Source organism: Physcomitrium patens, chromosome 12 (assembly GCF_059467195.1).
Source record: "Physcomitrium patens ecotype Gransden chromosome 12, ASM5946719v1, whole genome shotgun sequence".
Classification (NCBI taxonomy): domain Eukaryota; kingdom Viridiplantae; phylum Streptophyta; class Bryopsida; order Funariales; family Funariaceae; genus Physcomitrium; species Physcomitrium patens.
Genome location: NC_143421.1, coordinates 6,535,587 through 6,604,435, shown reverse-complemented (window position 1 = coordinate 6,604,435; position 68,849 = coordinate 6,535,587). Strand labels below are relative to the sequence as shown.

Below are 68,849 nucleotides of genomic sequence, written 5' to 3'. Positions count from 1 at the left end.
TGTTGAATCCATGCAACATTATTAAACACAAGTTAAAACTGCGTTCCAGCGATAACTGCCAAAGACCAGGAAGATCTCAGATATGATAACCTTAAATTCTCCTCTTAGTCTACTTTCAAATTATTATCAATTTTGATTTTACATACCGTTCTGGGCCAGAGTTGATCGGTGCATTCCACTCCTTGACCATATCTTCACAAGTCCATCCTCACCCCCGGTTGCAAGAGCAGTTCCTATGAGCACCATAGCCGAAGCTATGTCATAAGAAACTACAAACATAGGGATTGAAAGCTGCACAAAATATGTAAGCATTCATCGTACAATCTCAACGGACCACACATTTCATTTTCGGAGGATTTGAAACTAATGACACAAAGCAGCATCGTGGACTCTATCTCAGAGACGCAGATTTTAATTAAAAAGAGGTAAAACCTAGAAAAAGATTAAAACCTTCAAAATTCCATCGGATAGAGATGACCGCACCCTCGTGAGCCTCAACACGCTTTTCTTCCCGCCCTCCTCTGCTCATGATATAGAACGCTCCTAAAAGAGCATTTCATAAGAGTACGTAAATTTAACTCTACCTATAATTTTATTCTTTCAAATTGATCATGGTCAAGCAAGTGGCGGTTTAACTGAATAGCCAATCGTCCAGGCAGGAGCAATGTGCATGATGCATCCGTCTCCCATGCTTTTAATGCAACTAATTACTGAAGAGTAATGTTAGATGTAATCTACATGAAACAGCGAGCTTCATCATTCATATCATAAGTATCCATGCGTGACACAGGTTTATTTTTTCCGAATTGTTTGAGCTTATTGCAGCTATGGTAGCAATTTTAATATCGGATATTTACCGTCAGTGCAAGCTGCAACAAAAACATCTGTGCCTGCTCCACTCCGTTGTCGTTGAGACATGGATGGAAACCAATGAATATCAGTCAAACAGGCTTCTAATGTGCACACCTGAACCATAAGATTGCATGCTTTCAGTTAATAGATTTTGAAAATCAAAATTTATGGGGACCGAGGGGAAACAAGATCTAACTGCAGACGTGTCAGTTGTTAACATGATCCACTGAAAATCTTGCTTTGGAACATAATAACAATGTCACAAAAAAAAAAGCGTACAGCTGCGAGGTCATCTTTGGCAACATCTCAATTGCCCCGAACATCTTCAAATAATTATTGTGTGGTATTCATACAGGGTTTAGGCCAACTCAACACGCAAATAGACAAGAGGAATGCACCTAAAATTTAACAGTATCTATCCAACGCTTACTAGGATTGGATTTACAATGACTAGCATTCTCAAATCTCAGGCCTGCCGTATCAATCAAGCAGTTGTACACCTTATACCTTGCTGAGAGGTTCGCCACCACGATTCCATCGCCATATTGTATGATCGTCACTGCATGTGTAGAGCTCGTTGCAGAGATTCCATCCCACCGCAGACACAAGATCTTCATCTAATCGTTTAAAATCAAGGTTTAACTCCGACAGTAATATACTACGCCATCGAACGCGAAAATATAACACAGCAGAGGGCAATACTAATATGTGTCTGTAGTTTCAAAGCTTGTCAGCCTGTTGATGTACTGAAAGGATTGCAAGATTCCCTCAAAATAAAATCACGAAATTAACAGTAGCGATCCAATTACCATCCCTGAGATGCTTTGAAAAATTGCTGGCAAATTGGAAAGTGCATTGTGCACTAACACATCACAAGACCTCAAAACACGCGCTATACTTTAAAAAAAAAAAACTAAACTAAAACCACTGCGAATTAAAAATTCTTTTGCATTCTTCACCGCGCACTTAACTAAAAAGCACCATCTGAATCCGCAAGAAGTTTCAAAGGAAGAACATCTACCGGGGCTGAATCAGTAGAAGACCGACTTCCAGCATATCATGACGAATTCGCAATTGAAGTCACAAACATCCGCAGTAAGACCATAAGTAAATCAAAATCACAGAAGGTTTTGGAACGAGACAAAAAAGATACGAGGAGAATGAGGCGGCAAGTGCAGAGCGAGCCTCATCGTCAAAGCTCGCAACCTCACACTCTGTAGTCGATGAAAGAGCGACGAGAAATAAAATTCTCTCCGTAATTGAAAACGATCACCAGACTTGGCAAGAGCGCGGCAGCCAGAATCTCCAACACTGTGTGGATTGTCAAAACGGGAACCATCAAGAGCAACCTGCGTCAAGAGCAAGGGTCCATCAGCAACAATAGCGATGGCGGATGCGAGCGACGAGGCAAAACGGGTGGGCAAGAGCAGGAAACTGATTTGAAACGGGGAAGTTGCCATGAAGAAGGCGACGATGACGTGGAACAAGCTCACCTGGCGTAGAGGTAATACCTTCACAGTATGTAATGCAAATTTGTATGTGTGTATGTATGTTTGTATATGATTTTGGTTGAGTTTTTATTATTATTTTTAAATTCTAATTAATCGAAGAATTTTTTTTTTTTCTCAAAGTTTTTGTTCTCAAAGAGAGAAGATTACGGTTTTCTACATGTAAGTTTTTTGTTGGTTTAAATGAAGGTTAGAGAGTTTTTTAGTGGACATATTCTTATATCATGGTCTTATTTCTCTTACAGCAATTAATGTAGAATGTTCTTGTGAAGAGTTTATTAAATATGCTTGTTATTATTAAAGTTGAATTTAATAAAACAACTCATGTGGTGAAACTATTATATTTATTGGTTTTCTCAAAAGGTTTGTGAAGAATAATAAAATTTTGAGTCAAATTACAACTACAAAATTTAAAATATTTAATAGATTATAAGTCTTGTATATTTTAGTATGTAGTTATAATACAAATGATTAACAAGTCTATTTATTTATTAATTGTTAATATATATATATATATATATATTTTTATAAATATTTATATATATATAACAAAACATAATATATTAATCCAAATATACAAACCAACATATAGTTAAAAAAATAAAAAACTAAAGATTAAAAATATTAATAGTAGAATTAAATATGAATATTAAACATATAATATTAAAAAATATGAGAAATATTAAAAAAAAAGTCTAATAAATGTTGACATATAAAAAGTAGGCCCCAAAAAATAATTTCTAAAATAATATTTTTGATAGAATTTTGGAGTTAAATATAGAAGTATAACTATGAAAAGAGATTTGAGACAAGATATGTCACGGACATACATATAATTACCTATATGAATAGATAAAAGTATGTAAAAGTAGGTTAATTGTGTAATATCTTCTAGAGAAGCTTCTTAGAAGCTTCATAGACGCTGCTTTGACTTTATAGGAGTCTATAGTTGACTTTTAGGTTAGAAACTTGGTCAACAAGTTAGCCATGAGCCACGCATGTTGGAAGCTTAAAGAACAAGCTAACTACGTGGTCCATCCATAGAAAACTTGCCTTGCAAGCAAAGGCATGTGGCCTAGAAAGTCAACATATATTGGAGGTCTTATAGAACATCGCCACGTGGCTTCTAGTTAGATAGTATATATAGAGGCAAGAGTGAAGCCCTCTTCACTCTTGTCAACTCCTTTCTTGCTTCTAGTCTAGTTTCAAGGGTCTCTAGTTTTCTTGTATTTTGGCAATAGCCATTCCAGTTTCTTTCTTAATATACATATTTCTATTTTGTCCTATTTCTTTTTGAGAAAAGTCTCACTTACTCTTTAGCTTTCATCGAGTTCTTGTCCTTGACAGATTGACAAGAGTACACTTACAATATGAGAGCTTTGTCTTTTCTTGATTAAGAGTGGATTACCCCTTTTTCTTGATAAGACATAAGCGCATTAGAAGTTGCGGATTACCCTCTTTTAAACTGATATTGTTCTTAGTATTTTCTTTGTTATCAATTCCTCTCTTCTATTTGTTTTGAGCGTTATTAGACATCTTCTCTTTTCTAAGTGCTACTATGGCAGAGCTTGTTGAAATGAAGAGTGCAATGGCACAGATGCAAGAACAATTGAGGGAGTTAATGCTTGCGATGCATCAACTCAATTTACTACCACAAGGAGCAACAAGAATGGTAGGAAGTGAAGATATAGAGATGATTGGGGCTGCTTCAACATCTGCACCAAACCATGTCCCTTCTCCCAGAATGGAACACCCTTCGAGTGTTAGAGAACCGAGAGTGGCCTTGCCCGAGAAGTTTGATGGTACCAGATCCAAGTTTCGAGGATTCATCAATCAGGTCCAATTAGTGATTGAACTTCAACCCCAGAGCTATCCAACTCCAGAGTCACAAGTTAGATTCATTGGTACACTTCTTTCAGGTTCAGCATTGTCATGGTTTTCATCTTTTCTTGAACGACGAGATCCAATATTGGATAATCTGGAGGCTTTTTTGGCGGAGTTTCGATCCATGTTTGGAGAACATGATGCAATTCGTGTTGCAACCAACAAGGTCCGTATTTTGCGACAAGGCAATCGATCAGTAACATTATATGCTTCGCAATTTCGACAACTTGCAACTGATATCAAGTGGGATGATGCCGCACTTGTGAGTCAATTTCTCTACGGATTACAATATGAGGTAAAGAAATTGATGCTTAATTTACCTGATCCTCAAACATTGAGTCAAGCAATTGACTTTGCTGTGAAGTGCGACAATCGACTTTTTGAATTTCGATCCGAGAGTCGCACAAGTGGGCCTCAACGTTACTACAATTCAATGGCAACACCGATGTCTCCTCAACACATACCTTCAGAAGTAGAGGATATGCAAATTGATGCGGTACGTTTCAAACCTCTCACTGAGCAAGAAAAGTCTCGTCGTCGACAAGAAGGATTGTGCTTATATTGTGGAGAACCTAAGCACACTGCTCAACATTGTCCAAAGAAGCGACGTAACTACAAAATGAGGAGTACGGCTGTCAAAGAAGACAGTATGTCGGAAAACGAGTACGTCCAGCTACAATAGGGACCGTGCGGCTGGAATCTTGTACAACTTCTAATAAAGGTCCTATCCTCTCCTCAGAACCATCTCCTTGTTTTATAATAGATGTGCGTTTAGGACCTAATAATTACAAAGCCTCTACCTTGATAGATTCAGGAGCCTCAGCTTGTTTTTTAGATGAAGAATTTGCTAGATGTCATAGAATATCATTAATACAAAAAACTAAACCTGTACACGTAGAAGTCATAGATGGTCGTCCGTTGTCTTCTGGAGATGTAACTCACGAAATACTTCCTGTAGATGTAGTAATAAATGGTCATAGTAGTTGCGTAATTTTTAATATAATTAGATCTCCCTCTAATCCAGTAATTTTAGGCTTATCATGATTAGGAAAGTATAATCCTCGAATAGATTGGATTTCTCGTAAACTTGATTTTTCTCAGAGCATTAGTAACAGTTCTATTAACCAAGTAAAAAACCATGAGTCTAGTATAGTAAAACTCGCACCTATAGGTGCAAAAGCATTTATACACGCAGCAAAAGAAGGATCAACTTTTGCTATTTATGCTGCACCTATTTCTGAAAACGTAAAGACTTCAAGTGGCATTCCAAGTCAATATCAGGATTATCAAGACGTTTTTGAGAAAAAGAATGCAGATATTCTTCCTGAGCATCGCCCATACGATTGTTCAATCGATCTCAAGGAAGGAACTCAGCCACCATTTGGACCAATTTACAGTTTATCGCAAGATGAGTTGGCTGAACTCAAGACATATATTGACGAGAATTTAGCGAAGAATTTCATACGCCATTCAAAATCTCCAGCAGGAGCTCCAATTTTATTCGTAAAGAAAAAAGATGGATCTTTACGAATGTGTGTTGACTATCGAGGACTCAACAAGATCACAATCAAGAATAGGTATCCATTACCTTTGATATGAGGACTCCTTGACCAGTTAAATCAAGCTAAGATCTATACAAAAATAGATCTAAGAGGAGCATATAATCTAGTACGGATCAAAGAAGGAGATGAATGGAAGACTGCGTTTCGAACCAGGTACGGGCATTTTGAATATAATGTCATGCCTTTTGGACTCACGAATGCACCAGCTGCTTTTCAACATCTCATGAATGATGTATTTCGTGAATTCTTAGACAATTTTGTCATCTGCTACCTAGACGATATCCTGATTTATTCTAAGAATGTTGAAGAACATGAAATACATGTTCGTCAAGTATTACAAAAACTCAGAGATGCAGGATTGTACGCCAAGATGGAAAAGTGTGTATTTCACACTACTTAAGTTGACTTTTTAGGATACATCATTTCAAATGATGGTCTTATGATGGATTCTAAGAAAGTCCAAACAATCATGGATTGGAAGATTCCAAAGACTGTGAGAGATGTCCAATGTTTCTTGGGATTTGCCAATTACTATCGGATCTTCATCAAAGACTTCTCACGAGTTGCAGCTCCACTTACACGCTTGACTAATAAAGATAAATTCCAATGGAATCAAGAAGCGGAAGCAGCATTTGAAGCCTTGAAGACATCGTTTGTCTCTGCACCAGTCTTATATCGTGTTGACTTTTCCAAGGCATTTTTTATGGAAACAGATGCATCGGATTTTGCCTTGGGTGCAGTTTTATCACAAATGGGAACAGATGACAAACTTCATCCGATAGCTTTTCATTCAAGAAAATTCTCAGCAGCCGAGATCAATTATGAGATCCACGATAAAGAACTTCTTGCAATCGTGGATTCCTTTCAAGAATGGCGTCATTATCTAGAAGGTGCTTCTAGTCCAGTCACTGTGTATACAGATCACAAGAACCTCGAGTATTTCATGTCAGCACGCGTGTTGAATCGTCGTCAAGCTCGTTGGAGTATGTCTTTGTCAAGATTCGAGTTCATTATCACTTATCGGCCAGGAAAACAACAAGGTTTGTCCGATGCCCTGTCTAGACGTTCTTATTTTGCACCAAAAGAAGGAGATGCAGCTTTTGAGCAACAAAGAACGGTCCTCTTGAAACCGGAGCAATTTCATCTCCGAGCAGTGAAATCAACATTGACTGTTGATTCAACTTTTCTCAAGCAAATCCAGTCCAGTATGTCCTCAGACCCTCTTGTTCATGATATCGAGAATAATTCTTCCAAGTCTCATGATTCTTCTAAGTTCGAGTTCAAGAATAATCTATTATATTTTGAAGGACGCCTATATGTTCCAGAAGGAAAAGCACGTTTGCGTGTTCTTCAAGCACGTCATGACTTTCCAGCAGCATGGCACTTTGGATATAATAAGACTTTGGAACTCATATCAAGAGATTTTTGGTGGCCACAAATGTGGAAGTCAGTCAAAGACTTTGTACAATCATGTGATATTTGTTCAAGATCAAAAATTCCTCGACATCGACCTTACGGACTTCTTCAGCCATTACCTATACCAGAACAACCATGGTCTTCTGTTTCTATGGATTTCATCACAGATCTTCCAAGCTCAAGATCTTATGATTCTATATTTGTGATAGTAGATCGTTTCACCAAGATGGCACATTTTATGCCATGTACAAAATCTATCACAGGTGAAGAAACAGCTAAGCTTTTCATTGATAATATCTATCGCTATCATGGATTACCTAAAGATATCATATCGGATAGGGGAACTCAATTTGTATCGAGATTTTGGAGGACTCTTTTCAAGATTTTAAAAGTGGACATAAAGCTATCTTCAGCTTTCCATCCTCAAACTGATGGACAAACAGAGCGCGTAAACCAAGTCTTGGAACAGTATTTAAGGTGTACCATCAACTACCAACAAGATGATTGGACAAACCTTCTGCCATTGGCAGAGTTTGCTTATAATAATACGGTACATTCCTCCACGCAACAAACACCTTTCTTTGCCAATTATGGCTATCATCCACGACTTGATACTTTTGATTTTTCAAAAGTTGATAATCCTGCAGCAGAAGATATGGCAAATCGGTTGTCAGAGTTACATGCAATAATGAAGGTGCAGTTGAAGAAAGCTCAAGAACGACAAAAGATAAATGCAGATGTATATCGTAAAGAGCAACCACAACTCAACGTGGGTGATAAGGTATGGCTACTTCGTCGCAATATCAAGACCACTCGACCTTGTGACAAATTGGACTATCGTAGGCTTGGCCCCTTTTCTGTTTTTGAACAGATCAACCCAGTTGCATATCGGTTACATCTACCGGAGTCAATGAAGATCCATCCTGTATTCCACGTGTCTCTTCTTGAACCATATAAGATAGTGGATATACAAGGAAGAAGACAAATGCCACCGCCTCCTACAGAAGTAGATAATAATGAAGAATTTGAGGTGGAAGAGATATTAGACTCAAGGCGGCGCCGAAATAAGCTGGAATATCTTGTTCATTGGTGCGGATATGATATTAGTGAGTGCACATGGGAGCCATCCAGGAATCTAGCAAATGCATCAGCTAAAGTCAAAGTTTTTCATCAACGACATCCATCAAAACCAAGATGAAAACCTCTCTTATAAAAGAGACAAGATTGAGGCAAGATAACATTCAATTTCCTATCCTTGTTTGTAACTTCTTTGCATTTTGTGACGCTAATTAGATGGAGAGCCAACAACCAGCGGATTCAACTCAAGAACCTTCGTTTGCTGACTTACCGGATGAGACATTGCGATTGTCACAACCTTCAAGACGACGCAACCGAAATGAAGACCCTCAAGAACGACATGTTCTTCCTCGAATAGATGGTGAGATACAACGCGTTTGGTATCACGACCTTGGAAGAGATTCTCGATGTTTGGTGATATTATTGGAGATAGGAACGACTCCTGATGGTCTTTCAAATGTATTATTTGAAGGAAGTTATGAAGGCCTCAACAGTGATCAAATAACAGGGTGGTCTTCTCGCCCTGGAATGGGACACTATCGATGGCTAAGAGGACCCATCAACTATCTTCGAGGAGAACAAAGATCAGAATATGTAGCAAATACAATTCGCCGCATATTAGATTTTCTCAATATATAATCACCGCTCCTCGTGGAACTCGTCCCTAGAAGGGGGGGTAATGTCACGGACATACATATAATTACCTATATGAATAGATAAAAGTATGTAAAAGTAGGTTAACTGTGTAATATCTTCTAGAGAAGCTTCTTAGAAGCTTCATAGACGCTGCTTTGACTTTATAGGAGTCTATAGTTGACTTTTAGGTTAGAAACTTGGTCAACAAGTTAGCCATGTGCCACGCATGTTGGAAGCTTAAAGAACAAGCTAACTACGTGGTCCATCCATAGAAAACTTGCCTTGCAAGCAAAGGCATGTGGCCTAGAAAGTCAACATATATTGGAGGTCTTATAGAACATCGCCATGTGGCTTCTAGTTAGATAGTATATATAGAGGCAAGAGTGAAGCCCTCTTCACTCTTGTCAACTCCTTTCTTGCTTCTAGTCTAGTTTCAAGGGTCTCTAGTTTTCTTGTATTTTGGCAATAGCCATTCCAGTTTCTTTCTTAATATACATATTTCTATTTTGTCCTATTTCTTTTTGAGAAAAGTCTCACTTACTCTTTAGCTTTCATCGAGTTCTTGTCCTTGACAAGATACTTTGATGCATGCCTTATTTTGTTAATTAACTATCCACCCTATTATTGCTAATATAAAATATTTAGTTATAATACAAATGCTTAGTTTTTTCTTTACATACACAAGTGCATTATATAAATGGTTATTGTTATATTTGCATATTGTGAATGCTAAACTTGTTGTCAATTTTGTTATGTGCCACCTCCATAAGTAGTCTTCAACTTTGCACCTTATGATGTATCATTTTCTTGTAGTCTTTTTAATGCGGACTTCAAAATTGCTAGAAATTGCATCATTCTTAATTGCTAGCTTGAGTGTATTATAAGTCTCTAAACAACCACCTATAATGAAGGTTATGTTTTCCATCTTTTTGTTCTACAGAATCCTTGATTTTTTATTTTTTTTTTTTTTTTCTTTTTTGACGTCTTTCTAATACTTCCTCATTGCCCAACAATGCCCAACAATAGTAGCATCTCCTAACATTGAAAGCACAAGAAGTGTAGCCTCAAGTATCCTAAAAAAACAAAGTAAGTATATCATGCAAAGCCATGGCTTCTTTAGTCTACAAGCACTCCATGTATTCAATTAATGTCGGTCTATTTTTGATATTATTTGAAGAAAAAAAATTATCTTAAGTTTATGTTTTCTACATTATTAATGGTTAAAGTAAATTATAAAATTATTAATAATATTTTATAAAATAAAAAATAAAAAATATTTGTGCCAAATTAGACAAGCTTTTGGAACTTCTAAAAATTGGAATACTATGATAAGAATAGAATTATATTTAACATAAATTTTAGTATATATATATATATATATATATATATATATATAATAAAAAATAGAGAATGTTAAAGCAATCCAAATTTTTACTAAAGCAACCCACTCTATCTTAAGCATCATTGAACCCTTGGAGTCCTCATTCCATAAATAATCAAATAAATATATCTATCTTATTTTAAAATAATATATTTTATTTTATTTAAAGATAAATTTTAATATATGATAATAGATAGTGAGCAATGGAAACCTTGATGTAATACTAAGTGAATATAGATTGTTGAATTTATTCACTTTTTTACTTACAAAAATCATATGTTAGCATTTTAGATAGAAAATCTTATTTTAAAACAAAATCGTTTTGTACAGGAAAATATAGATTTTAAAAACCTTTTATTATCACATATTATCAACATGGTCATTAATTTTGTTTCTAAAATTTTAAAAATACCTTGATTCAAATTATTATTTTTGATTCAAAAGAAATTATTACTTGCAAAAAAATATAGAATTAAAAATATCTAAACATAAATTAATTTCAGTGCTCTTTCTAGCATTACTGTTATGAAAATTAAATTAAATTATATAAAAAATAGCTTATAAATAATAATAGATTATTATATATTGTAAATAATTATATTATTAAATAAGATAAATAATCAAATAATATAATTTTTTACATGACACATATTAATTTAAATATAAAAATGTCTAATTTTTATTGTTTTTTTTTAAAAATTAACTAATAAAAAAAATTAGATATGTATATATATTATTTGAAAAAATGGACTACAAGATATATATATTTATTTACACAATATTCAATACTCTATGTTGCAATGAAAATACTTTTAAAATATTATTAAGCAATTTACTTAATAAATTTGTATCCTATTTAAAAATCATTTAGAGAAAAATCTTCTTTGTTGAATATGTCTGTACTATAATTTAAAATGAAATATATTCATTTTACTTTCTTTAAAAAGTGTTTGACTGAATATGTGTATATAACAACAAGATTTGGATACTCTGAGAAAAAATTAGTCAAAGTTTTAAGATTTTTTGAAATAGATGGTTCTATATTTTACAAGTTATTTAGTTTATGTATATATATATATATATATATATATACACAAACTACTTCATTTTTCATCTTTTCTTAATATATTTGGGATCAGCCTTTTTATTTTTGTTTTTGTTTGCTTCTTGATCAATAGACTCTGGTTGTGGTGGCTTGCCAAAATGCTGCACACATCAATATATATATATATATATATATATATATATCAATTAGTATTTTAATTTTTATCTAACAATATTTTATTTTAAAAAAATTATGTGTTTTTGCAGAAGAATATGTTCATATAGATATTTGTGATATGTTTGTAAATAAAATAGAAAAAATGTGACACAGTGTAAACAAATCCAAACTTCTTGGCTCAATCAATGGTGTGCCACAGAAGAATTCCAAAGTTTAGAAAAGATTACCCGTGCAATGTTGTGAAGGTTTGGTTCAATAGGATTGTATTCATAGAAATGGTCCACAACCTCTTCTACCTTTAAATGAACTCGTTTAGCCTACAAACACACATTTATAATTTTGAAATAAAATACTTTCAAAAATCATTGACACAATTATATAAATATAGCTTCCTTCTAAAATCAAAGATTACAAAATATCTAATTTTTCTAAGAAATTATATGTGTATATATATATATATATATATATATATATATGTGTGTGTGTGTGTGTGTGTGTGTGTGTGTATTTTTGTTTATAATTTATTGGGTGGGTTTTTTTTAGAAGAGGGTGAGGGTGAGATACTTTGCGAATGCGTTGAGGAGTGAGCACGGTTTTGCAGATGTCTTCCATGTCACCAATGCTGAAGTCGGCAGATAAGTATGCAAGAGTGGAGACATTGAAATGGTGTGTGAGAATGGCCCCATGTCTTTCCAACAGCCCCCGCCACAGCAGCATCCGCCCCCCATAGTCCGGATATGGCGTATATATCCTCTTTGTGAAAAACTTGCAAAAGCTTGCAGCCACTTTTGAAAGCCCCCTCTTCCCTTGCAGATCCTGCATTGAAACAGAACATTTAAAACATACATATATATATATATATACACACAAAGAGACCCACAGAAAGATATCAATATATTTATTTATTGTATGTATGTATGTACATGATATTTACCTATATTTGCAAATAGGAATACCAAAAATACTAAAATACCCCGTATGTATTTCTATATATATATATATATATATATATATAGGGTGTTGAAGATGAAATGCCTAATAAATCTGTTGTGTACACTTGCTGACATTGGTTTAAAAATTAATACATTGATTTTTTTTGCTTTTTTTTTGTTTTTTACCTGAGTATTACTCATGGTCCCCAATAAGAAAACGCGTTCTCCAGGGTACAATGATTTGACTTCTTTCATCAAGGCTTTCTTAATACGATTCGGTTTATCAACGAGTCCAAAGGTTTTGATTTTCTTTTTGTCTGTCACAAACACCTGTTCATGCCCACTGTGCTGCACTCTTCACATCTCATCTCCACTTCCTCACATTCACCCAATATTCAACTCCCAAAACTTTTGTGAACACTTATATCATCCTTATATGAGGATATATATATATATATATATATATATGCATGCACACTGACACACACAAATATCAAAAAGTTAAATTTGGAGGCTGAGTCGTCCTCAAGTTCTTCCATGCTAAGTTCATGAAACTATAAGGCCTAGTTCATGAAACTATAAGGCCTAGTTAAATGTCAACAACGATTAGATTGAAATTTCTTTTTCTTCAAGTTTGTTTTAAAAAGATTGAAAATGTTCATAGTTCAGATACCAACTTGCTCAACATTATCAATGTAAATCATAGAGGGTGACATGATTTTTGCCAACTTGAACACAATTTGGAGCATCCTTGCAACATTCCTCGCACCCACGTACTTCCCGTCAATCACTTTTGCAGATAAATCGAAGAATGTTGCCCCAGCTGCGGTGCATGCTGCATGAGCCTAGTGAAAAACGCAGCAATTTCTTTACTTCAGAGTAATAGATGCATTTGTGTGTGTGTGTGTGTATATATATATATATATATATATATACGCACACACACACACACCACATGTTGCATGATCCAAAGGCTGCACTAGTACTCTGTTAGGCAACGTGGAATAATAACAATAACAACAGTGAACCACACATTGAACATAAATTCTTTGTCTCTCGCATTCTGATTTTTCAGAACTAGATGGATAGATGTGTGCCATAATCGTGGAGGGAACAGTAGAAGATGATCGGAGCTGGTCCCAACTTACCAGGAGGGTTTTTCCTGTCCTCCTGCCACCGTGAATCAGCAGAGTTCGTACGAATGGAGCATTTTTGTGGACAAGTTCAGAGGCTAATGGGAGCACTGCATACTCAATCGTCAACCTCTTTGCCTGCATAAGGTTCCAAACAGTGGTTTGGACACACTTTTTGGGGAAGAGTGTTGTAACGATGAAGAATATAATCAAGGCAGGACAACAATAAAGTAAAAATAAAAATAAAAATAAATTTATAATACTTCTCCATCATAAATGCGTTCCAAAAGTGAGTTCTCTTACATGCGCCATGCTGTTATCGATCAACCAGTCTTTCACAGGATCAGGTGCAACGCCTCGCAAGTAATCTTGACAGATGTATTCATCGAAGGATCGCTTTGGGCACACTCGCATGATACCTTCTGAGGCGAGCTCTCTTGTTAAAGATTCCACAGATTCTTTTTCTGTGGGGTCTTTCTTCCTTTTTGGTTTTTTTCTTGGATCCTTTGGTGGCGGCGGTGGTGGTGGTTCATTCGCCGCAGCTTCTTTCTTAGCTTTTATCTTGGCAGCCTTGTCTTTTTTGGCCTGAATAATATTATTGAGACTGGGTTAACAAAACTAGAGTACGGCGTGGATTCGGTAAACAATTCCGTTGAATTCAGGGAAGTTATCTACACCTAATCCTTTTCATAAACTGCAAGTATTTACCTGTAGCTTTTCGGTTTTGACTTTGGCCTTGAATTCTTTCTCTTTCCCTTCTTTTCTAGCTGCCTTCAATGCAATTTTGTAAGCCTCCTTTGCATCAGCTGCAATTTTCTTCTTCAGTTGGACAAGAAGCTCTCGAGAACCGACATCGACTTCAATTCGCACCTGTAAATATCAGATCATGAATATGTCCCAGCATTTTCGAGTGTACAATGTGAATGCACAGTGGATGAACCAAGGTAGTATTCAATTTGAAAAAACCACTGGAACTGCTGTGGCTGCAGCTTCTTGCCTCTTCAAACACCAGAGGCCTCAATGTGTTCTTCAGGATGTCGGGGATGTATTTTTGTTGGTGATTATTATAGTCATCTTTATCATGCCAAGTTTCAATGTAGGCTTCAAGAGCTCGTTTGATATGCCGTCCGAAGTAATTTGGGCACAAAGGAACATCCTCGCCATCTGCTTCTGGCTCTGACGGCATCCTTATCCCATGCTTTCCCTTCTTCGGCTTTTTCTTCTTCCCTTTGTCGTCTCCTCCCTTCTTTTTTTCATCCTCTGGTCTCCAAAGTTGCGGAGGTGGATCAATAATGTCCCTGCTTCCACCCTGATTTACTTTTGGAAAAGGAGGATATTCATTGAATTCAGGATCTCGATTTACATTCAACCAGACGTTGATCCTTTCCTGCAGGTTTTGTGCATGGTCACAATTACGCTCAAAATACACTTGGCCAAGAAAACAAGAACACCGATTTGTTCAGCAACTCTGCCTTTGATTTTGTTTGAGAAATGTAGAGATATTGTTGCAACCGCAATACCTGCATGATTTCACGCATTTCTTGAGCTTCCAATTCCTTAATTTTCTCTTTGGTTTCAACCATTGCATCGGTCTCTTCCAACTCATTTATCAATTGTAGTTCTTTCCGCTTCTTAAGAGTAGAATCCAGCTTTATTCGTGGATCATTTGGATCAGGCGGTAAAAAGTTGTTCATATCTGTGAGCGCCACAAACAACGTAGAAAAAATTCACATGTTTGCCTACACTGCACAACTCTCTTGCAGCTAATTCATCTTCCAAGCCTAAGTAATTGCAAATCAACAGTTTTGGAACTTACGGATCAAGGTGAGCTCATCCAAAACCAAAGCCTCAGTTTGAAGTCTTCCATTGAAGCCTCGAGCCCTGGGAAATGCATGAGTTAAGGGGTAAACGATCACGGCGAAAAGATTGTAATTATCTTATTCTTTTTTATCAGATCGTAACTCCGTCGAATTATTCTTTGAAGTCTTCTCCGAAGTTTGAGTTGCTACAGAGACGTTTTCTACACCTCTGAAATAGGATACACACGCTGAAGAACTCCAACAGCAGTGTCTTTTGTGAGTGGCTTCTGACCACTCCGTTGCTTCTCCAATTCTACTTCTTGCATTCGTCTGGATAGATACAACACAACGTACATCAATTTGAGGAGACATTTCATGAAGTAGCTCCAGAATAAACTGCAAGTAAGATTAAAATAAGTGATTTAATTACTTCTGTTTTTCAAGCTCCTTGATTTTCATTCGACTTTGTCTCCCCCTCTCCTCTGCCTGCAATTAACACTTGTTTTAGTAGAACAACAAACTCATTAGGACGTGCTGATGCAACCAACCTTTGCAATGACGTTAGTTTCCCAATAACGTCCGGTACCTGAATAATGAGAATGCATTCCTCTTCAGTCAACGGAGGAGGCGGAGCCAGAACTTCTGTCCTGTTTTTCCTGGCCTGAAAGTCTGCAGCTGCTTTTGCCGCGGCTTCTTTTTCAGCCTGGACTTTTGTACGAGCAACTTCAGCGTCACTGTGCGCTTGTATCTGAATAGAACAGTTATAAAATGCGTCAATCAGAGACATGATTAGAAGTCACCAAAATGAAACACCGGTGCTGCAATTGTCGGTGGTCAACATTATATGAACATCCTGGCTATACTCTCCATGAATTCTAGGTCATGAAATCCTAAGTAGCATTAGATAACTGTGCCAAAGCTGCATCACATGTAAACAGTAGCGTTATAAGTCCCATTCACTGCAGATGATTTCAAATAAATATGTGATAGTGGCAATTGAGTGTAATGTACTGTACCAAAAATGCTTCACGGGCTTTGAACATCTCTTTGCTATCATCCGTAAGGAAGCGTGGAGGAGTGATGTCCAGTTTGTCGAGTGGCAAATGTAACTCCATCTGCCAAATTTTGAGTTTTCTCACTTTAGTCCGATTAATTACCGTCAAAGCAGGAGATTTTAGGATATGGCAAATTCCTTGCAGAGGATCCTCAACAAATATTAACTTCCAGGGACTCCTCACATGCCTTATATTCATCACGAGACAAAAGACATTCGCAAGTTCACGTCTGTACGTGCCTGCAAATGTCGATCGTTAACATTGAGTCGTGAATTCCTTCTCGTACATAAAGAAAATGGATTACGTTTGATTTGAAGCAACAGCGTGCACTTTGACATTCAGCACAATCGAAATCAACAGAAGATCAAGACAAATGCAATGGCTTACAATGTGAGGTCAAGACTTGCCAGTATGTCGTCATAATTGAAGTACTCCTTGTTCTCGTTTAGTCCCACCATCCACTGGACAGCCCACCCAGCACATTGCCTCAATATTCAGCTTCACTAGGTGTATAACATGCTGTGTGACCCTCGTGAACAAAATGAAAACTCTTCTGACTATTTTCCCATTAAGATGATGCATAGATTTGGAAGGACAGTGATCGCAAAATTAATCTACTGCAGTTCTACACTTGGGGAGCAAGATTTGCTCAGGTGTAATATACATCGGTGTTTGTTCTAATAGAGAAGAAGGCTCGTTCACATTACTCCTTTGACCTCCAGCATTCGGCCAATGCACGCTTCCAGTGCTTTCCAGGCAAATCGACGCTTTTGAGGATGTATAATCTTCGCGCAAAGAACCACGAATGAATTTTAGTCTATGAGATCAGTTGATAGTTCCACAACACCGTTTCCTCATCCCAGAAGCATAACAAGAAACACGAATTTTGGAAATGCCGTAAAAGATCACGATAGACCATAATTCACTTTCATGCATTTACGAGCACATTCAATACTTGTATGATAAATGAAATTTTAAAACTACGACGACGAGGTTACTTATCACCTGGTCGAATGCATCCTCTAATTTTCGGAAAACTTGGAGATACAAAACGTAAATTCTTTTGAACTGGTCCAACTTCTGCCCAAACACAGAATTCCAATTCGTTTGTCAGAGATATAGATAGACGAATATGATCTGAATGGCCTGAACAACGAAAATTGCATACAAACAAGTGAGCGCACCGTAGGCCATGACTCGATCTGTCGCGGGAATTCGATTTTCGTAAGTTCCACAAGTTCCAACATGGCTGTCGTCCATTCGAGGTCGAACGTCCTAAGCAAACCAGTCGAACCCATGCGTTCAAGGCTCCGATTAGAACAACCAAAAAACTGAATCCAGAATTCACTCTTTCGGTGATGAAATTGTACAATACACTCAACTTAAAACATAACCTTCAAATACCTCAATTACTCGAAAATTGATTCAATGGACAAAGTCAATAGTGTCAGTCCTTGTAAGGAAGGAAAAGAGGATCATACTGGTGCGACATGGCAGCAACAAGCGATCCAACAAGCCCAAATAACTTATCAATTAGGCGTTACATAACAACAATACTTTCACAACCCATCAATCATCACTTCTCTTCGACACGAACGGCAATCTCCAAAACGCACTCCATATTCCTGTACAGCGAGTGTAGCATCACTTCACGTAACCTGCATGATCAGCTTTTGCATTGACCTAACAAGTCTTGCGTTCCATGCCATGCCATGTCAAGTATCACGGCCAATGCGCGCAAAACATGCACGTGTTTTCCCAGACTTTGACTCGTCATCGACATCGTAGAATCCTCAACGACAAAATGAGATTCTGCCGCTAAAACTCAACGCAACCATTTCCAAACGGTTGAACGTCCACGGAGCACGTGCCTTTGCCATGAACTCGACCCCATCCACAACGACTTCGTGCCGGGAACCAGTTAACGGAAACTCACTGTGCATGACATGACATGACATGAATTATGTGTAACCAACACGAGGAACGAAACAGGGGTATAAATTAGTACATGGACCTTGGCTTGCAGCGTACACACAACACCTAGGCCCTAATTTCTATTTCATGAACAGAAACAGAGGATTTCACTCGAAGCAATCTACAACACACTACCTGACCTGAGATTTGCAGTTTTCATCAAGTGGGCAATAAGTGAGAAGACAGCGAGCAAAACATCGTGACCCACCAATCTAATTCCCGCTCATCACCAGCTAATACCCCGTGTGATAACGATCAGCGTCTGGGAAACCCAATTCTCGAAGATAGCGTTCTCGCTACGTTGCACAGCTTCGGAACTCTTCAAAGCACAGAATCATGATCTCCATGAAACCCAACTGCAGTATTCACTCGCAAACACTCGCCACGACACAAAATGATCACAAGCTCCGGATCGCAAGTCTCCTACACCGACATACTCTCAATCGCATGACTCGAATCGAGGAAACGAACATGCAAGTGGGTAATTAGAGCTGTGAGGCACTGGGTGGCATCGATTCTCGTCTTCAGTGCCACATCGATGAGCCGATTCCATGAGCACCTACTGTTGCCGCGACGACGAGAGTGTGAGGTCGTCGGAGAACGTAGGACATCGTAGACGAACGGGAGATGTGGTTAACGACAGAGGACATATCTGATACTTTATTCAAGTATTTTTTTGTTACAAATATTTCACTTGATTTCTTCGTATTTATTTTTTTTTTCGAAAATCTAGCCTGCGATAATGTTATGAAAGGAATTTCTAAAGATATTTTTATGTTTTATGTAAGAAGAATTTCTAAAGATGGTTTTAAAAAATAAAAACATCACTATTTCTATTTTTGAGTTCATTTTATATTTTAAAATTCTTGAAACTTAGATATGCTATAGTAGAAGACTAATTGCTACTAGATTTCTTACAAGATTCATATTTGCTTAAAAGAATGATTTTTTCAATTTTTTCAATCCACATCCTCAAAATGGAGTATCTACAAAAAATAGGTTTTCAAATAGAATGTCTATTTTTTATAATTTAATGTAAAAAATAGAGTACATCTAAAATCAAAACATGAAAAATTCATATCCATTGTTTAATAATTTAAATACTAATAGTTTAGATTTTGCAAGAATTCTTCTAGTTTTGTTTAAAGGCACTTGCACCAATTTATATCAAATCTTAAATTGGCTACTAAATCCCAACTTTTGGCAATATTAATGGTTTCAATAACTTGTGCACTACCTTACACGTATGTATATATCTTAGGCTACAAGCACACTCCAAACTGCTACATATACATCCATTATATCTATACATACACCCAAGACCTTTGATTAGTTAATCAAGATCATTTTTTCTTTGCCCTAGCACAAGTTCCAATCTCCTTCTCCACTTTTTCCTTCTCATAGAGGCAAGACCCATATGGATGTATGGAAGAAGTGAAGGAGAAGATGAAGACCTACACAAAGACAATAAAGCGTAGTAAGAAGAGATTAAAAAAGAAATTTGGATTAGCCAATCAGAGGCTTTGGATGTGTGTATAGACATAATAGGTGTGCATATGGCAATTTTGCAGTGTGCTTGTAGCTTGAGCCTATGTATGAATATATATATATATATATATATAGATATTAAATATGTTCCTACCATACTTTTTGCTACTCCCACCACAACCTTCTATTTAGTACATGCCATCTTTGTTCAAAATATTTTGAATCAATCAAATTTTCTTTATTCAATATTTTTTAAACCATTTGATTGAACAAAAATACAAAATACAAAAAAATAAATAAATAAATAAATAAATAAAGTGTCAAGTGGATCCCAATTGTAGTGACAATAGCAAAAATTATAGTGACATTAGCAGTATCTTACATTTTATTGTAGCTCTTGAAACAAATCACTACATTTCAAACAATAAACTTATTATTTTTCGAGCAATGAATACAAGATTATTATTAATAAAGTTTAGATAATGAATATACAAACAAAAAATATTTATTTATATTTATTAGTGTTTACTTTAATATTGTGATGTTTAAATTAAATTAATATATTTTTATATTTATTTTATTTGATATAAATCTTTTGTTTTTTTTTGTTTTGCAATTTAGTTATCTTCACAAGTTTTGATTTGATGAAGTTTTTTGCATTTGTTTAGAAGAAAATCAAAGCATATTCTAAATACCATGTGCTTTAAATGGTAAAAGAGTTGTTTTAAAACAATGGATTTGGAATTAAAACCTTTAGAGAGTTTTTGATAATCATTTTTTATTAAATAAAAATTATACCAAGTCCTTCTCAAAAAGACCATAAAACTCCCCCCCTAAAAACAAAATACATATAAATATCAATTATTAAACTATGTTAAACTAATGATAAGAATTCGAGTTTTTGACAATCAATAAAATCATGAAAGAATATAATATTACATGTAAAAAAATAATAAAGTCCAACGTGTTTTTGAACACTGAATACACTACCTGGTTCAAAATTCCCAATTTAAAGTTCGATTTCTCTATAGTTATAGGTAAACAGGGAAAAATAGGTACATTTGACTTAAAATAGGCTTTTAAACTGGCATTAGTATAAATATAATTAGAAGATCATATTTGGAAGAAAAGTATACATATGTATATATAGATGTATATTTTGAATTCCGTTAATAATTTTCAAGTTTGATTTTCAATGACACTATGAGACTTCACAAACTAATGAATCCATTGGCTTTAGAGAGGAAAGTCCTGTAATTTAAATAGAAATGGCAAACCCAGTGAGCCATGCCGCGCGCATTAAATTATGCACATCTTTCACATCCTACCGAGAAAATCAAACAAGGTGCTAACAAATGCAATTCACAGCATCAATATGTTCTGATAAAAAATCTACCAACATGCAAAACAAAAGAATAGCTGGCCGTCCTGGTCTATCCTAATAAAAAATTGAGTATAATCATAAAAAAATTAAAAGGTAACAACACTATTTCCTCCTCCCGTACAGCCTTCAGCTGCAAACACTGCATTGCATCAACTCTTGGGGAGTTCAATCTTCAATTAACAGTTTCCCTATAGTCTAGAAATTCAGATTGCAATGTATTGTAAAGAGGTTGCAAGACCATTGTCACTTGATGCAGGAACCTCTACATGCTGTTTGAAAACAGCTCACAATTAAGAATCAATTTTGGTGATGACTCATGGCTATTCTTCACACCACTAATTTTCCAGTTTTCAACTCGATTTGCAAAAAGGTAAATGTCCTATTCCCTTCTTAAAAAGCAGGGTCCAAGGACTTAAAATTTTCCAAGGTTGCTGAGTGACTACGATTGGTCGTCAGCCTCGGAGGACTTTCGATACTGCTTTTCAAAGAACTTGGCAATGGCCAAGCCAGTGTTGACAAGGCCAGCAACATCGGGCACATTGTAGTTCTGGGCCACGTAAACCCCAACCAAGCCACCCAACGTGAAATGAACAGAGCTCCTCATCAACCCCATACTTGGAAGCAGCAGTGAGGCTTTCCCTAACAGAACACGCCTGCAAGGTAAATCCAACATCACCAGACCACAACATAGTGTCAAACTTCAAAATCCTATCATCTTCAGATCTCATTATATCTTGCTATTATCATTTCCAGGTTTGCTCTCAGCATAATTGAAAACCTCCCGAAGGTCTTCACATAATTCTGCTACTGTGCCTAGATATATACCCTTCACCCTTACAATTTTCACAAATACAGAACTCAAGAGATACTCCGAATTCTGGCTACTTGTGCGATTCCTAACTCACGAAAGGGCGAGAACGTTAATCACCCTTCAAATTAAATTACCGATGATCTCGTCACCATGTGTACTGTAATTCCCAGGCTCCTCCAGCACAGAAGATTATTTTAAAGCCACGAAAGAAACAAAATTCCCCACACGCCGACAAAATCCCGCTCAAACTTTACAAGGAAAGTGAAACAAACCTCTTTATGAATCCAAAATCGCGGCTGCTTAAGGTAAACCCCTCGCCATCTCTACCACCGTCGCCACTCAATTCAAACTGCAAATTCCAACCCAACACAACTCCGACGCAATATTCGCCAATTTCCAAACGAGAATCCTCTGATAATACTCACTGTCAATTATACAATTAGTGCCACTGTAACGCCCCGCCAAACTCCCCTGCAAACCACAACAGCTCGAATTCAAATCTCTGTAACCACGAGCCTCAATCTCATCAACGGTAATCACACAAACCACCAAAAATCCACACCTCAAACGTGCACAAACTAGCATATCCTCTCGACCTCACTCACATCTTTCTCGACACTCTAAATTCCACATACGAACACGAGTAGATCACAAAACTGCACAAAACCCAACAGGGAGTAATATCAAAGTCACACCTGGACAGTTCCATTCTTCTTCTTCTTCTACTACTACTGCAAAGATAAAATATTTTATCTTCACATTCACTTCAAACAGCATGAGATGGAGAACAACGTCACCTGAGGATCGCAAAAAGTGAACGCAGCGGTGAATTACAATTACACCGAACAGAATCGAAAGCGCGAGGCTTCATTAAACAAGTGAATTAGGGTTTTAGAGGAAGCGCAGAACTGGGGGACGAATCTGACGATGACGACGACGACGACGGGAGAATCTCGTTCGTCCGACTTTCGTTGCCGAACCTATCGATTCCGCAGCGGTGCCGAACCAGGAGCCTGGGTTCGGTTTGAGTGACCCCCAAGGTGGGTATTGTTAAAGCAAATTGGCGAGTTCGTGAATAGATAACTAATACGTTGGTGCATGAAGGTTGGGTTGGATGGATTTAAATGAATAATTGTAACTAATTTTGGGACCATCTTTTTTTAGCTAAATTAATGTGATGTGTAAGTTGATTTTTTAATGACTAGATAAACTAACAATGTGTTACTATTACATGTTTAAGTTACGTACTCTTGAAATTAAAAACTCTGAACTTTATACATAATTTACATCTTCTTGAGTGAAATACGTATATATATATATATATATATATATATATTGTATAGGTTACTTCAATATAATTATTAGATTCAAATGGTTAAAGCCGTCACGAAAATACAGATCCATAATTTGATCCATATAAAAACATTACATCATTAGTTATTTGATTTTAAACATTTGTCAAAAGCAATAAACATTAATTTTCATTTCTTCTTTTTATTCATATTATGTTATTCATCACATTTATTTGAAACATGTTATCCAATAACAATGGAACAATTGTAAATATTAAATAAACAGTAAGTTTCATGAAATATTAGTTATGTAAAAACAAACTAGTTAACCAATCATTTATATTAATTAAATTATATAAATACAAGCATTTCTTCAAAAACATATTTATAAACACAACTGCAAATTCTGATTCACAAAAATGTCATGATATTTTATTTACAAATAAGTAGATAAATTAATTTAGTTTAATATTTGAATAATCAAGCCACGTTTTAACATCTTCAATATTTTCGAATTATATCCATTAAACTCATTTATCAAACTATAAATCAATCTTTGACACTAATAATTATTGTTATATCAGTTGTTTTTAAATTACCACACATCACTGTACGAAATATATATATATATATATATATATATATTCCAAAAATTTGGAGTAGAAAACAAACTACCATGACTTTACTTAAATTACAATAATCCACATTATAACTAACTGTATCAAGAAAAACGTTAATATATATATATATATATATATATATATAAATATGTGTGTGTGTATAATCAAAAATTTAATAATAGTAATGTTTTAGACATTCTAAAATCATTGATGCTTGATTATTTTAAGATGTGTAGTGATTTCTAAAACACAAGTTAATAATAAATATAATATATTCCTCTGTTTCCATGGATATGCACATATCTCTATGCATGAGTTTTAAAACATTGAGTATATTAATAGTGTGAATATTCAAAAATAATCAAAGCTATGCCAACCAACATGCACACTAGAAGAAAAAAAACAAAAAAATAAAACAAAAACAAAAACAAATCAATTCGGGTCATAACATCACTCACAGTATCAATCACTTGTTGTTTTTATTTTATTTTATTTTATTTCGAATAATTTTGTTACGTTGTTGGTCAAAGGCTGCATTTACCTTTCTTGAAGACTAACATATATTTTATAATACGTGAATACATTTATTCTTAATAACTGTTTCTCAGGATGTGTTTTTAATAGTAAATGATACACAAAGACATGTTTGAATGAGTCTGGTGCTAATTTACAATCCAGCTTGATACAGAATATTTTAAGCTGTGTCTATTCCTGTGAATGATTACTGATGTAAAATTCTTTTTTTATTTATTTTATTTTATTTTATTTTCTTGTTTTTGATTCTGGGAATGCTGCAATTTATGAAACATGAATGCAATCACAAACACCTTTTTACAGTAAATTATAACTCAGTCTAAATGATAGAATTTATTCTAGGACAAGATGTAACTACCAAAAACCATTCTTGTATGCGTACCAAAAGTTCTCATTATAATATGTACAAGCTTACGGATACTGTAAAATGTAACTTTAACTCTTGCGGCAATACAAAAAAAATTTAAAAATTAACAATAAGTGTAACCTAAAATAGTAACACACACACACACACACACACACATATATATATATATATTAAAGGCTGTTATTAACTATATCTTTGTGCAGGTTTGTTGCTGCAGGTGGGTGTACAAAAACAAGGGTTGAGTATGTTAATCCTGTGATTAACTTACCCAAATGAACAATATAATTTTTTCAATTTCCATCAAAATCAGAGAATGCCAGAAACCATTTTTACAGTTGATGTTTTGGGTGTTTTTGAAATTGCATATTTTACAGAACTTGGCCGGTTTTGAAATTCTCCATCTCAATTTTACTCTGAAATAGTATTATTTGACAATAACATATATAACACATTTTATTTTATTTTATTTATATTGATCTAACAACTAATTGCTCAAATATAAGAGTTCCATTAACTAATTAATTAGTTTTTTTTGTTTGAACTTTTGAATTTGCTCAAGAATTATTTATAGAAGTTATTTGCTAGGGTTTTTACAAGAAGTAATTCCATCCAATAACTTAGAAGTTTTATAGCATCATCTTACAAGATGAGAAGAAGTAGTCTTGGTTATGTCTTGCTGGCTACTTACAAGCAATTAGCAAGCATTGGGTAAAGCATAACCAAGAATAATATTAATAATGTGAGATAATCAACTAAGGTCATTAGTTGGGAAAATTGGTGTTAGTGGCAAAGAATTGCAAGGATAATTGATCACAATATTGTTAAGTTTTGGCCCTTCTTCATATTGTCTTTATCTTAGCCTTTCTTTGGTCCTAAGTTCCAATTTTAATAAGAAAGCAAGGGTGTGGGCAAGCATGCAAAACATTTGTTAAAATTGTCTATAATTCATGAATAAATGAAGGAAGGAAGGAAAAAATTTACCACGATACCAAATGGGCACCTTTTTTTTTTTTTTTTTTTTTTTTTTTGACTTGGCCACAAGATAAATAGATAAAATTTCAAGAATTTCATAAATGAGAAAAATCTCCATTCTGCTCATTAAAAAGGATATATTACAACAACTTGATCATAAAATCATTTTGGTAACAGAATCACTCATTTCCCAACAAGCCATCAGAGAATTACAAATCCACTGTAACTATTGCATGTGTGTTGCATCATTCATTTATTTATTATTAATTATTTTATTTTATTTTTCTATCTTTCTTTCAATGAAAATCTAGTTCAAATACTACAATTCAAATACATGCACTCGAAGTATTACATGATATAATGATGTACAACCTCCAATAACATATGCTACAAAGATGTAGATTCACTAAACCCATTCCCTTTTCTCCCAACATAACAATGTGAAGAACCAAACCACAATCCAACCACACCCTTTCACACGGCGGGGTAACAGTTACTTTTGCTTTTTGAGCCTCCCGATTCATTCCGCAGGGGGGGAAAAAACGCAAAAGCAAAAGACAACAAAAAAGTCAAAATCAAAAAGACAAAAGTCGCGTCGACTCTTTCAAACGGCAAAAGAAGAAGAAGGCGGAGCCTCCGAGGAGAGAGCGGGAGCAGCAGCGAGCGACGCTGGAAGCCAAGCTCTGTCTCGTCGGCGCTGGCTGGCTGGCTTGCCACAGTGAGCAAGCGGGGCAGCAACGAAGAAGGAAGGAAGTAGAGATGTGAAGAGATCACAGCCGAGGAGGAGGAAATGAAGATTGTGGTCCAGGGGGGATTCACGATCCAATATAGATCGCCAGCAGCGTCACGGCGGACAAAACGGAACCAAAGCTTTCCTTTCCATGTCCGGGGAGCCAGGGGCTGGGTGTCTATTTCGCCAATCGCTGACGATGGATGGGATGCCGTTGATCCCCCCCTCCCCAATCGCTCGCCCTCACGATGACGGCATCATCCCGCGGAGCCCAAAGAAAGGGAGAAAAAGGCCTGGGTTCGATCACAACGAGAGTAGATGGGATTCGATGGGTTGTTGGGACGTCTATTCTTTGTGGGCCCCGTTCGAAATTTGGCCGCGACTTGGAAGTTCCATGCCCTGCCCACGCTATTTGTGAAGGTCAGCACGCGAGGGCACACGATCCGAGAGATTGGCCACGACAAGGACGACGTTCGTCTTGGTCGTGTACGTCTGCGTTTGGTTTTTGCCTTTCACGTATTTCATGTCAACGGGTTTTGATTTCGTTCAGTTTTGCCTTGCCTAGGTTCTTACATCTCCTGGCGTAGGATTCCTTTGATCTGACTTGGTTGAGAGAATGGAATTATAAAAGTCTATTTACGAAGTCAATTGTCATCTGGGTTTAAGCAACTTGCGTATGATGGAATCAGTGCGACCAACTTGAAGACGACGAAGACGACGACGACGGAGTGAGGGAATAGCTCGTCCAGGTTCATGCACCCAACGTTGGCTGCAGTCGTGGGTTCCAAGGACAAGTTCATGAAATTAGCAAATCTGTTTTTCTTACCGGGGGTTCCTTTTTAAAGAAAGAATACGTGAAAGAATTCTTGAGACTTCTCTGGTACCAACGGGAAGCGAGCGGCCATTCCGCTCTTTCTGTGCAGTGTTCTTCTCCCGCTCTGTCACAAAGTGGGCTCATCCCATGCACCTGCATTCCATTCGAGCATTGTGAGTGTACAGTGATGCGTTCAAACAGGTGCAGAATCCCAGAAACAGTTGGCACCCACATTGCGAACATGGCGAGAATGATTCCAAGGTTTGTGCTACTGTTGACTCAACCCTGTGCAGAGTGTGACTTCAGCCATTATCAGCAAGTCAACTTACTATCCCTAAATGCCATAACAGATACCCATCCCTGTTCTTCCCCCTCTGAAGGATGAAATAAATGGTTGCGCTTCGACTGTCATGTGGCCAACCTAATTCTCCTGCTTTAGGCAAAATATTCAATTCAATTGCCGATCAGATACCGGGTTTGCCACCTTCGCGACTAAACTCGGTAGCCGAAGGAATGGGAATGAACATAATCTACTGCAAGTTTATCACCATCGGAGCACATCAGGGAGTCCTTTAAATTCTTCCGCAGAAAATGCTCGTTAGTTACCCTTTCAGATAAACATGATCGTGGAAATTGTATTGTCAGCCATTACCTCGCCGAATGAGCCTGCCATGGCACTGGTTTTCAAATAATTGTTTAACGAAAGGCTCGAAGAACCCGCGGTGAATTTTCGTCCGACCGGCTGGAGCCCACTATTCTAGGGCTAACTGGAGACGTGTCGTCACTTTTGGCAATTTGCTTGGACTCGCTTCACTCGATTTCTGGAGCAAGATGCTGATACCCAGATTCTGCAAAAGCTGCGAAACACTATCAAGTTATTGAAAGAGGGAGATTAGCTCCGGTTCCTGCGTCAAAAACCTGAGGTTATGAGCCTCAACGTTTGCCAACGTCGGATGAAACGGAGAATTTCGTTCAAATTCACTGAGTCTTTGCATACGTCTTGTGACAACCGGTTTGAGGTGGTCCTCAGAACGATACATGACGTGGTGTACATTTTCCGACTTTTCGGTAACGAAAAATACACAGTTTCAGAGGGTCCATGATTTACGCTGCACCCTCTTCGTCGACCTACCTCTGCCACAATATTCAACAGAACTCGTAGAATCAACGCAACGAAGCCTGCTTGATTTACTCTACCTCGAACGGCGCAATTGAAGAGATCTTTTCTCATAGTCTTCCACTTAGACAAGGGAGCCCTTAGATGCCGCGCAGAAGCGACCATCTGAAAGGCCTCCAGGAATAGAAAGAGGGTTGCTATAGCATCTGGGCTGTTGCGAAAGGGTGATAATTCTCCGCTAAAGTGGCCTTGGCTCTGACTTAGAAGAGTTGTGTCTGCCTCGTGTTGAGTAGTCATTCGTTGAGCATGCAAGTTGGCTCCAGGTCGGGAGAAAGCAAGGTCTTCTAGCAGTCTCGGCGACAACGTGATGGTGTACATGCGGGCGCGATAGCGTTTTAGCGTCGACTGCTACCGAGCGCTTGTGCTTTTGGGGATCGAATAACGACACATTACCTATCATTGCTATAAAAAGTTACGACTGCCGGCAATCGAAAGGTGATGTTGCTGTGCTTGTCGAGTAGCGATCCGTGTCGCGAGGAGACGTGTAACGACTGTGGTGGTGAATTGGACATGGCCTAGGGACAAGGAGGTGGCGGAATGTCCGAGTCCCTCGTCCAGCACCGATCTAAAACCTCTGCGGTACTGACCTACCTCCTGCTCGCAAGTTCTTGTGTAGGCTACTTCTTAGACGCGGGGGTCTGTCAACAATTCATGGACTTCGTGGATCATTTTGGTTCGTCCTATTTCCGCTCTTGAGTGATTGCTACGGAAGTTAAAGCCCCCCGATCGTCGCAATGCAATAGCTTGGTGGAAATAATCTGGTTGCCTTCTTCTTTCCTCGGACCTGGTATTGGGCGTCATCGATTCATAAGTTCATCGATTCTGGCATTATAGCGGGGCATTGTTCGACAGTTGAATAGCGCGGAAGTGAATCTGATTCAAAATTTGAAGTGCAGTGTGCGTCGGACCCATCGCGCGCTGAGGTTGTGCTGAGACTTGTTGTTTGTGCGTATCAGACTGGAGTTGTCGATGAGATGCATATTCATGACAGTAGAATGACGTTCCTTAGCCCTGGGGAGACTGGCCATCTCTCCTGCAGCAATGGCACACCGGTGAAGAAACTGGAGCGCAGTCTGAAGCATTCCATTAGCGCTGATTCGCTGAATCCCGCTGCTTTGAGGCAGAGCTCCACAGAAGGGGCTGTGTACTTATTCGGTGACAAGAATATAGAACAGGCGATGAAGGAAAAGGTCCGCGAGTATGTCCCAGAAAATGCTTGGATCTCGAAATTGGATCTACCTCAACACTCCAACGGCGACAGTAGGAGAACGCTTGAGCCGCCACTGACGTCTGTTACCAGTAGGCCTCCCAGCGGTATACAGCCCATCAAAAAACTGCAACTTCGACACGATTACTTGAATCCGAAGGTCGAGTCTCCAAGATTTGGCTACAGCCACACTCCGACAGCTTTATCTCGTGGAGATCCTTCCCTGGATCGGAGTTCATCCACTTCATCTTCTTGGTCCTCATTAGACGCCTGTCTCAACGAAGAGAACCCTGAATTCATTGAGGCCGAACACAGGTTCCTTGAGGCCAACAGGGATTACTCCGAGACTTTGATGCTTGAAGCGGTTAGACGAGAGGAATACCCCGACTTGAGATTGCAGCGGCAGACGTATATGGACTATGCCAATTTTGCTCTTGCCTCTAAATATCAGGTCAGTCTCCCACAAGCAATCCTAATCAATTCTTCTCTCGGTCTTTGCGAGCAGTTCAGTCTTGCAGGTGTCTGAAACGCTGGGTTTCGCTCTTGGAGGTGCACTTTGAAGTGGTCATTTCTATGGCTTGTCTATAACTGTGGTGCTTGTGAATGTAGACCGAAGAGCACACGAGAATCTTAATGGCACAGGAGCACGATTTTGGAATCGATTCGACGAGCAACCTGTATCACCACGTCTCGGCTGTGCATGCGAGTTTATTGAAGATGTTCAACACGACGAAAGCAGCCTATTCCGTCGTGTTTTCGACAAGTTTCCGAACCGCATACCGCTTGGTGGCGAATGCCTACCCATTTCGTAAAGGAAGTCCTCTTTTATTGTGTCAGGATAACCACGAATGCGTCCGTCAGGTAGGCCCCTGCCAATCCCCGTCAACTGGTGCTGTCAAGGCTTTGTGGGTCTCAAGTGAGAACACAGTTAAAGGTTTTCGTCGCTTATTTTGCGTGTTTTGGTTGAAATTGGTCCTGATCGCAGCTCTTAAACGCTGCTGTGAGTTCGGGAGCACAACCTGTCCTAGCCCCTCTTGGCGAGAACGATCTCTGCATGACGAAATCCAATATGAAGCCCATGCTGAAGCGCCGATTCTTCCACCCGAGCGGAAGTCTGTTTGTGTATCCAGCCCAATCGAACATTACAGGAATCCGACATTCTTTGGAGTGGATTTCGAGAGCCCACAAGTCCAGTTGGCAAGTGCTGCTCGATGTCTCCACGCTCCTCCCTACGGGTCAGTTAGACTTGTCGCAACATCAACCCGACTTTGTGATCGGCTCATTTGAAAACATGGTAGGGTATCCGTCTGGCATGGGGTATTTGCTCGTCAAACGATCGAGTTTCTGTGTCTCCGTGAACCGCTTTCCTGAAGCGGACTCAACCATCACATTAACCCCCAAGATACCAGCATGGCAAGGCGAAGATTTCCACATCGTGTGCGACGATGAAAGCCCTCCGCTCTTTCTGTTTGCTAGCATCAACTTCGGCATTCGACACTTGCAAACTCTAGGGCTCGGATTAGTCAATCAGCGTGTGAAGGCTCTGGCACTCTGGATCGTCCACAACCTAAAGTCGTTGCGTCACGAGGACGAATTCTGGCACTTGGTGAACGTGTACAGTCCTTTCACGGAGGAGAATCGTGGCAACATCATCTCGTTCAATGTGCTGGAGTGCAACGGGGAACACATCAAACCAACACTGGTGAAGAGACTCGCAGCCAAGTACCGAATCACTCTGGGAGTCGCGGCATGCGTCAACCCAGGAGTGGCGAATCTCCTCGGACATCCGAAGGACAGGAAGAAGAGCGTGAGCGTCTTCGACGAGCGGTACTCCTCGGGATTCACGTGTGTGCAAGTCTCTCTTGGCCCTCTGTCCAATTTCGAGGACGCTTACAGGATCGTGGAGTTTCTGATGCGATTCAGGGACCCGGAGTTTGTACCAACGCATGTGGCTAGACTCGAGGAAGAGAACCACCAAAGTGCTCGAACGACATTCCGCCGCCCGACGATATGAGCGAACGCTGCGAAAACTCGAGCGACATTTTCTGAGATCCGTTCCAGATTTCGAGCGGTTCGATGTAGCGGTGCCTGAAGCCACCTACCTTGTTGTCTCTGAAACTACTGCGACTTCCGGCGACGCAATTCCTTCAATCAGATAAGCTATGTTACACGTCTAGTCTCCTTTCGAGCACCGTGACCGACAACATTCCACAAACCAGTAGTACAAAATCCTGCGGGTCAAGACAACCTGGGTCGCCTTGCCGCAACTCTCCAACACTCCAGCTCCTCGTCCGAAGCTGATATACATCCTTCTGTCTATGCTAAAATACCACATTCGCAAGCCAGCATCAAGTTTCCGCCTTGCTGAAAGGTATGTTCTCACTCATCCATTCTCACAACTCAAATCCTTACGCTATTCTGTTCCATTGTATCTCTATCATTGCATGATCTACCAATCCGCTCAGTATTCAGAACCTGCACATGGATTGACGTCTCTTGTTTGATGATGCAGACCCTGAAGCTGCATCAAGGGAAAACAAACAAACAAACAAACAAACAAAACAAAACAAGCAAAACATTACAAGTTCAGTTGGGTCGGCTGAAACTTAGTGATCTGCGTTACTTCATGGGTAGTGGAGTGGCCACAACTGTTAAGAGATTGAGATCACTAGCATGCGGACAAGAGCTGGATTATGTCGGAATTGGATCAAAAGTCCTGCTCTGTGGTCCTGGCTTGTGAGGTTGTTTGCATTTCCCAACTGATAAAATACAAACATACGCAGCTATGGCGTGGAGTGGCTTGTATTCTAACAGCTCAGTTGGCTGTGAAAATTGTGAATGGATTCAATGGCACCGCGGAGTGCCCCTACACGGTCAAGCTTGTATGTGTTTGGGCAATGTTCAGTCCTACGCTGCGCAATCCTTCCATTTGTAACAGAGCTTGATTTATGGATTACTTGAAAGACAATTGCGGCCTTTTTTTTGGAAAACACATCAATACTTAACATGAAAATGGGTATTGGCTTCAGAGCTAGATTGCACTGCTGCCAACTTGGGATAGTTATAAATGTTCATCTAAACCCAAATGAAGAGTTTAGGTCTGTTTGGAAATTTTTAGTTTGTGTTCTTAAGTAAGTGGATCATTGTTCAAGAATAATGATATTTGCTTTAGGAGAAAATCTTAAATTCTTAAAATCTTATGTCCTTAAAACAATATGGTGTGGGAGTGCAATCAATGCATGAAATTAGTAATACATTATTTGGTTGTATAGTTTCAAACTTGGAACTTCGTTGTCATAAAGTTTTTCCTTGAACAAGTAAAAAACCTTTCTAATTTAAGTTTTTTTAAAAAAAAATTAGATTTTAAAAAGGATTTTTTGTTCTATCTATTTTCTAAGAATTGCGCAAGAGGTGTTACATGTTATTCTAAATATAATTTATCCAAGTAGTAATTTTCCATGAAATATTCATTTGTTAAGTTTGGAAGCGTGTTTGTAAAAGATTATAATACGTGCCTTAAAGACAAGCTCAAATTAGTACTAAAAGTGGATGAATTTTCTCATGATAATTTTCTCATTCTAATCATCAATCTTTAAAAAGATGCATTCATAGACTATATTATAGAACATCTTGCAACAATTTCTTCGAAACAAATTTATATTTGGGTTTATTGTTGAACAAAAAGTAAATTGGAGAAATTAAAGTCATATAAAGGATGATTTTGAGCCTTTCTATATTTGGTGGAGGTCTGCCTTTGAGTTGTGACTTTGTTAATTTATTTAAAAAAAGAAAATAAAAAAAAAGTAGATATGAAGCATAAGCATTTATAGTTTTTCTTTTTCTTTTTCTTTTAACTGTGGAATTTTTTTATAAACAATTTTTTTAACATATCATTTTAAGCTGAAATAATAAACTCAAACCTTTTTACAAGTATTATAGATGAGTAAAATACTTAATACGTTCTTATTTTAACAAAATGTTTTTGAACAAGTGCTTAATAAACAATATTGAATATCGACAAATTCATATTTTCATTTATTTCAATATTTTACTGGTTCTTAACATTAAAATGTAACTATTCACATAATTATATATTTATGTTTAAAATATCAAGTGCTAGTTGAAAATTAAAAATAATCATATAATTATTTTAATTTAATATGAATATAATTATAATATGCATATCTATTTCAGGTAAAGCCGCAGTAAAACAATAGATGATATATATTTTGTATTTTTTATTCAATATTATTAATTTTTAATTGATGACTGAACGTAGCTCTTGATTACGCCTTTTTATAACCTTGTGATTATAAGAACACTAAAAATAAAGAGTAGACAAATATATATGTATGAACAAATTAAGGTATTGATACATACACAACAATAGTTTAGGTTTGAATTACAAGTGTAACTCTCTTAATAAACATTTGCAAACATATTAAACTATTTATTCAATACATTAAACATTGCAAATGTTAATTTTTCTGAGAGAAAAGCATCCAACTTAAAAATAAAAATAAAAATCCAATCACATGGTTTGACATGTTATTAAATGTCAAGAAAAAAATAACTGAATTCTTAAATTCTAAATCAATTTATTGAAAATCGACCTATCTCAAAAAAATTATCATAATTATTGTTACTTCTCACAGTAACCAAAAAATATATTACGCATATCAAATTAGGTTCGTTATTTATCATTTTTTTAATACAAAAGAAATGGAAAAAAAATAAATATAATAATCCTGAACGAAATATTCATATTTATTTATTCATACCCAAACTTTTAAAATCTGCAATTGGCAATGCACTTAAAAAAAAAAAAAAAAAAAAATAACACATCTTAATCAACTCCCTTGTACCTTACAATATGAAGTTAAAAATGGCTTTTTGAAGTGAACTGATAATCAAAAATCAGACCAAGTTGTTGACATTCGAGTTAGACAATAGTTTTAATCGAACCCATGATCAAAAATCACAATGCACTAATCCATTTCTATCATTAGGAAACAGACTTAATAATCCACAACAAAATTGCAGAAATTGATATCACGGGTGACGCAATGGTCGTATTAGCCCAGCCCGACTCGATCCGAGCCGGTCCGATCTGGCACGTTGCCAATGCCACACGGGAAGTGCCACGAGGTTCGGCAGTTCCAGACCTAAAGGGGACACTCCGGAGCACGATTAGGGTTTAAGTCTCGTCTGTGCGAGTTGCAGAATCCTTTCTCTTTCGCTCACCGTCGTCGTCGAGTCTCTGTGTGTGTCGAGATCGTGAATACCTAGCAGCAGCAAGGATGCCGGCCGGACACGGGCTGCGATCCCGCACCAGGGACTTGTTCTCCAGGCCCTTCCGCCACAAAGGTTACATCCCCTTGACTACCTACTTGCGGACCTTCAAGGTCGGCCAGTATGTGGACATCAAGGTGAACGGAGCCGTTCACAAGGGTATGCCCCACAAGTTCTACCACGGCCGCACTGGAATTGTCTGGAACGTCACCAAGCGCGCCGTCGGCGTTGTGATGAACAAGCAGGTACGGTTCTCTCGCTATCCGTTTTTTTTTTTTGGTGGAATCCAGCTTGTTTCAGTCGGTTCCGGCGTTCCTTGTTTCAGCTTACACCAGAATATTGTGAGAGAAATTCATTATTTTGAGTGTGGTATGTTTGTGCATTTTATCTTCGTTTTTCTCATCTGAGTCCGTGTTTTGAAAAAGTGGAAATGCTGCTTTATTATACCTTAAAGTCCTTTCAGAGTTAGGGCTCCCTGTTGTAGTAATGCAACCCCCCGAGGAAGTTCGAGATTAATTCAGTTTGAGATTACTTTCGTTCTTGATAACCATCATTAAAGTGGTAATTTGTATGTGATACTCTTGAATCCCAGTCTTCATCATCTTCTGATGTTAATTCTCTTTGCGTGCACACTAATAATTCTTTTTTTATAATTCACTCTGTTAAGTTAATTTGTATTGGAGTGAAGCCTCTTCACTGGCCCGTCGTGAATGCTGATTTAGTTATTGTTGCAACGCACACAGCTCTCGCCTGAGTGATGTATGTGCGACAGTACTTACCAATTCTTGCCATTCTAGTGCCGCGATCAGTTTTCTAGATTTAAATTTCGTGAAGCCTGTATTGAATGCTTTTTCCAGACATTTGACACCGCCTTTACCTGGTAACGGTCGTAATATTGACGGCCTTCGTCTGCAATTCTATCATGTTTGGTTGTCCATTTGGAGTTTATGAAGTTCCAAAGTTGTAAACCTCAGTGCTCATCAAACATGATTCGTGTGCAGGTCGGGAACAGGATCATCCAGAAGCGTCTTCATGTGCGCATCGAGCACGTTCAGCCTTCACGCTGCCGGGAAGAGTTCCTCGAGCGCCGTAAGAGCAATGACATCAAGAAGGCTGAGGCCAAGGCTAAGGGTGAAACTGTGAACCTCAAGCGTCAGCCTGCTGGTCCAAGGGATGGATTCGTTCTGGACTCCTCTACTCTAGAGACTGTTACTCCCATTCCATACGATGTCGTTAACGACCTCAAGGGTGGATACTAATTTTCGTCTCTTAGATGTATTGCGGATGAACTAATTGTATCTCTACCATCTGATTACAAGGGGCATCAAGGCGAACTTCTCTGTTGGGATGGAGTCACTGCTTTGAATCGAGTTTACTTTCTGCCTCTATGGGAATTATTATTTTTGTTGTTTTGGAGTGTGGATTCTGCCCTCTTGAAACTGCAATTTCATTGTGGCGTGCCTCTGTTGAGATCGAACGCATAGTTTTGGTTCTTGAATGATGAGCATCTCTGAAATAATATGTTCATAAAGGAGTCGGTATATTTGCGAATCTTATTATTTTCAATCGCGAATTTTTAGACTCTTTATGATATATAGCACTAAAACGGTCTAAGCCCAGCAAACGCAATTGTGACCCATCATATTTTGTTTCAGACATAATAAACTGTCCGATAATCCATCAAGTACAATCAGACATGTGAAAAGTTTTTTTGATTACATGAACAGACGGAAAATGTACAATGTACACCCCGATTGTGACAATACATAGGCAATCCGTTACAAGTAAGTATCTTGCACACAATTACCTTACAACTGTAACAATCCATTACAGTTCATATTTACGTCCAGCAGACATGAAGCCGTCAAATTCCAAGAGAAATATCTCGAAGGCTATGGCATATTGGTAACGTACACAGTTCACTTGCACACTTAACAAATAATGTGTGCATGAAAATTACTGTTTTCTTTCATTTCATATCGCCCAAGTCACGTCTGCTTTGCGCTTTTACTCTGCTCGAGCTATCACAGATTGCGGCAATATCACATGTTTCAACAAGCTCATGGTTATTGTAGCCGCAATCTTCACTCCATTACTCTTTAGTTGATGCTTCAACTGGACCCCCAAAACCGCTTACAAGGTTTAAAATTTCATTTCAGCATGAGAAGATTCTGCCAAAGACACGAACTCTATTTATCGCTGTGGTACATAGCTTTGCGGGCTACTACTGCCTTCTTTATGTATATACCTTGCCTTTCTCGCTCCCCAACCTCGCTCGCTTTCAAAGCAGACGAGGTCGTAGAAGCTACCCTTCGCTCAAAGCATGATGGAGGTGCTTGCCATTTCTGGTCGTCAAGTACATTTCCTTCCTCAAATTTCATAACATGCATCCACATTCCTGCGAAACTCACATGAATTGGATACCTTTACATGTAAATTACTTCAAGTCACCGACTACATGTGGAAGGGAAACAATGAAAGACAGTTCCGTAACCATTGCAATTTAAGTAGATCTTCCAAGATGCAGGCGCTCACCAGTAGTAGTAAAAAGCCAAGAAATTGGCCTTCGGGTTTCAATGTCTTCCCAGTATCGTATAAAGTCAGCTTTATCCCACACATTGCACTTATAGCCGTCGATTTCGTCAACACCAACGTAGGTAGCATCATTCAAAAAGTCAGGCCGAAGAATTCCGACTTGAAATAAGACCACCTTGCAAGTACCTGCTTCCAGATCATAGTAGAACGAGGTGCCATTGGTGTACTCCACATCATGAATCACTGATCCAAGCTGTTTCTGAATAAGGTTGAGATTACGCCCGTTGGGATAGTCATACCACAAGTCAATCATGGACAGCTTTCCAGTCCGATTCTGATAAAGCTGTGCGTGGAATTGAAGTGGCCATGGCTTGGGAATTGGATCTGCTTTTTCAGATGCGGCAGCTGCAACGACCCATATTGATATACACAATCCTAGCCCCTGACACCAGAATACAATGTTGCAAGTAAAGCAATCAGACTCATGGGGCGCATGGCTAAATAATCCTTGTATCACTTTGAACCAATTCCAGATACACTTCCAATTCGGAAGAAAACATTGAAGCCAGTTGAAACAGAAATACGGCCTCATAGATACTTAACAGTAGCGTAATTCATCTTAACAAACCCTTTAACCTCCACAAAAGAGTGGCATATCCTGCTGACCACGTCTATGATGTTAGGACATTGGGAGTATTCTCACCAAAAAAAACAGAGTATCCCTTGAAATATGCTCGTGTCACAAACCCAATATCTCTAAGTACAACTCATAAGAATCTGGACAATCATCACTGTTATCATCCTAATGTTCATGCGATTACCTCAGCTCAGTTCCAAGAACGCATAGAACATTGACTGTTCAGACCACAGAGACATACACGCACACACACAAGCATACCTACGAAGGGTAAGCCCTCTACAAGCTGGACTCTGATGTTTACACCTCGAAAAGTGGCAAACCATTCGTGGTTCTCACACCCAAAAAAACCTGCTGATTAAACTACTTAAAATTCACTCACAAGCAAATACACACAACCATTTCTCCGCATCTGCCATCTCGAATTCCAACGCAAAGAACCATGCCCCATTTGGTGAATTCAACACGTATCCACCTGAAAGATTACCACGAATTCACGCAGAAGGGAAAGTTCTACCCACACATTACTACGGGCACGAAGTAACACAGGCAGCACCTCGAAATCCTGCCTCCCAAATCTCATTCCCTCAGTAGTCGCAACTGGTACTAACAACTGATTCCAAGCTATAGATGCTTCTCGAAATCCCCAAATAATAAAATGAAACACGAAAAACCATAAACGAAGAGAGAAAAACACAGCACTATACCTGTAATAAGCATCTGCAAGGCAATGCAATCCACCGCTCCATGGCGCTCGGTCTCGTGCACTCTCCGCCTCAATCCTGTCGTTCTTCACACAAAACCACGCACACCGATTTGGCTAAACCTCATGGATGAACGTCACTTCATCCATAAAACTTCATTCGCGAAATCCTCATCCAATATATTTAAATGTACCTTTCACTTAAATAAGAGAATGAGCACTGTCTAATAGATTTTGAAGAATATCAGGAAGTTAACTGCCACATCCACGAATTGCGAAAAAACGTTGATGAGAATCAAGTACAGAGGTAGATGATGGAAGTGGGATCTAGGAAATGTGGAGATCGAAGGCGGCAGTAACTGGCTGCGGTTTCCTGAAGGATCTGGAGGCGAAGAGTTCAGTTGCAACTCGTTCTGTTTTGCGTGAAGCTCTGTATATATTGGTTTTGTCTCTCGATTTGCTTCGGCAGTAGGTTATGCGATTGTGTGCACAACGTTGAGGGATTGTTGTTGACGTACGAGTCCTGTTGGAGAATAGTCTGAGGAAGAAGTGCGAGTTGTAGTTGAGAGAGTTTGGTTTCGAAATGGCGGGGAAAGGAGAAGGAACGGCGATCGGAATTGACCTCGGAACGACGTATAGCTGCGTTGGAGTGTGGCAGCATGATCGGGTGGAGATTATTGCCAATGATCAGGGGAACCGCACCACGCCGTCGTATGTTGCGTTCACGGACACGGAGAGGTTGATTGGAGATGCGGCGAAGAACCAAGTGGCGATGAACCCGGTGAATACCGTGTTTGATGCGAAGCGGCTGATTGGAAGGCGGTTCGATGATGCGTCTGTTCAGAGTGATATGAAATTGTGGCCGTTTAAGGTGATTGCTGGCCCCGGGAGTAAGCCTATCATTGTTGTGAATTACAAAGGGGAGACGAAGCAGTTTGCTGCGGAGGAGATCTCGTCCATGGTGTTGATTAAGATGAAAGAGATTGCGGAAGCGTTTCTTGGAAAGACTGTGAAGAATGCTGTTATTACTGTGCCTGCATATTTCAATGATTCGCAGAGGCAGGCGACGAAGGATGCAGGTGCCATTGCGGGTATCAATGTTCTGCGCATCATTAATGAGCCTACGGCAGCTGCTATTGCTTATGGCTTGGACAAGAAGGGTCAATCAGTGGGAGAGAAGAACATTTTGATATTCGACCTTGGGGGTGGAACTTTTGATGTGTCGTTGTTGACCATTGAGGAAGGAATCTTTGAGGTGAAGTCCACGGCTGGAGATACTCATCTTGGTGGCGAGGACTTCGACAATCGGGTCGTGAATCACTTCGTTCAAGAATTTAAGAGGAAGTACAAGAAGGATATTACGGGCAATGCTAGAGCTCTTCGCCGCTTACGCACAGCCGCTGAAAGAGCGAAGAGGACATTGTCAGCGACTGCACAGACCACCATCGAGATTGATTCCTTGTATGATGGTGTGGATTTCTACTCTACCATCACGAGAGCAAGGTTCGAGGAATTGAATATGGACCTTTTCCGAAAATGTATGGAACCTGTTGAGAAGTGTTTGCGGGACGCGAAGATGGACAAGGGTCAGGTGCACGAGGTGGTGCTCGTTGGTGGCTCCACTCGGATTCCTAAGGTGTTGAGCCTCCTTCAAGATTTCTTCAACGGGAAGGAATTGTGCAAGAGCATTAACCCCGATGAGGCGGTTGCTTATGGGGCAGCGGTTCAAGCTGCAATTCTGAGCGGTGAGGGGAATCAAAAGGTTCAAGATCTACTGCTGTTGGATGTTACTCCTCTTAGCCTCGGTCTTGAAACCGCCGGTGGTGTCATGACAACTCTTATTCCAAGGAACACGACAATTCCCACGAAGAAAGAGCAAGTGTTCTCTACCTACGCTGATAATCAGCCAGGTGTTCTTATCCAGGTCTTTGAGGGAGAGAGGGCAAGAACAAGAGACAACAATCTATTGGGGAAATTTGAGCTTGCTGGCATTCCACCTGCTCCTCGAGGTGTGCCGCAGATTAACGTTTGCTTCGATATTGATGCTAATGGTATCCTTAATGTGTCTGCCGAGGATAAGACAGCTGGTGTTAAGAACAAGATCACAATCACGAATGACAAGGGCAGGTTGAGTAAGGAGGATATCGAGAAGATGGTGCAAGATGCGGAGAGATATAAGAACGAGGATGAACAGGTTAAGAAAAAAGTGGACGCCAAAAATGGGCTCGAAAACTATGCCTACAACATGAGAAACACCATCAAGGATGAGAAAATTTCGGGTCAGCTCAGCAGCGACGACAAGCAGAAGCTGGAGAAGGCTGTGAATGATGCTATCAACTGGTTGGATGCGAATCAACTTGCTGAAGTCGACGAATTCGAGCATAAGCAGAAAGAGCTAGAGAACATTTGCAACCCCATCATTTCACACATGTACCAAGGAGGTGTTGGAGGCGGCGGAAGCCCTAACTCGGCAGGTGGATATGCCGGGGCCGCGAATGCTGGTGCCGGTGGAGCTGGTCCGACAATTGAAGAAGTGGACTAATTAACCAAACTTCTTTAACACATGAATTCACAATGATGATCCTTAACACATCGTGAACTGTGGTCGCACCCCACGTTCCAATCACTTTTACACAATGTTGCCATTCTCTTGTTTTACGGTGCACAAATTTCCCTTAATTAGTGAGACCCAGTTTTTTCACTGAGTCTACGATCTTGTGTTATGAGACAAGCTTATGGGAAAGAAATGTTTGTGAGGATGAGTTTTTGAATGACTTTTCGGCAATTTGTTTCAAACCAGCTAGTCTCATAAGATAATTTTCATGTATCGATCCAGATTCGATTTCTACAAAATATCTTAGAGATATGACGTTCTTAATATTCTAATTTTCAATGGAATGATTTTTGAGTTTCTTTTTTTTTTTTTTTTTTTTTTTTTGATTAATTGGCAATAAGATATAACTTCTTGGACGGAATCTGAAAATATTTGAATCAAGATTATACAGTTACATCAAACTCAAGTGTACTTGTTATAACAATTTTCCATGTTGATTCTTTTAATAACAGCAATTTATTTACTGAACCGATAATACTAATATGAATACATGTTTACGAAATAATACTATCATCAGTACACAAAACAAACATGTGAGAACAAATACCTTTCAGACATACTTCTTATCAAGAGATGAAGTCTTCATTCATTTATTTACTTATTTATTGACATGATTGTTACATGATGATAAAATTGCTCTAGCTTCGACAGGATGTTTATGTTAATGCTCAAATGTCACATTTCTCTCTTTTTTGACATCCAGTATGTGTGTTGCAGACAATGTACATAAAATTTTGGGTTCGTTTATAAGCTTATGTCTGATTAAAATATTGACAAAAATAAAAATAATGATTAAAAATATTTATCTTTTGATTATCAAGACGAAGATTCAATAACGAGAATTGACTTAAGTTGTTTGGAATTCTCATGTTGTTTAATGAAACACTAGATTAGTGCCTTATCAAAAATAGAAGAGTAAATAAAAGTAACAATCTACATAAGTTCAAAATGGTGAAGGAAAAAAATCGTTTCGAATCCTATATTTAATTTTATTCCCAAAGTAATATTGAATCAAAATTAAATTATTTTCTTCACCGAAACCAGAAATTCTCAAAGGAAACCTTACAGCTTATTTCACGTATTCCTTGGAAAAATCCTGTATATTCTAAAATATTTGCAAAAGTTTACAAACCGAATGAAACACTCAACATTGTATGTGGTTTATGAAGAGGACTAATTGTCTCTCAAAAATTGACTCTGAAAATAAGGTCATACTGAAGGTTCCATGTTGAAGGTTCTATCTTGATTGAAATTAAATTGTAACGTTTTTGGGGGAAACCAATTTTTTCCAACGTGATACGGAGGTATTTATGAGATGGTAACTGCTGTCTTGATTTTACGTTGTCAAGACACTTCAAGTAATCCAACATGGTGCCAGATGCGCCTCCATCCAACAATCACTCCTATGCATATCTTCCATGTAATCAACTCTCAATACGTTTGGAGAAACTCAGATGGGAATAATGAACACAACAATATGCGAAGACTCGAACACGTGCTAACATAGTTAAGTTCAAAGCAACTAACATGATCCATAGTTGCACCTCTGCAACGGTTCAGTGCTCAGCAAACTCTTTAAGCTATTACCACTGGGTATGAGGAAAGGATTAAGTGGGACCAGGCCCATTGTCCCAGTAATCAATTTTGGCTTCGAACCTCACAAGTAATAGAAATCATGATTTTTAGATAATTAAATAGATGAGCGGGGCTGATTGAGAGAATCATTCTCCCAGTAATGATTCACAGCATCCATACCTTCAAAAATCAGGCATGTTCACAGCAGTCGCGCGAAAACTATCGGTTAGGAAAGACACATCCACCTCCCAAAAGTCATAACAATGTGAGGCTTTGACTTCACCAAACAAACTAGCAGGTGTTCTTATTCGATATACCTTTCCCAGCTCAGACAATGATGCAGAGTACACATCATAAAAAGATCAAGTTCCAAAAACAAAATACGAGTTTTCGGTCCGCATTATATCGAATATGATCCGACAGCACCTGATTCTCTCAAGGTGATATATTTGATAACACTACCAGCTGATATGAAGATGCAAGAGACTGTCTCAAAATGCAACGGATTTATTCAGGTCTACGGAAAGATACATAACAATCTAAAGAGGGTACAGGAAAAGATGACACAAGAATTCGACAGCTTTACCCTGAGTGCACTCTAAAGTACACCTACAAGCATAATCAGGTTGGAATCATTAACTCCATTTCCGATACATGTACGCGTTGTAAAGAAACTTATCACATTCTTCCAGAGAAACCCAAAACGCTCAAAAATTCAAGAAATTCAATCATTCAACCAAACTTCCCGTCTACACTCAATACAGAGAAACACAAGATGGAAAAAAATGAATAGATTCTCAGTGCTTTGGTATAGATCTCAATTATATACTTGGAACATTGAGGGCAGTTCTGAAGAGATGCATGAAACCGGAGAGGATAAAGCACGTACCAAAACGCAGAACCCTAACCCTAACGACTGCATGCAACAGTTGCATCCACAGCCCTCATTGCTTCGCATCTGCCGCCCATATCATGTAAGCCCGAGAACTCACCAGCCGCACCAACTGGTCCTACTCAGTACTAGTAGACATAGAGCGGATGATGTCCGAGTCACCAGGGTCGGTAATACTCAAGGTGCAGACACGGAAATACTTCCCGCAGGCGGTGCCCAAATCCACGTTGTTTCCGCTGTAGTGGTGCACGCCGGTCTTGGAAAGCATGGCGTAGTATTCGATCTCGGACTTGCGGAGAGGCGGACAGTTGTTGGCGATGATGACAAGCTTGCCCTTGCCGCCCCGGAGCGACTTGAGCGTGGTGGTGTAGCCCAGGGTGTACTTCCCGGACTTCATCACCAGCGCCAGCCGATTGTTAATCGACTCCTGCGCCTTCTTGGTCTTCTTCGCGGCCACCATGTTGACTAAGGGGCTAGACTGAAGGGAGCCTGGCCGGTGCTGTGGCCTGCGCTGCGAGAGGGAGACTCGGAAAAGAACGGATTCTGAGCACCTCCTCGGCCTTAATGGAAGCCCTAAAATCGTTCCCCTCAAGCCCTAATTTCAGTTCCCGGCGATATGGATGGGAACGCTCCACGTACAGAATTTGTCGAGTGAAACCAAACGTAATTTTTAATTAGATAAAACTTGTGGGTTTTATACACGTTGGTGTGATTGGCTTCCTCGTTCTGATGGGTTTTACAAAGGATTAAGTCTGAGGATTAAGCGATTTGTGTTAATAGATTAACAGTTTATGACTGATTTACGCTGTTAGGGTTTTACTTGTTTGGTTGTTATTTGGAATTACGTTTCAAGACTGAATTTATCAGTTGAAACGTACCGATTATTTCTATTGTGTGCAACATGCAAGATGTTTTCAATCATCCAAACAGTGACTCTCAAGAAAATACAAAATCAGTTTGTTGATTCATCACATAGATGTAGTACTTTACTGGGATTGGGTATTATGCTAGTTGGCTTAACTACCAACATTAGAATGCGACTATCAATACCGACAATAATTACAAATAATGAGTTACAGCACAGGCTTCATTGTTGGGGATTAAGCAGGAAATTACTAAAAAATAAAGAAATGTGTTCATCTGAGAGATTCATGAGTATATGTGGTGTATGAGTACAGTTACAACTTCTAAGCAAGTCAATTTTGGAATGAAAAGGTCTGTGATTCTAATTAAGTTGTGTAATTGATAAAAGTAGCTGGACCCAGAAACAATCCATTGATAGAAAGTTCTTTCACATAGACTACCGAGTGAGCGAAATCCAATAGAAAACCAATCATCTGCTTACTTATTTTACATGTGTGATGAATCTGATTCCATGCTATAATGATTTTCAGCCAACTGAACATGAAAGTTCATACTATGAGCATTGACTACAGACAGTAAATTCCTTGCTCCGAACGGGGTAAGAGCTTGAGAAACTGCTACTTCGTAAGCATTTCCAGCGCCAAGTATATGCACTGAACACGCTGCTTTGTACGCTATCCTATTCATATCACCTGGACATGTCCCAATGAAAATTAGTGTCATGGCCTAGCTTGTTCCTAGCAAGTAACCGAGAGCTACTGAATTAAGTTACAATTTCATTGATCATCATTAAGATTTATAAAAGCTGATTCATCATTAAGACTCCCACAAACTTCTGCCCATTCTGATGAAAAACCGTTCTGTAACTCACATGCAAAAGTAACTCTAATAGCAGAATTGTCAGACAGTTAAGCGACGTGTTTCCACTGGAGTCTCGAAAACAAAATTTACTCGTGTTTAAATGGAAACATCAATATTCAAATTTCAGTGACTTTACAAATATTTCGGTGACAGAATGCTAGCCTATTTGAATCAACAATCGTAAGAACAACTTCAAAATTTGTGTAAGCGGTTGCTTTACTCAAACAAAGAATTTGACGTACAGTGATTGATCCGTTAAAAAAAAGGGGGACGATACAGAATGGTCTATTGATTTGAGATTGCCACTTACCATCAACTTGTTGCTCGAGATTTACACTTTTCTCATGGAAATGCTTGTTCCTCCACCAGGGAATTCTCTCATCCCATATTCTCCTCTTCCAAACATAGTAAGGGGCATCTTGTGCACACTCTTCCTTTTTCGTTTCCTCATTATCCCCACTGAAATCTTGTGGCTGTCCAAACGTCCCAAACTCTGCTTCCCTTAATTGTTCATTATGCCGTTGGTTCAAGTGCATTAGACAAGCTGCTAATTGCTGCCATACTTCGAGCAGTCCCCGATTGACATCCAGATGCACTGCAATGCACTCTACCAGTGCCTCTGTCTTGTATTTGCCTGCAGCCCAATCGTTTCAGGGACTTCAAAAGCTGTCAACTACTTCTACAGCTATTTCTGAGATACTTGGTCACTTTTGCACAAGCACCGGGCTAGGTAGCTAATTACTCACACTTGCTATATATTAAAATACAAAGCCTCTGCAACTCAAAGAAAATATAAATGATCTCATGCAATATCATAGCGTAGGTCCCCTGAAACACATTCTTATCTCTCGAGTCTTAAAAACCAACACTGACTAAATGAGTTTACTCCACGAAAGAACATTATACCATTTAACTAAAACAATTCACTGAAACAAAGGGGAGTGAGCGCAGGGAAGCATAAAAATGAAGGACGCAGCTGGACTTGGAAGAGACCTGAAGCGTGCAGTTGTACAAGTCTGTCCAAAGTGAGTGTAGAAGATGGATTGACATGAAGTATAGTTTCGTAACATTTCGCCAGTCGACTGTTGCTCTTGGAATCCAACGACTCCAACAGTAAGGCTTTTACACTGCTCACATGTCATCAAGGAAGAGACTTCATAATGTATTGGATTTGTCATGTCAGGAGCCAAAAACTACCAATTGTCACCTTTGAAAGCTAAAATTAATGGCTCACAGACATCACTAAAACCTGCCTTGTTTTGAGCAAATAGCAGAAACCAACGTAAATATTCGAATTATAACCCTAAATTAAAGATTTACTGTACAATCAGCCCCTATCCCTCAACCAATGGAATGAAGGGCTAGAGAAATCTACCCTCGAACATACAAAAGATTTTGACTGGAACAAAGAGGGACAGACCTAAGAGGTAGGAGGTGAGGGGTACTGGAACACTTCTCGATCTCATCCACTGCTCCCATCACGTCCCCAGCAGCCAGTAATAGCTGAAAACGTAACTGTGATATGTTAATACTAGCGTTCTTCAACACTTCAGGGAAATACAATAGACCAGTATGAACAAAGTAACAAAATCTGAAAAAAATAAAACAAAAAATGCTTTATTACCTGCACCAGTAGAAAGTTTCAAAGAAAAGGCAGAAAATAATAAGAAGAGGTTACATGGGACTGATAAGAATGAGTCACAGGACAAAGTACTGTGCACAGATTGTTTTTCTTTTACTTATTTGATTTTACAGTAAGATTTACTGTACAATCAGAGTGCTTGTCCCCATCCAATCAAGTCTATGCTATTATACATTTCAATTCATGGTCACTTGAAAGATAAGTGGAACAAGAGACACAGCAGACGCTGTATGAACGATTAACTAACCAATCAGCTTACTTGTACTAAAGGTAGGAGAGCAGGAGTCATATCAGAGGCTAGCGATAATGCTCTCCTCAAATACTTTATTGCACTGGAGTGAGCATCCCGAGTTCTTCCATTATCCATGGGTACTTTATACAAATGTCTAGTCCTTGTCTGTGGAAGCCGAACTGGAAACAGCCTTCTATCCAAGTCTGCAAAAACAAAGCACACAAATGTATTTTCCATTAAGAATACAAAGCATCAAATAGGAGCTGTCAATCATTTCATGTAAATTGTTCCGTGTAAAGCAATCTATTCACTAACCGTTAATTAAGAGGCAGCTTCAGCACTTTCGCAGTGTCTAACAAGGAGTTAAAACTGTAATCAAAGCCCATTAATGATACAAAAAAAATAACCACTTCACTCAAAGTCATCCTCAATATATCAATTATGCATAAACGAAATAATTTCGAGCTTTCAAGTAGCAAATAAGAGTAGTTTGCGGACCAGGAGACCACCGCACAACTGCAGTCTTCCAGAAATCATCAACGTCGCCGTCCTCCTCATCCTCTTCATAAAATCCACGATCACCCTGGCTGCTGAAAGGCATGCCGCCCATGTCCTGTCCATCCAACATTTCAGCTGAACCCATATCCACACTATGTGATTGTCTAACAACCATTGCTCCCATCATACTGCCCACTTCCCCGCGTTCATCCACATCCATATAATCATTATCCCCACCACCCTCTTCATAATCGTCTTGATCCGCTCCATGCTGAGGCCTTGCACCGAGATCCTGTACAAATTGCTTTTCAACATCTTGGACAACACGGTCGTGCCATAAGCGATGTAGCGTATATCCGTGGCAAAGGTTCATCACCGGGTCATCACGGAACGGAGGCACATCAACAATCCTGTATTGAATGATAAAAAACAATATTCAGTAACACCCCGAACATGTTCAAGACCGATGATGAAAATATCGCTCATGCAGTTCAAAATAAGAATAACTTTATAATTGTAAGCTGAACTTGTCACTTTAAATTGCATCACAGCTCACTGATGGCTTCAAGGCATCTATGCCCTAAACTAAGGTGAACAAACTATAAAGTTGTCTTCACACAGTACAAGGAAAGACATCCACTGGCCATGGCAATCTACCCAAATAAACAAAACAAAACAAGCAAAGTGGCGAATCGGATACATACGGCCGAATTTCATTATACGATGCTTCGTAAGACTCGAGGTCACCCAAACTCATCAAGTAGAGCGCCAGCTCCAATCGAATGTTCCCACGAGTCACCTAAGCCCAGCGTACGTAGTTGTAACAAAGTTAAGATCAAGGGCAAAATTCCTTAAAATACTGAACTTACAGCTAATAAAAGCTTAACTTGATTCCAGAACAAGCACGCGAAACTTCGCATATTGTAGATAAAACTCTCGTGAATTCTAATTCCTTGCACTTCTTTACTACAGTCTAATTCTCTTGTTACTCTGAAGGTTACATCTTGCCTCAAGCAATCTGGCACAACGAGAATGGAATCAAAAAAATTAAACTCAGAACCCAAAACCCTCAGCAATGACGTCAATGTCTTCTACGAAGCAAAATCCACGCTCACATCATAACAGACTATCAATTAGTCAAACATTTTGAACTGGCATATCGTGCGGAATAATGAAAAGTAAATAAACAGAATAAAGAAGAGCAGGAAAGGCACTCCCATTCACAAAAAATGACTCGGTTGATTCATATTTCACAGTGCTTAAAACTGAAAAACATCGGCCAAGGAGAAACAAAATGAAAAATAGGCTCGCAAGAATGGCGTCAAGCAAAGTATATTAACAAGAATCATACACGACTCGGATCGTGAATACCGTAGTAAATCACCAAAGACAGGAGAGTACCTCATTCAGTTGTTTGCTTTGCAAAATTCGGTACAGACGTTTGATCTTCTTAATATTTGACTTTCCTGGATCCGCCTGGCGCAAGACTTCCATGGCTGCCTGAACACCTTAACCCAAATTGAATGTCACAACATGCAACCTTTGAAGACACTCAACTGATTAGACCAAGTGATTGGATGAAAGCGAAGCTAGGGCCAGGCCACTTAGATCCTCAAACCATGAACTATAAAAGCAAATGAGAAACCTCAGCCTGGACCGCACACTAATTCAAGCTCTCTCCAACCTGTAAACACATTCACGTGCAGAATTCCGCAGCAAGTCCCAAGAACCGGCCTACGGGTTCCTGCCAAATCCGACGCTACCAAACTCAAACAAACTCTCGCCATAACACCCAAAAACCCATACCCAAAAATAATGCAGATCGCGATTCTGATACACATCCTCGCGAGTGTGAGCTTGAAAGAGAACAGACACAGGCCCCGACGCAGCAGAGTAGAGATGCTCCTGCAGCAACGAGTCGAGCAACGCCCGCAGCTTCGCACGATGATAAGGGTGCAATTCCGCGGTTCCAGCATCCTTCCCATGCTTCGGACGCCAGTGCGCATGATCATACTTGGACGGCAAGTCCTTGGGCAGCATCAGTTTCTTCGCTCGCTTCGCCGCAGCAGCTTTCTTCTCCTCCTCCGTCTCCGCCATCGCCATCACCTCTGTCTCCTGCTCCATCTCCTCCTTCTCCTTCACCACCCCCTTCTTCTTCTTCTTCTACTGCTTCTTCTGCTTCTCGTCATCGTCGTCGTCGTCATGCATCATCTTCCCGAGCCTGCCTTCAAATCCGCCACGACACTAATTTCACTCCCCTGTGAACTGAAATCGAGGTCCTCCTACGAAGCAGCAATATGCCATAGCCTGGACAAAATTAGGGCTTGGTGTCGAGTTTGGACAATGAATGAGTTGTGAGGAAGAAGCGTTTTGGGGTCCTTCCTTCCTTGATGTTCCCATTTCAGAGTTTGACATTTTTATTAAACTTTATTTCATAATTTGGGTTTGTCTGATTCTAGTTACTTTTTCAATCAGACTCTCAAGTTTGTGTGAACAACGATCAGGTTGTCGGTGGCTTAATTGTTTGTTTCTAGTTCCACACCATCATTTCTTTGGGTTCTTTTCCCAATCCTTCAAAATTTGTCTCCTGGCTCATATGAATATGGTTTGAGTTTCTTAATCAGAAATTATTCAAACTTGTTTAACTCTATATCTTTGTCATTTTTTTGTACAGGTAGTGTATTTAGATAGAGATAGATAAGTCTTTTTTCTTTTTCACAAATACATTGAATGTCAGTATTGAATAATTCTGTAATCTGTTGCATTCAACAAAAACAAAACAAAAAAACAAAAAACAATATTGAATTACAGTAATGGTTTTTAAATGTTTAACTTTCTTTTATTTATTTATTTTTTTGATACCCTTGCTTTGAACAAATAATCCAATATAAATTTAATAAATTTTACGAAACAGAGTTTAAGTAATATTAAAATATATTTTTGATTTCATTTTTTTACGAAAAAATCTTGTTTCTCACAATTGAATGCATCTAAGATTGTTAATAAATAGGAAGAAATAGATAAAATTCATTGGTATAAGATCTAAACTATATTTTAAAATCTAATGAGTATAATCAAAATTGAAAATTTTATCCGGTTCTCAAATTGTAATACAATGAACAAAAATCTATTTTGAAGATGCACTTGTAACACCTCACACGTAATTTTGTTTGACTAAAATACAATAACATGAGTGATTGTAAAGAAAGATTCAATTACACAAACAATCAGCAATTCGAAATATAATCCCGAGGTAACGAACCTTGATTTTAGTGAAATATTGTTGACAAAGAAATGAAGTTGTAATAAAGGTATAATAGTAAATTTAGATTTGATAAGTAAAAATAAAATAAAATTTAGCGTGGTCTTTACATCAATGATAATCAACACTGATGAAAATAGAATTTATTTACGAATCAATAGCTCAAAAACCCCTAAAACGCAAAACACCAAATGACCAAAGGTGCTTCATGCTTGTTTTCGGCATGTTGCCCTCTTTGGTCACAAATATATATATATACATACAGTTATCCACATACACATGCCTATACGTGTATATATATATATACATATAGATGTGCTTGTTTGTTTGTGGGGTACCGCAAGTCATTACTTAGCATCAATGTTAAAGTCCCAACCAAAACTATCAGGATTATTTATCAGAAATCTAGATCAGAATCAGAACAGGAAATGCTGCCGCCTTGACGGCGAATAAAACATTGTTCGGCTCCTCCGCATTTGGATGCTTCCGTGGAAGCGGATATTGCGATTTCTAGTCGCATTGTTTGTTGTGCATGGGATCGTTGGAGTCGATCTGTGATCTGATCCGCTCTCTCTAGAAGACGAGATTAATCTGGTGTCAGCACACTGGATCTAGACTTGGGGCAGCTGCCTCCCATCGGAAGCCACAGGCCGGAGTGGATGACCGAACACGGTCTATCTGGCACCGATGAGTCCCCGCGACTTCAACCCTGGTCAGCAAATTTCGCAGGACAAATCTCATGCCATGGCTTTCGATGTGCTACATCGGTATCGTCAGGGTATCGGGCGCCGTTCCGAGGAATCGACACCCACGCGGATACAAAACAGCTCCGTAGTTCTAGTTTCCCTCCTATATTCAGATTCTAGTTGGGATCCATCACCCGAGCAGTTGGGCGATGCCTGTGCTGCGAGTGAAGCCGTGCATGATTTGTGTGAATTTTACATGGATTCCTTTGTGTTGACCCATGTGGCACTGGACAAAACACTGCTTGGAATCTGCGCCTTGTGATCGTGCGGCCAAGCATCATGCCGAAATCGATAGCTGAGAGTCAAGAGTGGAGGTCAAAAAGGTCATGCGTGATACGAATACTGATCTGCAGAATTTTGCTTTCTTATCAAGTACGATGAGAGTTGGGGGTTGTTGTTTATACTTGAACCTACAGGAACCGAGGAAACAAAGAACAAGTTCATGGAATGCAAATACTGAGTTCTTCGAGGCAGCATACGGAATGAGTTCAAAGGAGCTCATGGTCTGAGCTTCTCGCTACACCTCTGTGTGTTTGTCTGTGTGCACATGTAACCAGGGTAGATACATAGCTAGAGAGACAGACAGTCAGATTCGATTCTATCCATCTCGTCATTTACCGGTAAAACCTGGACTACGACTTGGAGACTTTCACCAAAGGTACTTCCAGCCCAGCGCATCGGCAAGTAAGCCAAGATCACTCATCGACGGCCGAAGCTCCACAACACTATCAGCATCCAGCAACACACTGCAGCAATCTCCTTTACGTGGATGGAAAGCGAATCCCAGCGCAGCAAACCAGATCGCGGTGAGGTGGCCATGCCTCCATCTGCAAGCAAGCGATAGATAGGCCTCCCTTGAAAGCCATAAAACTGGGCAACAAAAGGCATTAACAACACCATCGACATCATCAACAACAACAACTCGCTCGCAACAACAATGCCTCTCTTTGTTCATGGTCCCACCTCGTTATCTCCGCCAAGCCTTCCATTCATCCAGGAAACGGATTAATATTTTAATTCATTCCAACCGTGGATGTGAACGGAAGGTTTGTATCACGTTTTCATCCGTTTGTATTTTCAGCCATGGTTTCACCAATTTATTTTATTTTATTTTATTTTTGTAACTGTTCTGACATTTGTATGATACTATGACATGTGGGTTTTTTTTGGGATATTTCTCACCATTTTATTATAAAATACTTTGACCAGTATGCTGTACACTGTATTATTTAAAAATTCTATTGGAAATTTAAAGCCATAGTAAGTGTAAAAAGATAATACATTGATTGATTCATGGGAAAGACGTATGGATTGGTTTGTGATGATGACTGATCGTGATGACTATGACTCAAATTTTTATGATGTTACAAAAATGAGATAAAATATTATTCATGTTTGCATTGCAACAAAAGTACACGGCTTTGTGCACTTGATACTTTAATCTACTTTTAATGGTTTGTACACAACATGACTAAGTTTGAAACTTTGAAACTTTGAAATAACTTATAGGGATCTTCTAACACAATCATGGCTTTTTCACTAAGGTATGTATTCAGAAGGAAAACCAAGCATTAGTTTGTCTTATATGTTTGCTGGAACCTGTTTCTTAAAAAAACTATTGAAAGGTATGCATTTTTTCTTAAGAACATCAACAATTACCATAACGTTTTCAATCATGTTGCAAATGACTTTATTTTATTCTTGTGTTTTTACTTGGGACTATGTATAATTTTCTAAAAAGAAAAAAGAAAGGTAATTAAATGTCTTTATCAATATTTCGATGTAAATATAAATATCTATCTATCTGACACATCTCATAGTCTGTTCTTGTATCACTAAATACGAACAATACCTTCATCTGTTAAAACTACAAAAAAACGAACGAACGAACGAACGAACGAATCAATGAGGGATTGGAAAAGCGAATGCGGACGAATGAATTAGTGGATAAACAGATGAATGAAAGTGGGGCAGGGAAAGTACCGTGGACCGGTAGTGAGACGAAGATGGAATCCAAGGCCTTCCGACGACGACCCCCCTCAACAAAGCATGACGTGGCCAAAGGGCAGTTACTACTTCCTTCCTCCCCGACGGGACTTTATCGAACTCAGACAGACAGACAGACTGACACAGACTCGCACAGACTCACTCGCTCACTCACTCTCACACACAGATTGAAACTGAGACAGACAGACCAGGACGAAGAAGAAGAAGCACAAGACGAAGAAGAAGAAGAAAGAGGAGGAGGGAGCAGGAGGAAGCGATGACCGGAATCGCAAGCCCAGGCAGCGAGAGCGTCGAACCCACCATGGCGCCTTGATTGAGTGAGTATAGCAGGGTGCTGCTTGCACACAACTTAGCGCGCGTGAGCACATTCTTCCAGCTGGTGGGCGCAGTTCTACTTCTCAATTGAACCTCCGCCAAGCTCAGCCGCGAGCTGAGCTTTGGCTGGGACGAGATTGGCGAGGCTTTGAAGCTGTAGCTGTAGTTTCCAGCCGGGATCTTTCTTTCTCTGGTGAGGGTTCGGATTCTGCACTGCGCACTGGGACGTAGCGATAGTTATGGAGATGCGAGAATTTTTGTGGGGTGGGATTATTGAAAGCTCGGTGACTTCGAGAGCTGCGCGCTAGTCTTTTTTTCCCCCCGGCGCAGCTTCCTTCCAGGCATTCGCAGTTTCGTTGCTGTCGAAAGGTTTTGGGAGTGGAGTCGGATTCCAACACCTCATAGCGGTTTTGGGTGTGGTTGAATTTGAGTAATTTGGTCCACGAGAGCCGTTCTCGATGTCGTCCACTAAGTTGTCGTACTCGTCGGGAACCTCTGTCAAGTCGAAGCACAGCGTGCGCGTGCAGCAAACCACCGCAGATGCCAAGCTTCAAGCCGTCTACGAAGAGTCAAATGACTCCGGAGACTCGTTTGATTACTCGAAATCAGTTGGTCAGGCCACCAAATCCACTGTGCAACAGGTCCCCGCGCAAGCTGTGACCGCTTATCTCCAGCGCATGCAGAGAGGGGGTCTCACTCAGAATTTCGGGTGCATGCTCGCCGTCGAAGAGAGTACCTTCAGGGTCATTGCATACAGTGAGAATGCGCCCGAAATGCTTGATTTAATGCCACAAGCTGTGCCAAGTGTCGGTCTAAAGGAAGTCCTCGGAATCGGAACCGATGCGAGGTTGTTGTTCACTCCCTCCAGCGCGTCCACGTTAGAAAGAGCTGCGGCAACGTCCGACTTGACCATGGTCAACCCCATCTCTGTTCACTCTCGCAATTCAGGGAAGCCATTTTACGCAATTGTGCACCGCATTGATGTTGGAATAGTGATAGATTTCGAGCCTGTTCGATCGAACGATGTCGTCATCTCCACGGCTGGGGCTCTCCATTCTCATAAATTGGCAGCGAAAGCTGTTTCGCGGTTGCAATCCCTTCCCGGAGGCGACATCGGCCTCTTGTGCGACGCAGTTGTGGAGGAAGTACGTGAGCTCACGGGCTACGACCGAGTGATGGCGTACAAATTCCACGATGACGAGCACGGGGAGGTCTTAGCCGAGATTCGAAGATCAGATTTAGAATCCTACTTAGGGTTGCATTACCCTTCAACTGACATACCGCAAGCATCGAGGTTCCTCTTCATGAAGAATAGGGTGCGGATGATTGCGGATTGCTGCGCGCCTCCCGTGAAAGTGATACAGGACAAGGACCTACGGCAGCCAATTACGCTTGCGGGATCCACTCTGCGAGCGCCTCACGGCTGCCATGCTCAGTACATGGGCAACATGGGGTCAGTCGCGTCAATTACTTTGGCCGTCATTGTGCATGATCAGGAGGAGGATTTCGGAGTGCAACAGAAAGGCCGTCGGCTTTGGGGGCTGGTGGTTTGTCACCACACGTCCCCTCGGACGATCTCCTTCCCTCTCCGATCGGCTTGCGAATTCCTGATGCAGGTGTTTGGATTGCAACTCAACATGGAAGTGGAGCTTCAGGCTCAAATGAAAGAGAAGCACATCCTGAGAACGCAGACACTGCTTTGTGACATGCTCTTGCGGGATGCTCCTGTAGGTATTGTGTCGCAGTCTCCCAATATTATGGATCTGGTGAAGTGCGACGGTGCAGCTCTCTATTACGAGAATCAGTTCTGGCTCTTGGGGACCACACCGAGTGAGGAGCAAATCGAGGAGATTGCAGCTTGGCTATTAGAGCATCATAAGGATTCAACAGGATTAAGCACAGATAGTCTGGCAGACGCGGGCTACCCAGGCGCGAATCTGCTCGGTGACGCTGTTTGTGGCATGGCAGCTGCAAGAATCAGCTCCAAAGATTTTCTGTTATGGTTCAGGTGAGATTTGAGGTACTAATTTTCGCTCAATTCTTTGTTTTTGTTTTTTGTTTTTTTTTTTTTCTTTATGAAATTTGTTTCTTCTCAAGTGCTCAATTTGTGGATTACATGTTGTTGAGGTAGGTCTCACAGTGCTAAAGAGATCAAGTGGGGTGGTGCCAAGCACGATGCCGAGGACAGGGACGACAGTCGGAAGATGACTCCTCGTTCTTCATTCAATGCTTTCCTAGAAGTTGTCAAGAGACGCAGTGTTCCTTGGGAAGACATCGAAATGGACGCAATACACTCTCTGCAGCTTATCTTGAGGGGCTCCTTTCAAGATGTTGACGGTAGTGGTGGGAAGACGATGATCCATTCGCGGCTCCACGATTTGAAACTGCAGGGCATGGACGAGCTTAGCACGGTTGCGAATGAAATGGTGAGGTTGATAGAAACAGCGACTGCGCCCATCCTTGCGGTGGACTCAAATGGGTTCATTAATGGATGGAATGCGAAAGTGGCCGAACTGACGGGACTTCCGGTTGGAGAGGCCATGGGTCGATCCTTAGTTAAAGATTTGATTTTGGAAGAGTATGTGGAGGTTGTCGAGCGGCTATTGTATCTTGCACTTCAAGGTATAAGTCTCCTAAATACAACCTCTTTGTTCTGAACGAGAAGTGGCTAGGGAGTTGGATTTTTCTTGAACAATTTTCGGATAGGATGAATTGCTGTATGATATGGAATTATGGTGCGACAAACTGCGTCTTTGACTAACATCGGTGGATTAAGACATCGGTGGATTAAGACATCGGTGTCAACAACAACTTCATACAACAGTTCTATGAGCTAAAGTCATACGATGGAATTTACCGGTACTACGCTAACCTAGAGTTAGTATAGTCTGAGGGGCTAGAGTTCTGCGTTTTCGTTGAGCAGTTTCAAGACGGGACACTATCTTCTACATCGTTCGGAAGTGAGGACTGATTGTTGTTCGTCTTCAGGAGAAGAAGAGCAAAACATCGAGGTTAGTTTGAAGACGTTTGGAGCGCAAAAGGCGAAAGGTGCAGTGATACTAGTAGTGAATGCCTGTTCGAGTCGGGATGTACAAGAGAATGTGGTTGGTGTGTGCTTCGTCGGCCAGGACGTGACAGGACAGAAGATGGTTCATGATAAGTTTACACGCATTCACGGTGACTACAAAAGCATCGTGCAGAGCCCAAATCCTTTGATTCCACCCATCTTTGGAAGCGATGAACTCGGATACTGCATCGAGTGGAGTCCTTCAATGGAGAAGTTAACAGGATGGAAGAGGGAAGAGGTAGTGCAATCCTGTTCATTTACCTCTTACGATTATTTTCCTGGTTCACAATCCTTGTGTCTATGGCTCTCGTATATTTTGATTAGAACTGGTGATCGTTAGTTTTATCGCTTATATTGAGCAGCTGGAATTTGCGGTTTATGTTGCTACATTGCGGGATGCAGGTTCTCGGAAAAATGCTTGTTGGAGAAATTTTTGGTGTGCATCAAATGTGCTGTCGTCTGAAGGGTCAAGATGCAGTAACTAAATTCATGATAGTCCTCAATAACGCTATGGATGGTCAAGACACCGACAAGTATCCGTTTTCCTTCCATGACCGCCAAGGGAAGTTAGTGGAAGCTCTCCTGACGGCCAACAAGAGGACGGATGCAGATGGGTACATCACAGGAGTTTTCTGCTTCCTGCATATCGCAAGCCCAGAACTGTTACAGGTCGGATCCTCGATCTGAGTTCAACCCTATCCCTGATTATTATTACCTAGGCTTCTCAATACAATCTCCTTCTTTTACTCCGTTCGAGCAGTGGCTGAAGTCGGTGATGGCCGTGTTGTACGCAGGCACTAACTGTTCAACGAGCAACGGAGAAAGTGGCTTTTGCCAAACTCAAGGAGCTTGCCTACATTCGACAAGAGATAAAGAATCCCCTATACGGTATCATGTTTACTCGAAATCTGATGGAGGATACAGATTTGTCGGATGAACAAAAGCAGTACATGGACACTAGTGCAGTTTGTGAGCGGCAGTTGCGGAAAATATTGGATGATATGGACCTTGAGAGTATTGAGGACGGGTAAGCTTGAATTCTGTTGGATTCTGGGGGTATAATGTGTTTGGCTCGTTCAACCCTCGAAGGTTGACTCTTTCTGTTCGTCCAGGTACTTGGAGTTGGAGACGATGGAGTTCGAGATGGGATCTATGATGGACGCTGTAGTGAGTCAAGGCATGGTCACGTCAAGAGAGAAGGGGCTTCAGCTGATTCGTGAGACTCCTCGGGAGATTCAGGGCATGTGCTTGTTCGGAGATCAAGTTCGTTTACAACAGGTCCTCGCAGATTTCTTATTGAACGCAGTGCGTTTCACCCCTTCTTCGGAGGGCTGGGTCGGCATCAAGGTGGTCCCAACCAGGAAACGCCTTGGTGGTGGTTTTCACGTTGTGCACTTAGAGTTCAGGTAGGCACTCGGCAACACGTTCCTCACTTTGAATGTGGCTGTTCATATCCCGTTTAGATTCTCCAAGTTTCTCATTTTTGGTGATGAATTAGCTCTGCACACGTCTAGGCTTAGATTCCTGTTCAGCTTCGTGAATCTTTTCTTTACGGTTGATGACTGTTCTAAGTAAGCTGGATAAGGGTTTGTTTGTTTGTTTGTTTGTTTGTTTTTCAGAGTAACACATCCGGGTTCAGGGCTTCCAGAGGAGCTCGTCCATGAGATGTTCGACCGGGGCCGCGGCATGACCCAAGAAGGACTTGGGCTGAGCATGTGTCGCAAACTTGTAAAACTAATGAACGGTGAAGTGAAATACATAAGGGACACAGGCAAAAGCTGCTTTCTAGTCAGCCTGGAGCTGCCATTGACTGTTAGCGATGATGCTGGCAGCGTGAGGCAGTCGGGCCCTTTGAATTGCTGATGATCCTGTTTTTGAAGACTGATGGACAGCTCGCTTGTTCCTGTACCGCTACAAACGTATTTGGCAGAGGCTTGTTGGAGCAGTGTGATGAAGTTGAATGGAGATGAGATGGAAATTCGAATCGTTTTTTTCCACCTCTGCATTGCTGCTACGGGAGAGGTTGTTGAAGTGAAGCGTCTCCCCCACCCTTGACAACAAAGGAGAAGGAACAACCATCGGGTTGCAGGTGATCAATACCCTGAGCTGAAGCTTACAAACCCTTTATTTCAACTATCCGACTGGGCGTTTCGCTCTGAGTCTGATCGCTGGGCGCATGGATCCAATCATACGGGTGAGAAGTAGGATCTGGATCCTGTACAATGTAATTTACTGCTGTGTGCCTGTTGGTACATGCAGTTTTGAAACTTGAGTGTAGACACACAATTGATATTACTATTTTTTAATGTATGAACCATAAAACTGCTAGATGAGCAGGTTTCTTCGTGTTCTGCAGGTCTTGTGCATCGTGTATACTTATCACAACTAATTTTAGATGGACGACTTGGGAAAAAGATCAAAAAAGATTAAAAAAAAAAAAATCGTTCTAGTTGAGATCAATTAGGATAATGTATTCAACGAACGATTGTTATAGTATCTCCCACGACCTGTTTTGAGCTGCTGCTTGAAAATCTCAATTATTTTCCGAACCCTTCAGACTCCACTTCATGTTTTCAATTCCTCCGCACTAGCAGTTTCATCCCTCACTTAGCAAGAAACACAATGCTTCTAATGTATGCGCAAGAGTGCTACGCTGTCTCAGAATTCCACTGAACGACAAAAAATGCGTGCAAATTGTCAATTCGTAGATCCGTCGAAGGTTCCGACTTGCATCCGGCGGGATTTCATTGTGTAAATAAACGATGTAAAACATTCTCTGAATCCATCACTGATCATCAACAACCTCTTATCGTGAAAATACACACCACCAACCATCCCCAACCTCACATACTTCAAAACCACACCCTAGTTTCAGACCTATTCTACACATCCAAACCCACATCGCGCTTCAAACACTTGAGATCTATGGAACGCTTTCCTAGAGATCGAAGGCTGCCATCTGTTCCGTGTGGAATCGCACAACGACGAAGACGGCAGAGAGCAAGGGCCCGAGCGAAACATGCACTACTTTTCACTCGCCCAAAATAGTCCACCCAACATATCACATAGAACTGGGGTTGCTTTCCCCGCGTCCTAGGTTTAGACACCCTAGTCCCGGAAATGGCTACAACACCACAACCCAAAATGGAGCATCTCGAAATCGACGCTTCAGTACAAAAACGGGCAATTCCTCCCCCGTGCTGGACTAATAAAACCAAATGCGGTGTCTAGCGCCGTGACAAACCCACACCAGGAAGCAAGCCAAACTTTTTTTTTCATGAGGACAGACCAAGCAAGCTCAAGCCACATCACAACTACGACGAGGGCAAAAAAGTGGGTTATGAAAAGCACAGATTGAAAAAGCTTCGGACCCACATCGTGATCCACATTGCTTATCGGTACAATGCCGCTTGCAGGGCACCCAAGCTTGTAGTCCAGTTCATCATTCTCCTCGCCATTGGCTCCCTAGATTTCCAGTCTTATAATAGCACAATATCTACTGTTGTGGGGGCCAAGCAGTGACAAGAGACTGGCTATACAAATTTATACGATGAAGCTTGGGTTTTTGTCCCTGCTAGCGTTCCAATCATGCACCATAACTGCGCATCGAGTTATCCTGTGCCTACGCTTCTCCTCGTTTGTCTTGTTCCTCCTATTGCTATTATTGAAGCTGGAGGCAACTAGATATATCATAACAGGGCTAAAAGCATGAGATAGATCCCCTCCTTGTTTGTTTGTAGGTGCTCTCATCCCCTCCTCGCCTTATCCAGTCAGTTACCTGAATCTTGCACTTGTTGTTGTTGTTGTGTGTTAAGTCCTTTATATTTGACATTATAACCATGCTGCCTATGAATCTACACTGTGAAATTTTATTTTGTTTTTATGTATTTCTTTAAATATAGATATTATATATTTTTTTGTTGTTGTATTTTCTCTATAATTAATTATTATTTTTGGTTTAAAACAATTTGTATTTGAGAATAAAAACAAGTTGGCTAATAAGACAACTAACTCATTCTCAACTTAAATTTTAATTATTTATAATTATTATATAATAAAATTTCAATTTTAAAAACAACATTAGAGATTATAAGTGCTTTTAAAAACCACATTAATATATTTGAGCTACCTTCAATCTAATTTATAAGAAATAACTACACCAATCAAAAGATCTACTAGAAAATTTGAAGGCCATAATAATCTTAAAAATCTAAAACATTGCAAAATAAAAGATATGAATGCAATTGTATATAATTGGCTAATGTAAACTCAATAATATAGATTTTACTTAATTTAAAACCTAGGATTGTTATGGACTTTAATAATCTAATTATGTTGGCTAAAATGCAAGACTTATAATCTTTCAATAGAAAATAATAATTTCCTCAACTCTAAAAAAACAAATAGCATTTTCTTTTAATGTACAAATATTAAAAGAGATTAAAGATGTGCTCAAAATCTCTTAATTGATCTTCTAAGATTGAAAAACTATTGAATACTATACTCTCATTGCTTTTTCTTAAAACTAAATGTTATCTAAAAAAATGCTAGTTTTTTTAATGATACTTGGAAAATATCTAATCAATATTTTAATTGTATAACATGTAACTTGGTTGTACAGGATTATTATTTTTAAGTATAAAATATAAAAATTAGGAAATATTATAATAATAGCTATTGATTTTAAAAAATGTAGTATTATTGATACATATACAATCAAATCTGTACAAAAGAACAAAAATTAATGATCTAAAAATGTAGACTACTTTCAAATTAGATATCTATAAATATTTAGTAGAAATCATAATACATAAATAAAATCATATAAAATATAAAACATTCTTGTCTTATGTTTAATCAAACTTAAAAACATAAGATTTTATAAAAAAATTACAAAATTATAATCGTGATTTTTTATAGTTATTATAATTAAATACTATATAAATTGGATATTTTAGAAACTATATGACATGACAACTTAAAAAAACACCTCTAATTTAGAATAAATAAAATATTATAAAAATAATATTTAGTTTAAGCTTAAAAAGTGTGTCCAACTAAAGAAATATACAAAATGAAGCAATTCCAACTTTAAAAAATCTTAAATCCTAATCTTTAACTTCTACAATTATTAACATTTCCAAAGTACAAAATTAACACACTAAGTTATTTGTGAATGTAAGTAAGCTCAAGAATGTAAAGTTAGGTATTTTGTCTCAGAAACCATGATTGGAAGTTTTATAAAATGGTATACAAAGATCTATTCTTATGACATAATTAATTTTGTTTTTATCAAATCTTAATAACTTATAGCTTATAATTTTAGGTACATTACTTACCTTTTAAGCCTATTTGATAAAAGAATGTCAAATCATATATGATATTTATTCTATCCTTTTGATTTAGAATTGGTTTTTAAATGTATCTCTAATTCATGTTTGAAATTATAGTATATTTTTAGAACAGTTTATAACTATTATTCATTTGGCAATATCATCATTTTCTATTCATCAGATGTGGTGACTTCATTGCTTTATGAAATAATTCTAACATTCTACAAGGTAATAAAACAAGGTATCTAAAATATTTTATTGCTACCATTACAACTAATAACCAATTCATTCAGAAAATTAAATTAAAAAAAAAACTTCTTTTATCCTTGTTATTTAATACTATATATATATATATATATATAAATATATATATAATGAATTTATGCTATATATGTAATTTTTATTTAACTTAAAGTCTGAAAACTTGATTATTAACATGATTATATTTAGCTCTCTTGAGAAATTTTTATTTTCTAGAAGATTCATAATTATTGAAGATATTATAACACCCTATTGTTATAGTCTTTTAAAAAGTGATAAATTATGGTTTTTGACTATAAAATAATTCAGTATATATATATATATATATATATATATATATATATATTGATACACATATACACAATAGAAGTACTTTAGATGTTTTATATTTTAAATTTCTTGTGTATTTGAAAAGAGTATTTTATATTTAAACTTACTGTAAAATTCTAAGTTGGTACCTTATTGGTGAATATATATATATATATATATATATATATATATAATACTGTTAAGTTATTGTAAAGTTTCTATTAAAGTGTAGAACTCTATGACAATTAACATATACAAAATATTTCAACTTGAGAACCAAAAAATAAATAAATAAATAAAGATAAAAAAAAAGAAAAAGAAGCTCTCTAATTAAATAAAAACATAAATATTATTAATACATATTAAAGTTTTGATCATTATGTAACAACTTAGGTTTATATGAAAGATAATCAAACAGCAAAGTGGTAAACAAATGTAAATCTTCTTTTACATATATACACCTTAAAGTAGACAAATTGTACTAATCATAAGTTACCTTTCTATTCATGCTCATATTTATGCACCATATCCATTTAAGATAAACAGAACTCAACTACAAGAAAACTCACCTAAAAAATTAAAAAATAAAAAAACGAAGTTTTTGCCAAAAGCTATGAGAATTCAATCTAATGGGTTGAATTGCTTCACACCTCAAACACCATGAACACATCCTCCAAACTTGCATCACACCACATTCTTCAAATTCCACACATCAAAAACAGGAAACATCTCAAAACTAATTGCAAAAATGTTGAAGCTAACACACGCAGGATACATTCATATCACGAAACATATCCTAAATCGCAACTCACAAAACCATTTTGTAGCATGAAAACAAGCACAGAGACGCACAGAAGCACAAGGAATTGAGCTTGTGTGAGGTTGATTAGTCCACTTCAAAGCTCTTCCTCCAACAACATCTACTGTCATCATGTGCCTGTCTGTCTAGACATTTATAATCGAGGATGAGGATGAGGAGTTTCGGATTCGAAAGTGCGGAAGCCTTGGAATGAAACCAGATCAGTGAAGAACAAAAGTGCACAGAAATGAGGTAGAAACACAGACTCAGAGACTAACTATACATTAACCTATAATCGATGCCGATGTGGTGGAGATGAGTCGCAGTCTGCAACGGTGTGGACTGGAACTGGAATTGGATTTGAACTGCTTGTAGTGTGTTTGTGTGTGTGTGAATTCCACAAGTGGCTACAGATGCAGCTGAAAGGAGAGGAGGATGGATATGGGTATGTATGGTTTTGGTGAGTATGTGTAAGTGTATGAGAGTGTGGTTTTCTAAGTAAGGAACGCACCCAGTGTGTGAAAAACCACTGTGGTGGTATGTATGGCTCCTCCCCTAACGCTGACCACCTTCACGGGGGATTGTTTGTTTGTGTGCTTATTCAACGCCTGATCGGGTGCCGTTGCAGAGAGGACGAAGCATGAGGAAGACGACAGCTTCTGCTGTTGTTGTTGTTGCTGTGCATGGCTCTGCCGGAGTCTGGACATCGAACTCGGATTCTGTTGACTCGCAGCTGCCTGCACGTAACAAGTCCTCTCTCTCTCTCTCTCTCTCTCTCTCTCTCTCTCTGTTGTTGTTTCTTCTACTTCTTCTTCTGGTTCTGGTTCTGGGGTCTCTTTTGCAACTTGCAGGTGATGTAAGAGGATGCGTCCGTTCGTCCGTAGCTTGCAGCTCTGCAAGCTCGAGGGGGCACTGATTGTGAGCTGCTGGCACCGTTATTCTGACACCACCACTGGACTTTGTGAGGAGCTCAGTGTGTGCTGCAAGGCTGTGCAGTGTGTGAGTGTGTTTGTGTCTGTGGAGGTAAATGTAGTCATAATTGTGTCCCATGTGGCAGTGTTGTGCACTTGGGTGTCTGGTACAATGCAACAGTGGAGTGATTCATTTTTTAACTTTCTGTGATGCAATTTAGTTCTTGTGTGTTATTCTCAGTTTTGTTATTGTTGCTGTTCTGTTGGAATGGGTATGTGTGGGTGTATGTGTGTGTTGTGTGTATTTTAAAGTTTATCTTTTCATGTGGAAATCAAATTTAAATACAGAAAAAGAAATATTTGATTAGGGAATGGATTAAAAAATCAAACGTAGATTTTTTTAACTTGTCATTCAAGAGTAACTTGAATGTATTCTGATTGTTTTACACATTAACTAAATATAATTTTGTGAAACATATAGGAAATGCTTGATACTTAAGTTGATGTAGTTCAAAATCATATCATGATAAAGTTGAAGATTTGTTTCTTATTGTTTTTTAAGTTATTTTTTAAATATTAGTATTGAGTAAAAAATAATAAGACTCATTTGCCACCATATTTTTGCTTGAGTAATATTGTGATGACATAAACAGCACAACATGTTGTAATAATTTAGAATGATTTTCAATCATTGAATATGCTAATTGTAGTAAAGACTGTGTAGCAAGATTTTAGGCCATTGTTGTGCATTAAAATTGAAAAACTATTAAATATACATATCAATAAAAATTCATTTTTGAATTAATAGAGTTATATAAATATACATACATACATACGTGAAGATAACATTATCATGTGTTGCTTTGATTTTGAAACTTAAATTCTTTCTACACATATCACAACAAGTTCAAGGTTTTTTTAAAAAAAGAATACATACTTTAAGATCATTTGCATCCATGAAAGAAAAAATTTAATATATATATATATATATATATATATATATATATGTGGTATTTCCTAGTGCTGTAGTTTTTGGTGAGAAAAAAAAATGGTAATTTTAAAGGTCTGTGCAAGTATTGTACATAAAATGAAGAAAAATAGATAGTTTTTCTGTACTATTTCTCAATCTTGTGTTGGTAAATACTTCGTGTAGAAATGGAAACTCTTAAATCTCTTATTTTGAAACTGTTGATGGTTTCAGTGTAAATTCATAAGGAATTCTTAACAGCATAGATTTTTTTTGCTTTCGATTACTTATTTATTTATTTATTTATTTATTTATTTATTTATTCGCATGCATTAGAGCCATTATTTATATATACATTATCAATTTAGGGATTCTATATTATTTTAATTTTAATTTTGTTTCAACTCAATAATCATTGTTGTTTATAGTATTTTCATAGTCACATTCTAGTAACATTGTTTTAGAAGTATTTGTGTGAATGTGATATAGCCTTTTTTTTCAATTTTTGTTCTTAACAGGATTATGTGTTTGTCATCTCTTGACTATGTGGCATTCTAATTTATTTATTTTATAATGTTTAACGGTTTCTATAATAAGTAAGTAACAATAACTTGTAAGATGTCATTGATGAGAACAAGGAAATCACATTTAAAAAAAAAAAAACACCATCTCAGAGCAAACTACATATCGAAATACCCCTATACAGCATCATCAACATAAAACTTAGACTTTTGCAAAAACACAAATAAAAATTGTCTTTGTGATACCAGATATTTATTGTTCATCAAAACAATGTATATGTCTTTGTATAATGTTGAGTTCACAACCAATTTTTGAAAGTATACCCCCCATTGTGATTCACATCTTGACAATCCATCAAGACCAACCTCTAAATTCACTTTTTTGTTTTGTTTTGTTTTTTTTTTTTCCCCTCAATGGTTCAAAATAACTTAAAATTACAAAACAATGATAAATGGTACAAGAACCAACAGCAATGCGACCCACCAAAGTTGTCCCTTCAATTCTTGACTGTGACATCCCACACAACCTGATTATGAACTAATACACATACACGCTTTTTCAACAAATAAGTAAATTAGTTAATAAAAAAATAAACAAATCTACACTCTATTTTCAGAATCATGCATACCACTCACATTTTACCCATAAATACCCACCTCATAATGCAAAAACTTACACCGTATACCTCATGTAAAATTCAATGTAAAATACACAAGTGCACACAAAACCCTGGGCCTCATAGCTGTACCTACAACCCATAAATGGTTCAGCCTCTATCAAACAAGTTATAAGAAAAATAACTCATCATATCCATTTTTGCAACGCACATAATCCTCAACAATAACTACGAATCCCACACACTCAATACAAACAGAACATTGACAACACACACATATACACACACCCAGCCAGACAGAGCATTCTCGACACAAAGAACCATGTCACGGACGTTGCGGTTCAAGCAATCTGCAACCATAATCAAATCACTTTAAACTATTGCTCCCATATGAGAGCTTGCACTGTCGACACCATTTTCCTGCAAAGTAAAATGCTAGAAATCGACGCCGAAAGCTGCGTGCAACCGCCACAACATGCACGGTGAACTATGTGTCTGGATGTCTGGGTGTGGGTGTAAATTTTGTTATTTGTTGTTGTTTTCCTGTAGTTTGAAGTTTGTTTGGTGTGTTTTTTTTTGTTACCGCGGGTGAGAAGGGAGGGAAGGAGGGTAGATTCAGTCGTTGTCATCGTCGACGTCGCGAGTTCCCAGGAAAGGTGACGCCGAGGTGGAGGGGTAGTCTAGATTGGGCTGTGCTGGGCTAAGAAAGAGGGAGGGAGGTGGCGCTGACGTGAATCATTCCATCCACAAAATCCTTTGCTCCGTCGCTGGCCATGCATTCCGCCGCCCTGCCCTCTTCTTCTTCTTCTTCTTCTGCTTTCCCCCGTCACTTATTCATTCACTCACTCACCCTCTTGGCAATCAAACCTGCAAATCTACCTGTCTGTTCAATCGTAGCTCACCAGCTTTCTTCTCCCAACTCCTACGCAAAGTATTTCTGTCTCTTCTTTTGCATTTTTTATTTTTTATTTTTTTTGTGACAATCAGGTATTGCACACATCCCGGCGTGCTGTGGTGATAGTGCTTTCTGGGGGTTGCTGCTGATTTATACTAGAATGAGTCACGTGGTGATGGTAGGTTCGAAGCTTAGATAGCGTGCAGAAGCTGGCTTATTCCGTGGCCTTGAACTGTCGGTGGTTTGTTTATTTTATTTTATTTTATTTTGTTTTCTGAGCGACGATTCCTTGCCTTCTGCTGCGTGTGTAGTTTTAGTTTTGTTGTGCTAGGTGGGAGTGACTGGTGGGTACTGGTTTATTAGTGGGTGAGTGCGTGTGCGAGGAAGGGTTAGGTTACTGCCGCTGGATTGCACCCAGTCCCTATCGAAGCTTAGGAATCAGCTTGGATCGGTTTGCAGGCATGATTTCTAGCCATGTGTGGACGTGTGGAGGGTTTGGAATAGTGCACGTTGAACAGCGGAAGCAGCTCGAAGGCTTGTCAAACGGATCATCGCATTGTGAGCGTCAGGATTTTGTGCCTTCAATCCGAAGCTTTTCGACCTCCTATGTCAAGGAGACAGTGCTTCTGAAAAATTCTAGAATATCGATTATGGCTGCTGGGGGTGT

The 68,849-nt window shown here is 38.9% G+C and overlaps 10 protein-coding genes across 34 annotated transcripts in view; 5 read left to right on the top strand and 5 right to left on the bottom strand.

The window, feature by feature from the left end:
* The window catches only part of LOC149988022 (uncharacterized), an 8,113-nt gene extending 5,801 nt beyond the window's left edge, over window positions 1–2,312 (bottom strand). The window contains exons 1-5 of the mRNA XM_090254493.1: window positions 2,006–2,312; window positions 1,360–1,469; window positions 858–966; window positions 451–521; window positions 147–291 (exon numbers count right to left, since the gene is read on the bottom strand). Coding sequence (XP_090110619.1) covers window positions 147–291; window positions 451–521; window positions 858–966; window positions 1,360–1,469; window positions 2,006–2,312 — 742 coding nt within the window. The remainder of the gene's footprint in view (window positions 1–146; window positions 292–450; window positions 522–857; window positions 967–1,359; window positions 1,470–2,005) is intronic.
* Window positions 2,313–11,278: 8,966 nt separating this feature from the next.
* On the bottom strand, window positions 11,279–18,926 carry LOC112289975 (dynein regulatory complex protein 11). 17 transcript variants are annotated; one of them, XM_090254711.1, is made up of 21 exons: window positions 18,640–18,902; window positions 17,939–18,082; window positions 17,642–17,732; window positions 17,463–17,537; window positions 17,165–17,242; window positions 16,845–16,918; window positions 16,419–16,517; window positions 15,989–16,150; window positions 15,833–15,888; window positions 15,646–15,732; window positions 15,420–15,484; window positions 15,124–15,299; window positions 14,601–14,990; window positions 14,312–14,473; window positions 13,907–14,188; window positions 13,619–13,741; window positions 13,148–13,315; window positions 12,657–12,800; window positions 12,103–12,354; window positions 11,766–11,855; window positions 11,280–11,522 (listed from the first exon to the last, which is right to left on the bottom strand). In XM_090254711.1, the coding sequence occupies exons 7-21, from the start codon at window positions 16,515–16,517 to the stop codon at window positions 11,427–11,429; spliced, it is 2,352 nt and encodes a 783-aa protein (XP_090110837.1). In that variant the 5' UTR covers window positions 16,845–16,918; window positions 17,165–17,242; window positions 17,463–17,537; window positions 17,642–17,732; window positions 17,939–18,082; window positions 18,640–18,902; the 3' UTR covers window positions 11,280–11,426. The 17 variants fall into 17 exon arrangements, 15 of the variants coding, with proteins under 15 accessions (XP_073393953.1, XP_024391547.1, XP_024391545.1 ...); XM_090254710.1 differs by having other exon boundaries at window positions 17,122–17,242; window positions 18,640–18,823; XM_073537852.2 differs by lacking the exon at window positions 17,939–18,082 and having other exon boundaries at window positions 11,279–11,522; window positions 16,865–16,918; window positions 17,463–17,534; window positions 18,640–18,777.
* A 9,747-nt stretch (window positions 18,927–28,673) lies between these two features.
* LOC112289964 (uncharacterized) lies at window positions 28,674–32,795 on the top strand. Of its 2 annotated transcripts, none has more exons than XM_024535754.3 (5): window positions 28,674–29,199; window positions 29,577–30,278; window positions 30,437–30,688; window positions 30,813–32,198; window positions 32,340–32,795. In XM_024535754.3, the coding sequence occupies exons 1-4, from the start codon at window positions 29,158–29,160 to the stop codon at window positions 31,839–31,841; spliced, it is 2,025 nt and encodes a 674-aa protein (XP_024391522.1). In that variant the 5' UTR covers window positions 28,674–29,157; the 3' UTR covers window positions 31,842–32,198; window positions 32,340–32,795. The 2 variants fall into 2 exon arrangements, with proteins under 2 accessions (XP_024391522.1, XP_073394047.1); XM_073537946.2 differs by having other exon boundaries at window positions 28,853–29,199; window positions 29,517–30,278.
* Window positions 32,796–35,068: 2,273 nt separating this feature from the next.
* LOC112289649 (large ribosomal subunit protein eL21x/eL21w) lies at window positions 35,069–36,494 on the top strand. The gene is made up of 2 exons (XM_024535028.3): window positions 35,069–35,364; window positions 36,121–36,494. Exons 1-2 carry the CDS (start codon window positions 35,128–35,130, stop codon window positions 36,376–36,378), a joined length of 495 nt encoding a protein of 164 aa, XP_024390796.1. The 5' UTR covers window positions 35,069–35,127; the 3' UTR covers window positions 36,379–36,494.
* A 569-nt stretch (window positions 36,495–37,063) lies between these two features.
* LOC112289648 (uncharacterized protein At4g14100) lies at window positions 37,064–39,066 on the bottom strand. The gene is made up of 3 exons (XM_024535027.3): window positions 38,999–39,066; window positions 37,655–38,096; window positions 37,064–37,517 (listed from the first exon to the last, which is right to left on the bottom strand). Exons 1-3 carry the CDS (start codon window positions 39,038–39,040, stop codon window positions 37,309–37,311), a joined length of 693 nt encoding a protein of 230 aa, XP_024390795.1. The 5' UTR covers window positions 39,041–39,066; the 3' UTR covers window positions 37,064–37,308.
* A 358-nt stretch (window positions 39,067–39,424) lies between these two features.
* LOC112289646 (heat shock cognate 70 kDa protein 2) lies at window positions 39,425–41,874 on the top strand. Its single transcript, XM_024535023.3, has one exon. It carries the CDS (start codon window positions 39,578–39,580, stop codon window positions 41,534–41,536), a length of 1,959 nt encoding a protein of 652 aa, XP_024390791.1. The 5' UTR covers window positions 39,425–39,577; the 3' UTR covers window positions 41,537–41,874.
* Window positions 41,875–43,961: 2,087 nt separating this feature from the next.
* Window positions 43,962–44,597, bottom strand: LOC112289650 (large ribosomal subunit protein eL30). The gene has a single exon (XM_024535029.3). The coding sequence runs from the start codon at window positions 44,533–44,535 to the stop codon at window positions 44,194–44,196; it is 342 nt and encodes a 113-aa protein (XP_024390797.1). The 5' UTR covers window positions 44,536–44,597; the 3' UTR covers window positions 43,962–44,193.
* A 678-nt stretch (window positions 44,598–45,275) lies between these two features.
* Window positions 45,276–50,516, bottom strand: LOC112289647 (uncharacterized). Of its 5 annotated transcripts, none has more exons than XR_002971936.3 (9): window positions 49,979–50,485; window positions 49,574–49,672; window positions 48,877–48,971; window positions 48,173–48,582; window positions 47,702–47,877; window positions 47,221–47,315; window positions 46,794–46,927; window positions 46,111–46,423; window positions 45,276–45,631 (listed from the first exon to the last, which is right to left on the bottom strand). XR_002971936.3 is itself a non-coding variant. In XM_024535025.3 (9 exons), the coding sequence occupies exons 1-9, from the start codon at window positions 50,294–50,296 to the stop codon at window positions 45,426–45,428; spliced, it is 1,845 nt and encodes a 614-aa protein (XP_024390793.1). In that variant the 5' UTR covers window positions 50,297–50,516; the 3' UTR covers window positions 45,276–45,425. The 5 variants fall into 5 exon arrangements, 4 of the variants coding, with proteins under 4 accessions (XP_024390793.1, XP_024390792.1, XP_090110835.1 ...); XM_024535025.3 differs by having other exon boundaries at window positions 46,111–46,434; window positions 47,221–47,303; window positions 49,979–50,516; XM_024535024.2 differs by having other exon boundaries at window positions 46,111–46,434.
* A 3,719-nt stretch (window positions 50,517–54,235) lies between these two features.
* On the top strand, window positions 54,236–59,920 carry LOC112289282 (phytochrome 1). Of its 2 annotated transcripts, none has more exons than XM_024534380.3 (7): window positions 54,236–56,510; window positions 56,634–57,124; window positions 57,491–57,807; window positions 57,972–58,238; window positions 58,364–58,596; window positions 58,682–58,975; window positions 59,189–59,920. In XM_024534380.3, exons 1-7 carry the CDS (start codon window positions 54,961–54,963, stop codon window positions 59,430–59,432), a joined length of 3,396 nt encoding a protein of 1,131 aa, XP_024390148.1. In that variant the 5' UTR covers window positions 54,236–54,960; the 3' UTR covers window positions 59,433–59,920. The 2 variants fall into 2 exon arrangements, 1 of the variants encoding a protein (XP_024390148.1); XR_002971822.3 differs by having other exon boundaries at window positions 54,266–56,510; window positions 58,364–58,457.
* Window positions 59,921–68,032: 8,112 nt separating this feature from the next.
* The window catches only part of LOC112289198 (uncharacterized), a 6,700-nt gene continuing 5,883 nt past the window's right edge, over window positions 68,033–68,849 (top strand). Inside the window, exon 1 of one of the 3 annotated variants that reach the window (XM_024534213.3) lies at window positions 68,033–68,274. The gene's annotated coding sequence lies outside the window, so the exon portion shown is untranslated. Of the gene's footprint in view, window positions 68,361–68,517 lie in introns of those variants that run through there. The other 2 variants (XM_090254707.1, XM_024534212.3) reach the window with 2 other exon arrangements.

Excerpts from the sequence above, each read along its gene's own strand:
- LOC112289964 (XM_073537946.2), top strand. The coding sequence starts at position 29,158 with ATGTCCGAGTCCCTCGTCCAGCACCGATCTAAAACCTCTGCG. Across the intron at positions 29,200-29,516 it reads ACCGATCTAAAACCTCTGCG|TGTGCGTCGGACCCATCGCG; the intron begins GTACTGACCTAC and ends TTTGAAGTGCAG. Across the intron at positions 30,279-30,436 it reads CTCTTGCCTCTAAATATCAG|ACCGAAGAGCACACGAGAAT; the intron begins GTCAGTCTCCCA and ends TTGTGAATGTAG.
- LOC112289975 (XM_024535775.3), bottom strand. The coding sequence starts at position 17,755 with ATGGGTTCGACTGGTTTGCTTAGGACGTTCGACCTCGAATGGACGACA. Across the intron at positions 15,485-15,645 it reads GTTGGAGTTCTTCAGCGTGT|GGCTCGAGGCTTCAATGGAA; the intron begins GTATCCTATTTC and ends TGCATTTCCCAG. Across the intron at positions 14,189-14,311 it reads TCAAAACCGAAAAGCTACAG|GCCAAAAAAGACAAGGCTGC; the intron begins GTAAATACTTGC and ends AATATTATTCAG.
- LOC112289646 (XM_024535023.3), top strand. The coding sequence starts at position 39,578 with ATGGCGGGGAAAGGAGAAGGAACGGCGATCGGAATTGACCTCGGAACG.
- LOC112289649 (XM_024535028.3), top strand. The coding sequence starts at position 35,128 with ATGCCGGCCGGACACGGGCTGCGATCCCGCACCAGGGACTTGTTCTCC. Across the intron at positions 35,365-36,120 it reads GCGTTGTGATGAACAAGCAG|GTCGGGAACAGGATCATCCA; the intron begins GTACGGTTCTCT and ends ATTCGTGTGCAG.
- LOC112289650 (XM_024535029.3), bottom strand. The coding sequence starts at position 44,535 with ATGGTGGCCGCGAAGAAGACCAAGAAGGCGCAGGAGTCGATTAACAAT.
- LOC112289282 (XM_024534380.3), top strand. The coding sequence starts at position 54,961 with ATGTCGTCCACTAAGTTGTCGTACTCGTCGGGAACCTCTGTCAAGTCG. Across the intron at positions 56,511-56,633 it reads GATTTTCTGTTATGGTTCAG|GTCTCACAGTGCTAAAGAGA; the intron begins GTGAGATTTGAG and ends TTGTTGAGGTAG. Across the intron at positions 58,976-59,188 it reads GTTGTGCACTTAGAGTTCAG|AGTAACACATCCGGGTTCAG; the intron begins GTAGGCACTCGG and ends TTTGTTTTTCAG.
- LOC112289648 (XM_024535027.3), bottom strand. The coding sequence starts at position 39,040 with ATGGAGCGGTGGATTGCATTGCCTTGCAGATGCTTATTACAG. Across the intron at positions 38,097-38,998 it reads CTTGCAGATGCTTATTACAG|GGGCTAGGATTGTGTATATC; the intron begins GTATAGTGCTGT and ends TTCTGGTGTCAG. Across the intron at positions 37,518-37,654 it reads TTGGCTTTTTACTACTACTG|GAATGTGGATGCATGTTATG; the intron begins GTGAGCGCCTGC and ends TGAGTTTCGCAG.
- LOC112289647 (XM_024535024.2), bottom strand. The coding sequence starts at position 50,296 with ATGGAGCAGGAGACAGAGGTGATGGCGATGGCGGAGACGGAGGAGGAG. Across the intron at positions 47,316-47,701 it reads CTCTCCTACCTTTAGTACAA|TTACGTTTTCAGCTATTACT; the intron begins GTAAGCTGATTG and ends AACATATCACAG. Across the intron at positions 46,435-46,793 it reads TGTACAACTGCACGCTTCAG|GCAAATACAAGACAGAGGCA; the intron begins GTCTCTTCCAAG and ends ATTGGGCTGCAG.